We start from the raw sequence: 72,089 nt of genomic DNA on the forward strand, positions 1-72,089 counted from the left end.
ATTGAACTCACAACCCTGGAATTAGCAGGCCAATGCTCAAACCACTGAGCTATCCCTCTCCCAAGGAGGGACAGGGAGACACAGTGACCATGGAGCATTTTTGCAAAGTCACCTTTCAGAGCAACACTAGGCTTTATGCAAAACCAGAGTGCAAACACAGCGCTTCATTTGCACGCTCCAGGTTCAGTGACTAGCCTTATTATAGATATGAGCTGGCCGCTTCCAGTCGTCACTGGCAATATTTAAATGTCATAAAGTCTGCTCCGGGCAAACCCCCTCTGGAGTGCCCCACTCACTTCAGAGCACTGTCCCATCTTGTGAGTCAGTGGGGAGAGAGCAGTTTCAAAAGCCATTGCTTGAAACAAAGACCAGTTCAGTTAGAACCCCCTTTCTGAAGTTCACTGGAAAAAAGAATCTGATTCTGACCTCACGTTGTACTGGGGAAAATGAGGAGTAAATCTGCACAATAAATCTGGTGAGAGACGAGGATCTGACCCTCTTCAATTGAAAATCTATTGTGTATTAGATTATTACCCACCATAGGTAATATGAGTGTATGATTTTAATTACATCCTGGTGCCCGGTGCACCATCAAACCTGGTGCCCAATAATAGGACAGGGATTATTTGCTATGGGGCAGTGAGATGACATGACGGCTAAAAGGAACTGCTTCCTGAAGCTGCCTTTATTTCTGGAGGGTGGCCACAGTGTTCAGGCTGTATCAGGCTGCTGTAAGTCCCCTACTCGCTAACGTGGAGAACAGAACTCAGGGTGCAGTCACAGCTGACGGTTCATCTGCATGCATTTTAAGCACGTAGTATGAAAATGTCTTCGGGTACGTCTCCATGGCAGCCCTAGGTTTGCGCTGCAGTTTGTGTAGACGTACTCACACTAGCTGTACTGTAGCTCGCTCACTAAAAATAGCCGCGAGGGCGTCGTGCCACGGGCTGCACCAGCAAGTACAGGCCTGGGGGCGGGGGAGGGGTAGATGGGGCTGTGCAACGCGCACTGAAGCCTGTGCTGGTATTTTTTATTGAGCAAGTCAGATTAAAGCTGGCGCTGGTACGTCTACATCAGCTGCCATTCATGCCCCCAGCTGCCGGATAGATGCACCATTAGTCGAAGGCAAAAGAGCTCGTGTCAAATGAGGAGTCAATTCATTTGAGGGGCTAGACAGATGAGAGGATCAATAAGGGGCCAGAGCTCTAGATCATGAGATAATCATTAGCACCCACCTTAGCTTTATTCTATCAGTCACTAACCTCCCTCTGGAGGGACCTCCACACGTTATAGGATGGGCCCATTGGAGGGGCTGCATTGGGGAAACTTGCTGTGTGGATAAGCAAAAGCTCCAGTGTCCAATGCTGCTGATCTGGCTTTCTTTTTTGAATGCTAAACTCACTTTAATGAAGAGACATCATTCATGTTCACCATGACCCATACTTCCTGCCTCTTGCCCTGGCTGCAAGTAGTCATACAGAGGTTAATGCTGATGGCTTGGTCTCTGTTCTGTTATTTGGGATAGAAATGTATTGTCTATAGATATGCAAGGACAAGATTTTTTTTTAAAGCAACTAATGATTGTGAGTGCCTAAATATTTGGATGCCGAACTTTAGATACCATACAGGGACCAAATTTTCAGCCTGCGTCAAGCACTCACCCACTGGAAATCAAGCCGTTTTGCAATGTCTTAGGTCAGACATCCCAAAAATTGAGGCACCTGATATATTGGCCACTGGACTTAATATCCTTGCTGTCAACAGGTGCAGACAGGTGGGAAAAGGAGGGCACCACTCCCCCACTCCTACTTCCCCCTCCAAAAAGCACATGTGACATGCTCAGTATTTCTTCTTCTTTTGATGGCTGGTCAGGCCAGATTAGTGCGATTGGAAATGGAATACCAAGCCTTCCACCTGCAGCTCACCGATTGGAACAGGGGCCCTGGGGCAAAGCGGGAGAGCTGCGGCGCTTGTACTCACCCGGCGGCAGTCCGGGTCTTCGGCGGCATTTCGGCGGCGGGGGGCCCTTCAGTTGCTCCGCGTCCTTGGCAGCACTGAAGGACCCCCCCGCCGCTGAAAAATGCCGAAGACCCGGACCGCCCCCGGGGCAGGGCTCGCAGGGCCCCTGTGGGGCCCGGGGCAAATTGCCCCCACTTGTCCCCCCCTCTGGGCGGCCCTGGATTGGAATCCAGCCTGGGTTGGTAGTAACTGAATGTTGTCACAATCTGGTGGCAATCCAATGCCCCAGGCAGAACTGGTTTGGTGGCTTCACAATGGCTATCACCATGGTTTGTACTATTTGGCAGTTTCAGCAGAGAGGCCAAGGACTGAATGGGAACAGAGTCTGAACTACCTTCCTCATGTCTAGAGGTTGCCCCTGAAGGCTGAGGGAGAGGTGCCATGGAGAACAAGATGAAGTTTGTACTGTGTGCTATACCCACTAGGTACTCTCACTTATTGTTTTTAAGCACTGGCAATATACTTGGAGCTTACGTGGCACAAAATGAAGGTCGCTCCTGCCCCAGAATGTGCACAGTCTCAAATTTACAAACAGAGAAGATGGACATTGGGAAGACCAGCGGCAGGAGGAACTTGGAGTGATGGATTCTGTGTGATTTGTTTCCATGTCTTTTGGGCATCAAGGCAGAAGTGAGTCCATAGACAGTGGCCTGGAGGCTCCAGGGGTACTAATGCAGCACTTTCCACCAACACTCAATATTAAAATCATTATTATGTATCCATGAATCAGCAGGAAGTAACAACAAAGGAGTGCAATGGAAGGGTATCAAAACATACCAGACTTTGGGGGTTAATTCAGTATGTCCACTTCTAATTATAGGAAGGAAATAAAGTCCAACGATTTTCATTCATTATGTGGAAGAGCTAAGCCCAGTTTAATCAGCCCCAGGTCTGTTCCATTGTCCTTTTCTGGGGCTGTTTCATCAAGCAGGTTTTGGGTATAATGAAGATGTGCCACACAGGAGTGCTGGCAAGGGAGACTGGTTGCATTTTCTTTTGGCTGGGGCCAGGAAGTAATGTCATGTGGCAGGGGCCAAGACTCCACTGACTCCAATGCTTTCTGTTACAGGGAGCTAAATGGTATAATAAAAAGCATCCCATCTTTTTTTCCTGATGCTCAGAACTTTGCTCAGTTGGCCTGGTCTTTAGGAAAATTTCTGCAGGTATGCAAACTAACCAGATGGCTCCACGGGCTCAGAATAGGCTCCAGCTGTCTTGTTGTTAGCATTCGAATGAAATTATTCTCTCTTGCACTGGAAGATTCAGACCGCAGATCCCAGTTTGCAGGTGCAAGGAGCGATTTTGCTGACTCAGCCTGGTTTCCAGACAACGTGAGTATCCTCATCTCAATTCAGGACCATGAAAGGCTGGGAGTTTCTCTGAGGTAAGACAGAGCCAAAGGAAAGGTCAGTATGGCCTGCAGGGAGAATTCCTCATCTACATACACATGGGTACAAGGCATATGTTTGTAAGTCCTGTCTTGCCCCTGGAAGTGGAGGAGTGTTTAGGCACCTCCATTGTGTTGGGTGTTGTGTCAGGAGTGGGGTGGGGTGGGTGGGCGTCCGGGTCTCACCTGCAGTTAGCATGTGAGAACTAAATCATTGTAACAGACTTCCCAGAATCAGCATCTCCACCCCTCTAGCATAAGGCAGTGCTCTGGGGAATGACAGCACTGTGTGGGGAGAGGTACGCCGTGTGTAGGTACTGGCAGTCTCACAGCTGGAAAACAATCCAGCCTCCACTAACTAGATTTTGTGGGTGGTATCTGTGCCCTCTCACAGAAGGAGCCAAGCCCCCGGATATTAGTGAGCACCTGCCTGGCAGGTAACTTGCCGCTCTCTGCAGATAATGCTGAGAATTATTGTTTAATTGCACGTTTGTGACCTTCGGTAAATACATGACAAAGTAAATGGAGCACCCCATACATGATAGCACCACCACTAGCAAGTGGGTCGGACTCCTATCTCATTGTTGACATGGTATAATTCTATTGTGACTAATGGAGTTAGTCCAGATTTGCACCACCGTGACAGAGATCAGAGTCTGGGCCAAGGAGTGCATTGACCTCAATGGAAGTACAATTGCAAAATAAAGACACTTTGAATGAAGGGCAATTCAAATTCTGGTATTACAAAAATCACGCTTTGACCAAAGTTCATCAAAATATGAGCTCTTTCCTCTTGAGTGGAAAGAAGGAAGAATCCCAGAGCCGATGAACTGTTTCACATGAACTGTGTGGAATGATACAGCTAAGGAACCTCAAGGAATATTCCACAGAGCTCCTCCTAAGGAGAATGTTTAGCATTTATATAGCATTCTGCTTTAACAAACAATAATTAGTGATCATAATGCTCTCATTTTTACACAGGGGAAACTGAGTCAGAAAGGTTGCCAAGAACATCCCAAGAACATACAGCTGAAGTCACTGGGAGCTGTGGGTGCTCAGAACCTCTGAAAATCAGGCCCTAAGTATCTTACCTAAAACCACATCATGTAGATCCAGAATTAGCATTTGAGGCTTCCTGGCTCCCAGCTCCCTGCTGCCGCCTAGAATTTTACATGACCTGGTGAGTTAGTTCTGTGTAACGCACTGCAAAAGAGTGTCTGTGACACTTTCCAGATCCCAGGGAATGTGCTGACCGACCCTCCTCACAGCATTCCATGAGCTGAGGTTTTCCTTTACACCTTCATCCACATGCCGTACCCAACGGCCTGGCCTAATCTCTTGTCACACGTAGTTTTGCACAGCTGTTATATGCTACCTCAGAGGTGGCTGCTCTAAGTATCAAACTGAGAGGGATTTTAAAGTCCAATTTAACTTTTGCTCTTTAGACTGTTTACTTGTGCCATTTCTTTCATTTTGGTCAATGACACTTAATGAGATCAGTTACATTTTGTAACAGTAACGTTCAGGTTCTTAATGCTGCAATAATTGGGTTGCAGATTCTTCTGGCAAATATTTAGTTGTTTAAGAACAGTTGTTTCCATGGGCTTTTTTTTTTGTTTGTTTTTTATTTTTTAATCATTAAAACATTTCTATGAGACCTAAGTTTTTTAAGTGTTCCCCCTCTTCTTTTCAAATACTGGGCCAAATTTGACACTTTTCCTTTAAATACAACTTATATGATTGTCAGAAAACTGTGGATGATTAGTTGTTTGGCTAATGTCCATACAAGGCTTTGAGATACAAATTGCCAAGCTCTGTTAATTATTGTGATCACTTACAACTTCTGATTTTAAAAAAGCAAAAAAACTAATAATTTGTTCAGTTGGCTGCAAAGGGGTTAAAAATATGCTGCTAATTCCAAGCAGCATGGAGCTGGCCTTTCAAAGAGGGATGCTGGCTTCTTTCGTCCACATTCTTCTCAGCTGGCATCCAGGATCTGCAATGTAACTGATGGGACCAGCAAATAAGGCACCATTCACGCTAACATAAAGAAACTCCACCATTAAGAAAGGGCATGTGTGTGTTTGTGGAGGGCCGTGATTTTAACTTTTATGTAATGTAGCTTTTTACCATTGCTGAAAAGCTCTTTAAACAACAGGCCCTCTCCTTCCCTCCCCCGGCCCCCACGGCTCCCTGCCATTGGCTCGCTCTCAACTGGTATTCTCTGCTTTTGTTCTGTTTCAGTGGAATTGGCCAAATGACATTATGCAGTAGCCAAAACAGACACGGAAAACAGAATCCAGTGTTCTCCTTGGCACATGCTCACTCTGCACTGCCTGAGGCTCCCAGGTACAAACACATTCTGTGTTCTGCCGTCTTCAGCAGCATGATAACACCCCTTTGGCCAAGTCTGGTGAGCTCAGGTCTGGAGGAGGTAGGGGGCCAGTGTGTGGAGAAGTGGGGGAATGTGGGGGGGAAAAACAACCCACCAAACGGAGGCAGGGTTTTTGTCTTTCAGAAGCTGCAGACACAGGCATCATTCAGTGCTGTGCCGCTTGGCATATGTGACGCGCTGTGACATACCTGGCTCGGCACACTGAATAATACTTTTTTTTTTTAAATTGTAAAAATAAAATGTGGTCCCGCTAGGATGAGCCTTGTTATGCCCAAAGTTGTGCTGGGAGGGTGGCAGCATGTGGAAAATGTAACAACATGGACACTAGCAAACACCACTAGCAGTAAGAGCTATTTTAAGACATCTCACTACACTGGAAAGAAGCCACACTTCAGATCAGACCCTTTGAAGTCCATTGAGGTTTATCCATGGAAGTCTGGTGATGGGAGAGGTGGATTTTGTAAGCATGGCTTTTTAATCTCTGAGCTGCTGGGGGCTAGGAAGACACTTCTCCTTTGGGTATGCTAGTCCATAATTATAATTCTTCAGGGTAGGGAGGTTATACCTTCCTCTGAAGCATCTGATACTGGCCACTGCTGGAGTCTGGATTCTAGGCTAAATAAACCATTATGGCCATCGCAACATATTGGCGTAAGCCAAGTCTCACAAGTAGTAGGTGAAACCACATGTCTCAGCCAAAATCACAGCTGAGGTTTTCCCATGGGACTGACTGACCTGGGGACTGAGTCCCAACGAGAGCCTTGCGGTCCTTCAATTCTCCAAAAATCCAGATCCAGCTCAGCTCAGTGGTGATTTACTGACTGGGTGTCCTCGCGAAATGAGTTTCAACCTAGCGGGTGGATATCCACGTCACAACAAAACACAAAGCCGTTTTGTACTAACTGGCCTCCTGACTGGTAGTCTCAACAGAGAAGCCAAAGACCGTATGGCAATTCTCTTGTTTATGGTGTCTGTCCCAGCATCATAGGCATGTTTTCACAAATGTTTCAGTGAAGGAGATGCTCCAGTCTCGTGATAAACTTTGAGTCTGATTTCCAATAGCAGGCATGCTCTCTATAATAGTATCTATTAGTCATTCTTCAGAGACATAATGTTATGGCCAGAAGGGACCATTATGATCATCTAGTCTCAATTTCTGCATAACACATCCCACAGAACCTCACTGAGTAATTTCTGCATCAAACCCATATTTTCTGGATGAGCTAGAGCATATCTTTTAGAAAGACATTCCAGTCTTGACACAAAGACTTGTAAGGGATTTTCCATCACTTGAACCTTTGGTTAAATTATTCCAATAGTTAATTACCCTCACTGTTAAAAATTACCCCTTATTTCTAGTCTGAATTTATCTAGCTTCAGCTTCCAAACACTGGATGGTCGTAAAAAAAATTTCTGCTAATTTAAAGAGCTGTCTACTTCTTTAGATAATTCTTATGGTGTACACACATGCACTATGGGAGAGTAATGCATATAGATTACTAAATCATGAAAACATCTTGATTATACATGGGTATATTTCTTGTCTTACACTGAAAACGTATGTCATTTTACTCACTTCAACACCTGTTCTTTGCTTCTTCCCACCAGTTTGTCTGTATTTTCCACTGTTCTTGACTTCCTCTCTTTTTCCTCACATTTGTTGCATGATTTAGTTTTTCACATTTGCTGAATACTATATCTCTTTTTGCATTGTACATATCTTTCATGGGGGTATGTCTACACTGCAAAAAAAAAAAAGTGTGTTCTTGACTTGGATTAGATCATTCAGGTTAAAATAGTAGTGATGACACGGCAGCTTGACCTTTAACTCAGGTTAGTGGCTTGAATTAAAGGCTGTTGGGCAGCTGCTAACCCAAGTTAAAAGCAGCGATGCTGTGTCTTCACTGGCATTTTAACATGAGTTTGCTAACACAGGTTAGCACCCAAGTTAAGAACATACCTTTTATTTGCAGTGTAAATATACACTGGGGTATGATTGTAGTCACTAAAATGTATATTTTCTCTTTTAGAAAAATTAATACAACTTTTTTTTAATGGCCAAATATTCCCTTCACCTTCTTCTCCCCATCTCCACCCCGTTGTACTACTTCCATTTAATCTTCACCCACTCGACTGCATGGTACATCAGAACATAAATGACAAACTCAGCTGAGATCTAGTGGATTGAGCAGGAGACAGGATATCCCTGAGCTATATCACTGGTTTGCTGCATGACCTTCACCTCTCTGGATTGCTGCAAGTCACGTCTCCTCTCTGTGCTTCAGCTGCCCTACCTGTACAATGTTTGTAAATCACTTTGTTAACCAGAGAACAGCATCACCACCACATAGGAAAACATTCATAGTACTAATTTCTGGCACATTCCTGCCCGTAGATCTCAAACTCCTCCTTTGCTCAGAGTGCATGGAAGAGACAAGCCAACTAGAAGAAAAGTCCTCAACCCCTAAAGCGTGGCTCATTCCTCATTTCAGCAAAAGGAAAGCCCTGGTGTGATATTTTTCCAGGAGCTCTAACCAACCATTCAGCCTTCAACTACCTGAAGGGGGGGTTTCAAAGAGGATGGAGATAGGCTGTTCACAGTGGTGGCAGATGACAGAACAAGGAGCAATGGTCTCAAGTTGCAGTGGGGGAGGGCTAGGTTGGATATTAGGAAACACTATTTCACTAGGAGGGTGGTGAAGCACTGGAATGGGTTACCTAGGGAGGTGGTGGAATCGCCATCGTTAGAGGTTTTTAAGGCTGGGTTTGACAAAGCCCTGGCTGGGATGATTTAGTTGGGGTTGGTCCTGCTTTGAGCAGAGGGTTGGACTAGATGACCAATTGAGGTCTCTTCCAACCCTAATCTTGTATGATTCTATGATTTCATATTCCCTTGCAAGGTTCCTCCTCCAGCAGAACTTGCTTAAATCCACTTGATCATTCTCATGGGGGCTTCTAGGGATTATCAATATCTGATCATGGAGGTAGGGAATGCTCTTGGTCTCTGCCCGACACTACTGGAGCCTTTTCTAATGTAACATGTTTAGGAAGCTGCAGTTTGGTGCATTTTAACACTGCAGTTTAATGATATAAAATAAAGATTTCCTCATTCGTAGCATTCACAATCTGCAGACCACAACACATTATGCTTTGCAGTGTCTCTAAGAGGCCCAAGTCACCTGGGAAGTCACTGATAGCAGGAAGGAATCCAGGAGTCCTGACGTCCAGCACTTGGAACCACCCAACCTGCAAGCCCCACTAATATTGTATACATGCTGCTTAGGTTTCTCACCTATGAATTGTGTGTTCTGCTCCTGCAATGTCCTCAAGGCTATGGTGACAGATGGGGTGGCTGAGTCCTTAGCAGTGTCACCCCGTGGAAACCCCTAATCCCTTTGTCTCACCCTTGAGGTTCAGCATTGCTCCAGCATATGGTTGATAGGCGATTTGGGGGAAGTACGATCACTACTGCCATGGCTTTATTGCCCAATCCATTAATCTGGTTTCATGCTCTGTCTTGTTTTGTGGTTCCCTCGTTCCACCCACGCCCTAGAAACTGGAGCCTGACTCCACCTCACTGCCCTTGACCCCGGTATATACTGGGACACATGAGATCCAGGGGCTTTTAGCTTTCCTGGCTTTCATATCCCCTACCATCTGCCCCTCCCTACCCCCAGCCCTCCCTGCAGCCCATTCTGCCATTGTTGACTCAGAGGGAAAAGCATGGAACCCACTTAAGGTCTTTTCTGGGATCATTCTCAGGGCTGTCCTAAGAATTGATCTGTAAGGATATGCAACCCATCCAACTCCCCCTGACTTTCCAAAGCCCTCCTATGTCACCTCTAATATGGCCAGGTAGGCACCACTGCTCTGCCCAATATTACTAAAGTCACCCCTTTCCTGAAGGGTTGGACTGCTTACAGCCAGCTAGCTGTATTGTGCTCCCACCTCAGTTCCACTGAGATTTCCCCCGCCCTTCTCCTGCCTAAGACTCCTGCTGACGTGAGGGCAAGTTTACAAACAGGCCAGTCTGAAAGTATCTAAAAACATGCCATCCCTCCATGGCAGTAGAGGGTAATGTTTATTATCCGTGTCATCCTGTCAGCTGCTGGAGTCGAGATTAGGAAGCTGGTTCTTATCATCCTGGCAGCTCTACAGCCCAGACCCAGCAGCCTTTCACTTTGCAGTTGGAAGAGCCTACGAGCGAGTAGGTTTGTGGTTTTTAAAGTTGCACCATGAGTAAATGGCAGTAGGGTGCTGTATCTCACTTTTACTCACGGCAGAAATGAGTAAGTGTCAGTTCTCTTTTTGTGACCAGATGGTGACTGAAGAACGTTTCATTTTTTTAAATCAGCTTAGCATGCAACCCTTACCCTGTACCAAGCCAGGACTCTGCCCTGTAACAACGCATGGCAGTCGATGCAGGAGCGAGGCAGCATGAAAGCATTTCTCTCTGGCATTTCCTCTATTACACATCCCTACTGATAGCAGTTATGGTTGGAAGGAGGATGCTGTCTGTGTGAATCTGGGGTCCGAATTTTCAACAGTCTGCGGGGAGCTGCAGTGACTTAAACAAAGAAATTGTAAAACCTTAAAACTGTATGTTCATAGGCTGCAAATTACAAAACAAATCATTTGCTGTTGTTTATTATTTGTCTTAGGCAGGGCTGGCTCCAGGTTTTTTGCCGCCCCAAGCCAAAAAAAAAAAAAAAAAACTCTCTGAGAGTGCAACTGCCGAAGCACACACACACAAAAAAAACCCTCCCGGTTTTGTGCTGCCCCAGCACGTGCTTGGTGTGCTGGTGCCTAGAGCCAGTCCTGGTCTTAGGGTACCACCAGGAGGTCTCCAACCATTGAGCTGGGTGCTGTCTGACCACATAATAAGAAACAGTCCCTGTCACAGAGAGCTAAACAAATGAGGTGCAAGAGGAAACGCAGGTGCTGCAGCCTGCCCAGGGTCACACAGCTACTCTGTGGCAGAACCCAGAATACACTCCAAGGTCCCTGAGTTCCAGTCCTCTCGACTCCGCTGCCAGTATTTTTATTGTATTATAATATTAAGTCCAGCCAGAACTTGGTCCTTTTTTTTTTTGCTTTCATTCAAAGCACTTTGCAAAATATACTTAACCCCCAAACTAACGTTGTGAATTAGGGACTGTTTATAGTCCACCTTATCGATAGACCCATTCAACAGGTGAAAAAATTGAGGTCTTCAAAGAGCTGGAAGTGCATTGCCTATGTTCATATAGTGAGTCAGTGGCAAAGCGAGGCTGAGAACCCAGGAACCGTGACGCCCACGAGTCAGACCAGACTCCTCCTCACCGAGCATAGTGTGGTGGGAGTCCAACCCTCCTGTATTTGTTGTGCAAAGTTATCTAAAACAAAGAAGAGAGCAGACAACACCTTTTGTCCTGAGCTGCTGTGCTTCGGACAGCTTGGTTGACTCTTGGAAACCAGGATGCTATAGAAAGCCTCAGGGAGACTGTTGGCTGCTTGTACCCACAGCTACATTGGTAAAAGTCACTTTTTACAGCAGTGCAGCACGTCATTGCTAGCAGTTGTGCAAGAGCAGCTCTATCAGTGTAACTACCCTGGGTGCAAAAAACCCTCCAAAGTAGGCAGAGCCTGTCAGGGAGTTTGCAGCTTCTTTTATTTCAGAGCAGGCAGGGGCCTCCTTGCAGCACGGACAGTGGCTGTTAATTATTTGGGCCCTAGTGGAACAATGCAGTCCATGTTCGCGCTGTCGTTCTTTCTAGGCAGGCGTTGCTGGACTCCTGCTTATCTGCAGAAGGCTTTGAAAAAGCATCCTGCTCACTCACCTGCTGCTCCTTCCATTCTTCCACAAAACCTGGGCTTAGCGCCTTGCTTTTTCCTCTATGTCGCCCACAGAAATGCTGACTCCGGAAACAGAGCGCATAGGAAGCGTTACAGAAACGTGTAGTCATCACATCGCTTTAAAGCCACATAATCAGTCTCTGGACATTTGAAAGCCAGTGAGATCAACACATTTGTTCAGTCGGAATTTGGCATTTATTAGCTCATCAGTTGTCATAAAAGCTATGGCTAGAATTTTCAGCAGGTCTAGGAACCCGCACCAACGGTGGGTACTGAGCACTTGAAAATCTGGCTGTGCGCTTTTGAAAAATCTGGCTCTCTGGCGCTCTATGGCAGTATATTGCAGCTGTTGTTAGTCACCCATTACTGATAACATCTGGTTTGACCACAAGTGGCTTCACTATTCAGCAAGCATCTACCTCTTGGCCAAGTCCGGCAAACCTAAATGCACCAACATGATTTATATAGGTGGCTTCTCTCCTTCAAAATACTCTGCAAACACAGCCACCGTATTTAAACAATTTTCATATGGGCTTTTTCCATGTGTGCTAACACTGTGACTGTACAGAGTTCTCAGCAGGATTGGTACCTTCAGGCACATTGCAGATAGCTGTTTATTGACAGGTCAGAGTATATGTTTCATGGGATCCAGCAATATACATAGCCAAAGAACTGCCTAAATATATATTATACCAATAGACCAAACTGAGTCCTTAGAGCAGCTTTAAAAACTATCCTGGGTTTCTCACATCCAGAGTGGCAAACCAGAGGTGACCGGTTTACTTCACTGAGAATTAACTGCCTTGTAGGCTATGGGGAAAATGTTTAAATGTGCCTAAGCTTCATTTACAAAAGTGCTTTACAGTCAAATCTCACTGATGCTCCGAAGTGCCAAAGTCACTTTTGAAGATGGAATTCAGATGCTTGAAATTTTTATCCTCCTTTTTTTAAAATAGTTGTTATTTTTTTCATCGAGTGGTGTCCTACTTTTACACACACACACACACACGCTACCCTTTTTCCTCCCAACAATTGTGCTGTACTATGGGCTGTCACAGAACACCTCGCTGCTGAGGTTAGAAAGTTGGAAGCATTATGTAAAAAAACCTCCTGGAAGTATGTGGGTCTTAAACTGTTATTTAGTCTTGCAATGCGTGTTCATCATTTGCTGTGTGCCACACCAGAGTGGCTGCATTTCAGTGTGCGCCTTTTCATCATAGGTGTATGCAGTGCCTGGCACAGTGGAACTCTAATCCCTGATTGGGGCCTCTAGCTTTTACCCTCTCCTCCATAGCAATATTAAATAATAATAGTGAAGTGATGCAGCCCAATATATTGTATAGTGCTTAGGCTGAAAGGCACTATTATAAACATAAGCCACTGCATCATTACCATGGCAAGGCCAAATCTTCTTTAATACAGCTAGTCTGCCATGCCCATTTCAGCACGGTCAGCACTGTATAACACTATTACAGTGCTGCAAAGCCTTTGTAAGCACCGTTTGCTGCTTTTACTGTGGGCTAAGCACGAGAACAGAACTTGCTCCCATTTTGCCAAAAAAAGGAACCTTCCAGTCTTGACCGTTTTCAACCTGCATGACTGAAACTATTCCCATGCTGACTACAGAGTATGGGCGCTCTACTCATTGCTGTCTAGCGATGGCTGAATCCCTGCAAATCCAGCCCATCTGCATAATATTGTGAGCCTTCCTACACTTAATCTAACATACATATATAACCAAGCCCTTGCAGTACCTGAAGCCTGTTTACAACAGTGGCTAGAGCATGTGACGTTGATGAGCAACAGAAACTGAAATTACGGCATCACATGACGCTGTGGGAAATAAAAAGCAGCATAAATGATGAACGCTAAACTGGATCGTTGAGGGGGTGGATTTTAACACACTTGCGCATGTTTAAAACACTGGGTGCTACTCAAAAGTTCAGGCCTGACCTCAGCATTAATAAGGGTGGCTGGCTCTAGTTCATTTTTATGTGTGGTTTTAGTTTTCCCAATCTAAAATCACCTTTAAATAGTTTTGTGTTATTAGTGACTCAAGAATGGGGGCGGGAAAAATCTACCTAGCCCGATAGCAAGTGATATCTATAAATATAGAGGTACGGTTAAAATTTTGAAGTGGCGAAGGGCCAGATTTTTTTTTTAATATGTATGTTGATGCTATTGACCTCACTGGGAGTTAGGTGACTATGGGCTTTGGAAAAATCCCTCTAAGCACCTATTACAATTTTAGTTGTCTAAATATCATTAAAAAATCTGTTCCTAGGCACTTAAGGGTTTCTTAAGATGAACAGTTAGTATGCAGCAGGATGGGTGTAGATCTACCTTGCATTAACTGTCCATATCGCCCCTGCTTAGGGTGACCATATTTTCCCAAAAGGAAAACAGGACACCCACAGGGCACCGCCTGAGCACCCCCCCCCCATGTGGGGCTGGCCCAAGACCTCCCTGACTCCCGTTGCACAGGGCTGGGCTGAGGTTCCCCCTCCCCCTGGGCTGACCCCAGTCCCCCCCTTTCCCTTCCCCCCCACATGCGGGGTCGCCCAAGCCCGCCTGCCTGCAAAGGGCCAGCCTGAGGTCCCCCTCCCCACTGGCGCCCAGGGACGGCCAAGCCCTGCTATGCCACACTAAAAGTGTCCTAATGCTAGCAACACCCACTAGGGCAGTTTTAGCATGCAGCAGCATGGTCTATATGAGGCGTTAGTGCACAGCATGGTACCGCAAGGTGGATTTACATCCCAGCTTGTTGAGCACTAATTGTTCATACGGTAAAGCACTGTCATACTGAAAGGCACCTGTGTCATTTAGGGGTTGGGGAAAATTTTACCTGTCTCTTTAACTTATTATTGAAATGTTAAGTTAAAGATGTGTGTAAAAAAGCTTGAAAGCAGAGGCCAAACAGTAGTTTGTAAATGGCTGCTAATGATGGTTTAAGCGTGTAATTTTTATAATGAATATTACTCTCCTATATCGATTGCAAAAACGCAAAGAATTTTCACAGCAAAGCACACTCCAAACCAGCCTTAAACTGCTGGAAGCGACTAGCTCCTTTGCAATGGGCATTGAAGAATTGCCAGACTGCATTCTGCAGCACGTTATGGAAGGCAGGTTTTAATGTGGCACCAGCACAAACCAGAGCATTAGGCACGACAGTGATCCCTCACTGAGGCCCAGGCTGACATCCACAGGCTACCATGGCATAGCCCAAGAATGGGCGGCTGCCTCTTGTGAATGTGTAGCTGATGTCCTTTAGTGTGAGGTGTGGAGCGTCAAGGTTAATGCAGAGCTGGTTTCTATATGTGGTTTGTATTGTTGGCTGTAGTTAGGACCCGGGTGACAAGCAGACCAAATGCCTGTGCCATGTGTCAGCAAAATGAGAGTGCACGTGAAACCTCAACACTGCGAGTCTCATTTATTCGGGGCTCAATGCCTTTTTGTTACCACTGATTTGTTTGTGACTCTGCCCTAAGTTTGATTTCAGCCTGCAAGGCACAGAATGAATTGGACTATGCTTACTGTTTGCCAGTCGCCTGGACTGCCCCCCACCCCCACTGCACACACCAGCACTGTCCCTCTGCGCTCTGCAGTTTCAGACAAGCTTTTGCTCTCAGGGCCGTAGGAAGTGAGAAGGATGTTTGCCATGGCTAGCTTAGCACCTTTGTCCGAGAAATGATTACTTGCGCCCCATGCCTTGAGACTGTCTTCTGCATTTGAACTGGCATCGTTCTGCATCTGAATAGCAAAAGGAGTGGAGCAAAGGGGGTGAGGGGGAGTGCAGAATGAGAGACGTGCTCCTGGGAAGTCCCTGCATTCATTAAATCTTTGGCTGAAGGTATAATACTAATCTCTTTGAACCAACCCCTCTGCTTTGGCTTTTTCTTTTATCCAGCCTGTGAATTGGTTGCAGCAATTTAAAGGCAAGTTACTTTAAAGGGAATAGTGGCGAGAAAACTAATTGGGCCACATCCTGGGAGCCTTGCTCAGTCCACATTTCTATTGACTGCAGTGGGCGTTTAGGTTAAGAAGGGCCTGCTGTGGCTTTATTGCCCCATTGCACATTCTAGTTTCATATTTATTTTAATCATCACTGGGCTGTCAAAAACCTTTCCTGTGCAGCAATGCAAAGAGAGCGCCACATACACTTCATATAAACCACATCCGGGACCCCATTGTGACGTGTAAGGGCTCCCCATAGAAACAGGGATGTGGAGGTTTTCCTTCACTCTGCTGCCATGAGAAACCACAACTCAACCAACCATTCACAGATAAATAAGCCGCTCCGTTGTTCACAGCTGGCTCCTACCAAAACTCTGGCCTAACCTGGACTTTTCTTCTGAAAATTCCATCTGTGCATTATCCCAGGTCTGACTCCCAATGAGAGCAATGGCAGGAGCTCTAGTGAACACAGGATTTTAACCATCCAACTGGTCAGGCTCCTGCATTTACAGCTGTGTGCACAATCGTCATAACTGTGAGTGCAGGTTTGCGTGAAAATTAGGCACACAATTGGATGCACATTTCTAACAAGTGTGGGCTCAATCTCCTTCCCACACTCTTTATCCTTATCTGAGACAGACGCTTCCCTTTGCCAGAGCTACCCCTGCTCTAACTCCTTTGAGTGCATAGATCTATTTTGATATTATTATTGGTGGTGGTGTTGTTACCAATAGACTCAAGCTCCAAATTCAGATCTTGAGCCAGATGCAAATGTCAAACACCCCCAGTTTGGGATCTGCTGTGTGGATTCAGCTCTCTGTAATAAAAGAAGGGTCGTTTGTGAAATTCAGATTTCCAATTCCTCCCCACCTCCATGCTCCCTCTCCCCCAGGCCAATTACATCATTTGCGCCCATCCTCGTTGATTAGTATTGTAACCACTGGAAGAAAGGCTGAAAAGTTCCATGTCAATAAATAAAAAATAAAAGGTGGCCGAAGCTGGCATGAGAAGAGAGGTGAAATCCTCGCCTGCAGTGTTTCCCAGATAGGAGGGCTCAGCCCTTCAGCTCTGTTTTCAATAACAAGGCAGGCTTCCCCCCACCCCCGCCCCCGCCCCCTGCCAAGTAATGCTCATATCATCATTCTAAACGTGTGTACTACAAGGATTTGAAAACTTGCACAGCCTAGATTACCATTTATAGTTGTTTATTATTCAGGTCACAGGAAGAACCAATTTCTATTGTATCACAGGAGGATTTTTTTTTTTTTTTTTTTTTAAGTTTAGGAAATTTTCCACCACCACCCTAGCTGGCGAGCAGACACAGCACATCCATTTAAGTGCAAGTGCAGAGATAACAGCAGCCAGGCATTCTATCAGGCTGAACAGAAACTTTTCCAGGAACCATCTAGTAAAACACATGACTGCCCCCCTCCACCCCCCTTGACTATATCCTGATATATGGCAGCCATTCACTGGGCACGATGCAACAGAGTCAGTTGACTTTGTTATTCAACCTATTTTAGGGATGGTTTTTAATCCGGGCTTTTTTTTATTTATTTAAACAAGGGAATCTCTACGTTGGCAGGATTGAGGGAGGCACAAAGGACGGGAAAGCTAGTTCCAGCCAGAAAATGAAACAGATGGTGTTAGCATTCTTTGAATGTGTCATGGGGGTGAAAACATTACCATGCACTCAAGCCTAACGGGTAAACTGCAGCAAAAGCCCAGTTATCTCAGTTAATGTGCAAATAAATGCTCATCCTTTTCCCCTCTAGGCCTCACCCCTTTGGGCACTGGTCTCATAAGCTAAGCAAGGTTGGCTGTTCTCTGTGCTTGCCTGGGAGACGTCTGAGGAAGATTCATTGCGCTGTGGAAAATGAGGTGGCGATGCAGTAGGGGGGCACTCCTCTTCCCATGGAATCAATCCTGGACCCTGGTTCCAGCCAGATGAAAACAGGCACCATCTTGTGTTTTTCAATGAAATTGATAACCCAGGTCCTTGGCTCTTTGCACTCATCAAGGATCCCATGGTACTTAAAGCTAGCATCCCACCCCCATTCATTCCATCTGGCCCTGATACTCTGATTCACTTCCTGCCCTAAACTATGTAAAGTTAAAATGCTATTGTGTTACACTTCTCAGCAGGCTCTGGTTGAGCTGTGGGCAAAGCATCTTTAGATAAAGACCAAACCTTCCCCCTGCTTGTGCAAATATGGGTGGCTGCAGGCAAAAGGGATGCCTCCTCTTTCTGACGTAAGTGGCGCTATACCTCATCTACGGAGAAGTTAACGAGGTCCCAGAAAGGTTACGTGAACTCAAGAGACCTGACTCCCAGTTGCTTGTTCTAGTGATAAGATGATATACCACCTTATCCCAGCTGCTATTCCACATCTCTTCAGTCCCTTTGTCTAGGCTCTGGTCTTATGAAAGAAATTGCATCTATTTCTCTTGGGGTGACACCATGGGAGTCAAGGGCACTTAGCAGCTCCAGGACCTACTCAGTACCTCGCCAGATCAAGCCCCTAGCAACTGGAACACTGTGGGCAAATGGAACAAATTAACTGATGTGGCTGCTGACTGATTTCACATTTAACTAACCACCACCATTGCTGACACTTCTCCACAGCACATCAGGGCTTCTCCCAAACCTGACTCTGCCCCTTTCTCTAGGGATTGCTAATACACCAGGGAGTGAGGAAAGCTATTCATTTAGTTGCAGCAGTCCTCTAAATGTTGCTAGGCTGATATGCAAACCCCAGGCCTCCAGCAGGAAACATTCAGTCTCCACAAGTGTCTGAACCCGATAAAACACGCTGGCCGGTGACTGTAGTGACTTCAGGCCACTGCCTTCACCAGGCAGTTTATCAAGAGCAGCAAATGTTTTAAAATGAGACTCAATAGCAGTAAACGGGTTGTTGGGTCAGCCCTTTGACCTCACATGTTAAATCGGGAGGGGTGCAGCTTTCTTTAGTAAAGGAGAAACTCCAGTGGGATTTGAGTCTTGAGGGGGATGCCAGCCTACCGCTGGGAGAAATCTCATGAGAACAACTGAGCTCCCACAGCATCCAGCAGCTGGGACCGAAATATCACGAGACAAGCCGTGAGAGTTTGGTGCTGTTCAATCCAAAGCTTCGAACTGGCCTGGCCTCTAGGCCCCTGATCTGCTGCAAACACTGCTCTGTTAGTCCTCCTTTCCTACACACAGTGCACGTTACCACAGTCATGAGCATGGTCTCATTTGAACTCCTTGGTCATTTTGTTGAATCCTAGGTTCAAAGAGTTTTTATGACTGAAAATTCCATCAGATAATCCTGCCCCTCTCCCTCTCCCATTAAAAGTAAGAGCTACAGCCATTTATACCCACACAGCTCAAAGCTCACCCCTCTGAAGTCGCTAGTTCCTAGTCATTTACACCAGGGATCTTTCATGTAAATTCTCAGGCATGTGACATTCTGACCTTGACCCTGGTGAGAAAGGAGAACTGCCAGGGGTCAAAGTGGGGAGGGAGCACAGAAAAAAAGGGTGCAGGAGGCCCTCCCTCTAACAGAGGGATCTAAGGGGCTTTTGGGGTTCTAGTCTGTCACTGGGTGAGGGGAATGTTTTGTTCTCTTGATAAAGGCAAATACGAGAAAAAAAATCTTAGTGCAACCATCAAGTGTACTTTAATTCTCAGCATCCAGCAGCACTTGTCAACTCTGAGCATAAACTAGGGCTCGTAAACTTCCCCAAGCAGCCTTGACCAAGTGGGGTAGCCCCTTAGCTCCACTTGAAAGTAGCCTCCACTGCAGCTTCTTCCTAGCATTGTCTTCTCCGCGCACCCTCCACCCCTGCAGTCTTGTGGGCCCTCCCCATCCCCCATTTTAAAACTCCTATAGTACTTAGTGGTATGCCTCCAATTCCCATTAGTAAGCCAGCGTGCAAATACACACCTAGGATATTGCATCAGACTCCTCCCAGCGCTTTACAAATGTCAAACAGCAGTTCAGTACCTGGTAAACAGATACACCCCGTCAGTCCTGCACACATTGCTCCTAGCTACTCTTGGATATGCTAGATGCCCTTGTTAATCTACAGCTGGAGCAGGCGAGCTTTAGTTGAACAGGCTACACACAGTACAACTTGCCTCAGAGAGAGGAAGCTACTGCCCAGTTTCAGCCCTTATTCATGAGCCCATTTAGATCCACTGGTTCTAGGTTCATCCCAAAGGACAGGGGAAGAGGCAAAGTCATTCTTTTGGTGTGAAGCTTCCAAATGAGAGTTACATTAGAAACTGGGAATGTTCTAGGACCTTGGCAGGGGTGTAGACTTTTCCTGTGCAGGACCCTGTACCAATCAAGAGGCTGAAACCTCTTATTCCTACATCAGCATTAGCAGATTGCATTTTGAACCGGCCCCTCCAACAGAGGGATGGATCTAAAGGGGCTTTTGGGGTTCTAGCCTGGCACTGGATGAGGGAAATGTTTTATTGTCTTGATAAAGGCTAAACATTTCACTTTCCCTTGTGTGGGTCACTACTCCATTTCCACCTGGAAAGCTCTACAGGGTGGTTCATTGTTATTCCACCAAGCCCCCGCTGGGTTTTCACAAACAGGGAGCTGGCAGCTTAGACAATTGTTTTGATGTGGCTTTTTCTAGAAATAAGCCTGGGGCAAAACTGATCTGGATCCAGGAATCTCTTTCTATAATGGGCTGAATATCTATTGAAAGGGAGACATCTAGGTCAGTTTTCCCTTGTAACTATTGCTTCCTGTTTTGGGCACCTGTTAGGAAGTTGGAGCTAAGGGGAAAATCTCTTTTATTAAGCAAAAGGTACACTACAGTACAGCTTTTTCATTCACAAATTAGTCTTCCTATTGGCTTCAGGAGGAGCTAGGTGAAAATCCTGGAGGAAGACAGAAGACTACATTTAGCACTCCGACTATTGAATTCAAAGGAGCTTTGCTTGAGTGAAGAACAAGGAATGCTGACAAGAGGTGCAGGGAGAAAAAGAGTCACTTGCACATCAACAGATTTGGGTTTTGGGACCACCAAAACCATTGAACAAAAAGGCTTGAGGGAGAAAAATATTGCCAAATAATCTGCTGCCCTTATAGTATTTCTAAGCTAGTGACTTCTCAGACCATGATCCTCCCCCCAGCGTAGAATCATATTGAGACAGTATTCAATGGTGTGCTGTGCTGCCACTACCACATAAAAGTCCTGGGGCAGCCAAAGAACCTAATTACTTACACACACAAAAGTTCTAGTTTTATGCTTCTCTCCCCTGCCCCCTACCCCGAGTGAGCTGGAGCAACGCTGTATGAAATGTATCTGCAGCCTGAAACAACAGCAGTGACTGGAGTAAATCAATGTCTACTAGTCTAAATGGGGTGGTTACTCGGAAGCATAATAATGACCCTATTAATGTCAATATTGTTACCTATTTTACTGCTGAAAATGTGTAGCAAAAACCATCCAGCTAGTCTAGGATAATGGGTGGAAGCTGGGATTGTGGGTAGAGTATCACCACTTCTTTTGTCCCTAACCTGACGCACAAAATCATTAGTGGGGGTATGTATCAGAATCTTCTTAGCAGCAGCATGTGGTGGTGCTAAAACACAAGGATGGCTTAAGTCTCACTTTTTCAGTGACCAGCAATAGAAGAAAAAGTCAAGATAAGGGGGGAAAAAAAAAGTTCTTTGTAGATGTTTATAGAGGTGAAATAAAAGGAAAATTAAACATGTTTAAATAGATTCATTTTATTTACTTTAAAAACAGTTTTTTTGAGGGTCAAAAGTTGAAAACCAAATTGCTATAGGAAATTCAAGGGGAAAATAAAATGGAACCATGTGGCCAACCTGAGGAAGGCTCAGGGCCCTAGAGCCACCTTGCCTGAGGGCACGTGCCAATCCCAGCATGTCTGATTGAAGAGGCCCTCAGAAACCCAGCCCTTACATGAGACAGAATTTTGGATGGAATCAATTGTGCAAACTTCCATTAGAAGAAGCATGTGGTTTCTTTGCAATACCATGAAAACCCCCTCAGGACAATACTGATCCTGCACTCCTTGTGAGTCTCCATTGCCTAGCACCTTGGTCATCATTTACATCAGCGTATGGTCGGTGAAAATGCTACCAGCTTAGAAAGGGAGCACTAAAGACCCACTTGACACTGGACTCAATGGACAACACAACTTACAGGGCAACTAAGGGCCAGGTGCCTTCCAGGCATGTGACTCCAATGGGAGTTGCTGGAAACTGTAGTTTGAATGCAGAGAGGGGTCCAGGAGACTTGAAGGGGGCTCAGAACCGCTCAGGATCAAGTCCACAACAGCTGCAGGGTAAGGCCCAGTGTATCCAATTCAAGTCAATTTCATCTGTGTCTTTAATACCATATTTATTTGACTGGAGCATACAACATAGTATTGAGTGGTTTAAAAAAAAAATAGTTTATTGCTCCTCCTTGTAAAAATGCACTTATCCTATGTGGTCTGTTGTCTCTCTTTATTTGGCTGTTGTACCATAGGCATAAAAATGTTACATTTACCCATTTGTTCAAATATGTAAAAAAAAAGTTTTAATCCATTCCTGACATTCTCCTAAACTTTGCCAGCCAACAGCCTGAAAACTCTGTCTAACTTTGACATAAATACTGTCCATTTCTCCATAAGTTGCAGCATTATAACAAAAGATCTATCATAGTAGACAATATGTTCAGTATTCCAGGTGGGGGGCTTTGTTTTTGATTATTTTTTTTTTTGCATTTTAAAAATATACCTAAGTCTGAGATAATCTTAAGAGTAAGAATTACAATAAGAAAATATTACAGTGCGTTGACTAAAGGAATATTCTGCTTTCCTTAAAGCCAATATTCCCTTTTGCATGTTGAAGTGATTCAGCAATTACTTAGGAACCTTTACCTACGTACAATAATTTAGTAAAATGAGAATTAAACAAGGCAGATACTTACTACTATTCTTCTGTCTGCAATTCACAGCTCATGCGAATAAAATCGCAATAAATATTAAAAAATAGTTTTCTTCTTTTTTCTGTAAGGCATCTCTGAGTATTACAAAGTTTTTGTACAACCAAAAAATACGATTGCTTTTTATCCATGTTCTCCGAGTACCTTGTATACCTCAACAGTAAATGAGAGGATTGCAGATCTGATTTGGGGAGGGGAAGGGGAGTAGGAAACAACTGATGGATGGGGAAAGGGAGAAGGAGGGGGAGTGAGAAGATGACAGGTAATGGAAGCAGATCACTAAGTGTGCAAGAAACTGTAGTTTTCCTTTTAATATTTCAGTCAATTTAAGTCCATCTTCAAGACAATATTTGCCCTGATTGAAAGAAAACTTACCGGAAGTCCTTTTCCATGAGCGTAGTCAGACAGCAAGGGTTTAGGTTCGTCCTTAACACTATAAATAGCTTAGGTATTCGTATGCACCTAGTAAGGTTGGGTGGTTTTGTTTTCTGCTTTTTTTGTTTGTATCCTTCCACTGTAAAAGATTGTCCTACATGGCGAACGCATGGGCAGGGCCCTTACTGCATTCGGTCAGGCTGCAGCTGTTGGGGCTGATACTGAACAAAAGCCGTGGTGTGCGCTGCCGGATTGCTAGCTGTGATGGGCTGCTGAACTGCGCTCGTGTAGCCGTATCCCACAAACCCAGCAGCAGGAGAGGCGGCGTAGGGGTACTGGTCGTAGGCAGCGGTGGTGTACTGGGAGTAGGCTTGGCTCGCAGAGGTGTAGTCTATGTAGGGAGATGTGATAGACTGCACGGGGGTTGGGATGACCACGCTAGGCTGAACGATAGCTTGAGGGTAAATATAGTGAGGGGTGAGCCTGTGGAGTCAAACAGATAGAAAGTCAGTCAGGTTCCCCCCACCAAAAATAAACTAAGTGCACTGATAACAGAGACAGTGCTGCCTGCCAACACCATCCAGGTGCTGGGGTGCCAGCGTAATTAAAAGGTGGGCACAATTAAAGAAAGGCAAATCCTGAAGGTTAGAAGTAGCACAAGGTGAAGCTTATACTGTGGGTACTTAGCTGATCCTTATCCTCCCTTATCTCTGCTCCTCTAATCTTGACTCTCATGCCCCTTCTGCTACAGTACCCTCCACTGAATCTCAATGACAGGGGAAAGAAACCTGGCTTGGAGTTCTCTAGGGAGAAAATCCCTCCGCTCCACTGAAATGGTTCTCGCCGGCTTCTCCCTGAAGAAGTCTTGGGACCTCTCTAATGTCTTCCGTCTGCCTTGCTTTCTCTCACTTCTCTGAACTTCCCCTCCACTGTGTTGCTGTCTCCTTCAGCAGCTCCTCCCCTTGGTGTCCTCAGAGCCATATTCTTGGTCATCGCCTCCTCTCCCAGGGTGATCTCATCTACTCTCATGGCCTCTACTCTCTCCTCTATGCTGGTGACTCACAATCCTCTTTCTCCACCCAGCGAGTGCATCTGACTCCAGGATGGCATGCTGACTTGTTGCCAACTCAAGTTAAAAACCACAGCCCAGCTTCAGCCTTCTGACTTCCTAATCCCTCTGCGCTTTCCCCACCAATGCACTTCCCAAGACACCATTAAAATGGCATGATCTCCTCTTCCTGGGGAATTCCTCTATAAACAGGGATGTGAGGCTACTCACCCCTAAGCCCCTATCAGGATGGGCTTACTATATCTCCAGGATATAATCAGAGTAAAGGGCTTCCAGGTTTAACATGCCATCTTATCATTTACAATATATTTACACTGGTGTTGCCACAATGCCAGGCTGCTTGGGCGAACAGCTACGTGGTGATTATTGTCAAACATGAAATGTTAATTCTGTTAGCTTTCCTTTGAGTAATACTTCCCAGCAGTTACCATGTCAACAACCTGCTGCCCCCCAAAAACAAGCTGTGACTTGCGTTATTTTCAGTATTTGTGACCTTTATGCTGCTTCTCTTTCTGCTAATGGTGTACCTAACTGGATCGTCAAACAAAAGAGCACAGATGACAAAGAGGAGCTGCCTAGCTTTACACAGTGCTAACCTCCCTTGGAAAAACAGACTCCCTGCTGCGGGGAAAACCATTCCCTGGACTGGACTTAAGGCTCCATTTCACTATCAGTGCTGGGCCCCACTTACATAAGACAGCTAAGGTCTTTTACTGTGAATGGGAATCCAAACTTCAGAGTGAACCTCATATCACCATCTAGCTGCCTACTCAACCAGCTCAGTCCCTATGTATTCACGCTGCACTTTCAATTGGATACTGTATTCTTCACTTCTTGTCCTAAATTGTGGTGCTGCTGTACACTGTTAAACAGCTGATATGTCACATCCTGGACGTGGCTGTATTGCTAAGCAGAATTTAGTGATGCTCTCGTAAGACCCTTTGGGATGAAAATAATCTGAGATTATTCACACAGGAGCTCCTATTGGTGAGCTAAAAGCTGCTGACTACAAAGAAGCCAAAAAAGGGTCCAAAAAAAAAAAACAAACAAACAAAACAAACAAACAAACACTGGGCCTCAAACTGTGGGCAAGACTGCGCAAACCTGAAAACAAATCTGAACATACAAACTGAACTGGCCCACACAAGAGATGTAAGATGTCCAAGAATCTGCAGGTACAAGTGACGTTGGTCTAGACCAGTGGTCTCCAAAGTGGGGTGCACAAGAGGACCCCAGGGGGTGCGCAAGAGGAGTGCCTTTTTTTTTTGCTTCGTCAGTTCAGGCGGGAGTCCGAGTGGCTTTTTTTGTTGTTGTTGTTTTTTGTTTTTGGTAGAGCTGGCGTGGCAGGGGGTGCATGCTCAAAAAATTTTACTGATAGGGGTGTGCGATCAAAAAAGTTTGGAGACCACGGGTCTAGACAATTCCTGATTTTGCATGTAAAAACACTTCGGTGCACAAGATGGCTGCAGTTTCAGAGGCTGCTTGAGAAATTGTTGGCCCAGTGCATTTCTCTGCATGCCCAAAACGGTCTGCAGAAAAGATGACCCTTGAAAAAAAATAAAAACCAAGATGAGTTTTTGTTGCACCAAACTTGTTACATGGAAATACCCTCTTCTGTTGCACCAACATATTTAAATAAGCCAATAAGGATCACAAAAAAAAAAAAAAAAAAAACCCACAACCACACACCACTAAGAAGTCATTCAAAAAAAATGCAGTGTTTAAATCCTGCCAGAGGGATCTGGCGTAAAAATTTTCAGAAGTGCTTAAATGACTTAGGCGCAAATGTTCTATTTTCCAAAGTCTCCCATTGATCCAATTAAACTTAGGAGCCCAAGTACCTAAACCACTTTTAAAAATGGGACTTTCAAAAATGTTACCCTTGGCCAATAAGTCACTGGATCATCACAGCTAGAGGTGGAAAAGACCCATCAAACAATCTAACCCATTCCGCTGTGAGGACATGACACAGTCCCCTGCAAAAAGATGTTTCATCAGGATTTGTGAACAACAATTCATTGGTTTGTTTCAGTTCCTCTGACCTTGCTTGTACTGGGCACTGTTCAGTACCCACTACATAGTTCTGTAACGCCACTATACTGGAATCTATATAGAACAACTGGGGTTGCTGTAAACTCTCCTATCTAATTATTCAGTGCATGCTCCTGTTGGTCATTCTGACCATCAGAACATGGCAGAGCCTTTTCCATATCTGAGGCCCAGTTCAGGAATCTCCTGTAAGCAAGGACTCATCTAAGCAGGGTTCTCAGGCCAACACTTCATGGTTTCCTAGCTAGATCCCTGGCTCAGAATGTGAACGGCTCATACCACCATTGCAGAGGCCTCCCAGCAACAGCTGCCTCAGGCGCTATAGTTATCAGCAAAGCAATTCAGAAACAGCACTACCCCTTGAAGAGGGGAGAGGCAGACTCGAGACTATTACCTCAAATCTCTGCAGGGCTAGAGGCAGTCACAAATCCAGCGGTCAACCCACTCCTAGACCTACTGCATGAAGCAATAACCTCATGGCCTTTACGTCCATGAATGTCTTTATCCATATGGTGTCTCTAGATGTCAGCACTCATCTAACCAAATGGAATAAAACAAGAACCTGCTAGAAATTCCCTGTGTCTTTTTGTTGGTTTTAATTCGGATCTGAATTAGGGTTAGGATGGAGTTTGAGGCTAAATCAGGGCTAAAGGCAAATTCACATACAATGGTGTTGAAATCTCACACGCTCTTGCAAGGTTTCAGCTGTACCCAGCTCAGAACCAGGAACAAGGACCTTTCTAGATCTGAACCTAATCTAGAACCATAAAGATGGGTTCAGATTGGACGATTTGAATCTAACCCATTGGCAGGGTTCTGGTGGTGGCCCATCTCTGGGTTCAAAAAGTATTATTTTTTTGAATAGCTCTCTGTATCAATATTAATCTTCCCCAAACCCCGTAAAGAATTAAACAGTTGCTCTCCCCTTTACTAGCCTATCTGACAAAGTTAGAGAAGAGAGGGTCAGATCATCTCCCTAAATCTAACATTCTTCTATTGAGGAATCCTCTTTAAAAAGAGAGTTTGCTTTCGAAGACGTGCTCCTTCCAGACGAGAGGGTGACCTGTAACCAACCCTCTTCCCTACCCATCCAAGTTATGGTCCTTCTAATAATGCATTCCCAGTGTCTCTAGGGAAAGGGCTTGGTATGATTTTTTTTTTAAAAGTGAATGCCCGTAAGTAATTGAATAATCCTAACTGTTACAAGTGCAACAAACAGTCCACACCAAACCCAACTCCTCCCCACCAACAGGCCTTGTGTTTGCACTCACAATTCTGTGCACATTCTTGCCCACACGTGCAAATTTACAAGTGCGCACCTAGAGGCTGTGGGTTGAGGCCCTTTTGAGCATTTGGCCCTAAATATTCTCTTGTTAAAAACAGCTCTCCCAAGCACCTAGTAACTCACATGCAGAACTCTCGGCCAAGCTGCTCACATCTCCCACTGAGACCTAACTGTCCCCATTCCAACATAAGCTCATTGAAAGCATAAAGACGCGGAGTGGGATAGAAACCTTTGAAATGCCTTATGGATGTCTACAGGTGACATGAAAATATTTGTCCCCAGACATCAAGTCTCTTTGCTGCATTTCAGACATATTTCAGGCCAAATTTACAAGAGTAGATGCCAGTGTTGCATGTGGAATGTATCCCTGGACAGAAACAGACCAGGAATCATTCAGAACCAACAGAGGTGCACGAGAACAATCTTTCATACTGCAGAATTGCATGCTGTGTGTGTGCACAACCTCCACATCTATTTCCTGGCCACTTGGCTGGATGCACATGCACTTTCCTAAGAGAAAGGGACCCAATCCTGCAAGGCATTGAGCCCACAACTCCCAATAACTTTGGTGGGAGCTGAAGGTGTTCAATATCTGGCAGGACTGGACTTAAAAACGCCCCAAAAACCTCAAACATCTTTATTTTCTCTGATCACTTAGCTACAGAACACTACAAACTTTTTTTTTTTTAAAAGTGTATTTCTTTAGTTGTAGTTGACAAGATAAACTGGTCAATAATCAGATCTATGACACTAACTTTTGGACTATTTTCTTCCTCTTAGTATTTGCTTCTCTCAAATAGGACACTGTATAACAAACAGTATTAAGACCTGAGTAGCATGTACTTCTGCACTTCGTTTCCAAAGCCAAGCCCCAGCCCAGCACATGTACTAATGCATGCTAAACACCTTCTTTTATTATGTTCAAAAAAAATCACACAGCAACTCCAGGATCCATTTCTATTTAAAGGGACCACTGGCAGTTTTTAATTGCAGCTAGACATTTCAATCAGGGTTTATGCCAATTGGACTTTAATTGGCTGAGCAGATAGCAACTCATTTATTGATTAAAAAACCACTTACAAACCCAGGTAAGGTCAGCTTTGATTACTAGCAACTACAAAGAAAACACAACAAAATCAAGTGCAACGTGATGAAGTTATCTGCTGGCTGGGCTTACTAGTCACAAGTGGTCTCAAGCTGTATTTCCAGATTTTTAAGGAAGACTGTTCATAAGCCTTTTAAAGCTTTGCTGAACACAATTTGCATTTGACGTCCATCTTTTCTACAAGTAGCAACCGTCCATGATCATGGTAAAAATGGAACAAGCTGTGTAGTTCATCAAAAGCCTTTTTGGATAATTTAATTACATTTTGAAGTGGTATTTTAAGATTCTTATTCTCCTGCTGCGGAATTCTGTCATCTGGGTATGTCAATGTAGTTTTGAAAAATATAGGTCAATCAGACTCTAGGGCCTCCCCAGAAGTTCTGAAAGCCAGAAGACAACTTCATCCAGAATACACCGTGTGATTACAAAATGTCAAGTGATCAGCAATTGTCATCACACATCAAAGTCATCCTGTGAATAGCAACAATATGAGATGCTTCAGGGTATTATGATTAATCACTGGTAGAGGCCACAAACACTTGGAGAACACAATGAACAACATGGTCAAACCTAAAATTAGAATCACTGGTGCCTGCTGGAGAGACTCATCAAGGGCTTTGCTTTGTACCTTTGGCCAAAGGCAGTGTGAGATGGCTGGCGATCAGGATCAAGGCGCTAACCCAACATTCCTAACTATGTGGCACGACGCCACACCTGCCCCAATAGCCAAAATTAAAAGACAATGAGAGACATGGTTATAGAGCCATCAGAGGACGACACACAGACTTAGCTTTTGATTTTATTCTGCAAAATATAATAATAGGATGAATATAGCTTGTTTGCAATTCAGTTCATGCTGGAAACACTTTATATATTTAAACATTTTAGGGCGGGCTTAAATGTAAGATACATTTGATTGAACAGAGTAAAGATGCAGCTTCCAATCCATTCAAAACAGGCTTTAAAAGCAAAAAAACCACAACCCTACACAGAATGTGCTGACTGGGTCATTTGGCCTTTATGAGGCTTACCTTTAAGAACTCCAGTTGCTGGAGTCTCCCTGAGAGCGCTTATAGTCACACCCACACACCCTGTTAGCATCGCTACTGTAGGATGCAGTGCTCAGAATACGGTAGGTTGGGTTTGTGTTAGGCAGCTAGCTGATGGTGGCATTCTGAGGGTCATCCAGGAAGGAGACAAGACAGCTAGGTGACTAGCCTCTCATGCTGCTAGGGAAGAGTGCCGACTACGTTGGGTGCTGCCCAGGACACTCTCCCTTCCCAACAGCAAGCAGGCAGGCCTCTTCTAAACCCTCGCAGTCCCACTGCCACCAGCCACGCAGCAGGATTGCTACAGGGCCATTCGTAACTCCGGTGTGCTGCACAGATTTAAAAGTAGAGGAGACGGGCTCAGGGGGAAGCAGCGAGGAAGGTGGGTGGCTCTTTCGCTCCCACATCCTGCTCAGCTCTAGCTCCCAAAGAAGCCAGGAAGTTGGGCTTTGCTTGGTTGCTTTAGGAAGAGGGTAGCCCGACTGCTGTTTTTCGCCATCCTCGCCCTTCTCTAGGAACAGCCTTGCCACACAGCCCTTTGTACACAGACCAGAAATAAAGAGGTAGGCGATACAGTGGGCCTCCCGTTCGACCTTGACAACAACATCCCTATAAATAAGACAAGCCCCCCATCCTATGGGGTAGACAACAGTGCTGCCGAAGCATTGAAAGAATCAGCAGTATGTGCGAAGATCACGTCGGAGGCATGAGCCTGCTTTGGAGGTTTAGCACAGAAATGCCAAGTTGCCTATTGCTTGAGTACACCACGTACAGGGCGCCCGGCAGCTGCACGATCAGCACATGAGTGATACTGGCCAAACAGCCTCCTTATTTCTTGAAGAAAAAGAAAAACAGAGCCCTTGGTGTTTGCCAACAAGTGCAGGCGTAAGACATCTGGCCACTGGAACTGGGTCTCGATTTTCATTCCGGCTGCTCAGCAGCTAAGGGACATGTTTAAAGGATAAATCCCTTTGGGTTCAGTGCGTTGAAAGGTGCTAGTCTGAGCACCGTGCAGACTGACGTCATTGTTCTAAATAGTACTGAAGGCTTCCCTGCCATCCCATATGCGTGCCATCCCCTGGCTCTGGGATGCCAATGGGCCTCATACTTTTAGTAGCAATAGACACCTCCACTGAGATCACCACACCGCACTAGGTGCTGTACAAATCCCTAGCAAAGGACAGTCCCTGCTTTAAAAGTTTACAGCTTTTAAAGACTGTATAATTCCTATTGTACAAATGGAAGACCGAAATATAGGCCCTGGACCATCAAGCACTCATGTAAATGGGACTACTCCCAGGGTTAAAGCAAAGCATGTGTGCAAACATTTGCAGGATGAGGGCCTATGTGCCTCACTCAAGGCCACACAGGAAGACTGTTGGAGCTAGGAATTGAACTCACATATCAGGAGTCCTAGTTCAGTGGGACAAAATCGTCCTTCCTCTCCGACGCAGAGCTGGGGAAAAAAAACATCTTCAGGGTGAAGCACAGTTCAGAGAAACCAGAGACTAAAGTATCTCTGTTGTGACTGCCAAGGATTTCCAACTTCAGTGGAGATTTTGTAGGCATCTGTCCACTAGGAATTAGACATTGACCAGCAACCTCATTCCACATAGGCCACCAGAATAATCTTCAGATGGCAACAGCCAATTCGTCTCTACTGTTGTGGGTTGGATTGGAATCGGTGACCTGACACCAAACTTCTGAACCCTCTAGTCTCCTACATAAAGCTTGTTAAAGTTAGCACTGAGAAAGGAAGTCTAGGACCGCTCTCTTACTTCAATGTCTTCTGTGCCACTAACTGGTTATTTTTGCCCTTTCCAAGTGAGATCCAAACAGAGATAGATATTCTACAAATGCTTCAACAATAATTCTCTCCTTACATGTATATGATTTGCCTTAAGTGCCCTCTAGGCGGCCTTAAAGATTAGCAGGTGTTTCACTGCAACGCATTTGCCTTTAACAAAATCAAGGCGCATCTTAGGAAAACTCCCTCTGGCCTCCTCTTCTGTCTTACGCTCTTCCTCCTTAGGTTCTGCAAGAAGATTTACACAGCAGTCTGAGAAAGCTCAGCATGTCAGTAACTGTGTTTACTGCTTCCTTGTTGGGATTATGCTGTCAACACTCTGGGAGAAAACCAGGAAAGGGCTACATGCCAGCATCACTGACTGGGATGGGGAGAGGAGTGGAAAACATGCACACAATAGGACCTGAGGCTATTACTACTGGCCACAGAATTGGCACAAAAGGCTACCAAAACCACTGGAGAGAATGAGAAGTGGTTAAGTCAAAGAGATCAATGATTTCCCACTTAACCTAATTTTGAAAGGCTAGGCAATTTAGGGGTGGGGGAACATTAAACCCATATGGCTCAGCAATACATCATTACTTTATGAGGCTGACAAGATAACCAAGCTGTTGCATCTTGATGTTATGATGACGCAAAAAAAAAAAAAAAAAAAACCCGCAAGAAAATGGATTGTAGTAGAGGAGAAAAAACCCTCAGTAAGGTCCACGAAAACAGATCCCACAGAATGCAACAGGTGGAAAAAAAGAGACAAGAGACGCCACCCACACCTGCTCCCAGGATGTACAGCTAGTGCAGAGGTATGAAAGAGGTGACAAACCATAACCACACGTGGTGAGCACATCCCCTAACAAAGATCTAATCCTCCTCTCTCAGCTCAACCCACAATGTGAGATCAAAACCCAGTTGTGCCAGGCTGAACATGACCACAGCCTTATCCTCTACATCTTGTTTCCTCCACACCCAAGAAAACCCCACAAAGAGACGCTCTAAAGGACAAGAAATAGTTCTGGACAAGCAGGCTTAAAAATACTTAAGCAACAGAGCTGAAGGAAACATCTGGACAAAAACAAGAATCACATCACAGTGAAGACAAAGAAACTCTCAAACTTGGAAGTCTCACCATGAGATCTCAGCTATACAGCAATCTCTTGTCTTCCAAAGTAACACAGATACAACAGAATATACTGATGGTAAAGAAATAATGTACTACTTTGTATATCTATATACCAAGGAGTGTGGAGTGCTAGAAACATTAAGTCTTAGAACACCCCATGAGGTAGATATCTTCAAGTTACAGATAGGAAAACAGAAGCATAAAGAAGTCCACTTCCGGGTTCACAGGAATGCTGCCTTTTGCTGAATACTTCCAACCCTCCACTGCAACTGAAAGAAGGCCAGAGCCTGAAGAAGTCTCTTTAAATCCTCCTAAGACCTCCAAGGTAGCGCTGGTTGGGGGAAAAAAGTTGCAAAATATTTAGAAGTATTGTTTCAGAAGGGATCAAAATTGACTTTTAAATTTTGCATTTTTCCACCTTTAATCCAAAAGTCATCATTAACTTTTTTTTTTTAAATCAAAATCTTTAATTTACCAAAAACGTTTTGGTAAATTAACCACTGAAACAGTGTTTTATCAAAATCTTTAGATTTTGGGAGGGAGGGCGGGGGATAAAAGTTTGTGTTTTTTTGGTCCCAACAAAAGAGAGATGAAACTTCTCAAAAGAAGAAAATTACCCTTTTCCTCAAAATGTTTCAGAGAAAAAAAAAAAAAAAAAAAGTTGACATTCAAAAGATTTTGGTCAGTTCTACTTCCAAACCTCCTTGACCTCAATTATCCAAGACACTTCTTTCTTCCTGCTTCCAAAACCTACTGTTAAGGACCAGGTGGTGGAATGCCTCCCTTTGCACCATGTTTCCACCTATTCCAAAGCCCCCTGGCTGCATCTGTGCATATAGTGAGTCTTGCACAACTTGCATGCAAACACTGCCAAAGACGTAGAACAGGTGGAGGTTCAGTACATTTGTGTTTCAGGAGTGCTGGAACGTGTAAAGGCAGCTCCAGAGGCTCGCTAGGGTCATCCAGGATCCAGCTGTCAGATTTGAGGGGGTGCGGAATGGATGGCTCAGGGGTTAACAATGCAGTCCTGAGCCTTTCATCTCTAGTTTAACAGATTAAATCCAGCCCAACTATGTAGTGATCAAAAAAGTCATTGCCAAGTCTGACGGCCTCTGGAAAAAACAAGTTCTTGGTCTGAGTATAATTTAGGAGTGAAGAGCTGTCCTTGCCGCAAAAATCACTACCAGGGCTGCTAATTAGATACCCCTATTGGGATCCTCAGCATGAATTTATTAGGGCTGCATTCATCACACTTTCAGTACCTGCTTTGAGCAAGTTTTCAGGGCACAATACTGAAGACACCCTGTGTGCCTTGCACCCAGTGTAAATACTACATTTGGCCTAGGTGTATTAAATACCAGATCAGAATGGTTGCATCTTGCACCCACTTAACCCAGGTGTAGGCCTCTACACAAGGTGGGAGGGCTCAGCTCTCCACTGCTAAAGACTGCTCTCATGCTGGTGAGAATCAAGAGTAATTCCACTGAAGCCATTACGTCAGTATGAGAGAGGAGACCAGCCCCTACTCTCACATTTAAGAGTGGGGGCAGAATTTATATTATAGATTAGATTGACTCTTACAGTGACTTAGTGGAGTAGCTCAGAGTGCAGTGGAATAAAGAATTTGGCTCATGAAACAGGCCAGACACTGCCTTGTGCTTTGAGCAGTCATTTACCCCTGTGCAAAATAAGCACAAGATGCTATCAGATGAGAAGGGCAGTGTTTACGCATTCACTTTGCACTAGTGAAAGCAACCACACAAGATGCAGGGCAATGATGAATTGGGCCCAACAGAACAGAATGGTGCTCTTGAGTGCACTCTGAATCTTTGTTCCTTTCATACGCAGGTCTCAGACAAAGTGGTAAAGCAGTACAGTCTAGGTGTGTATTTACAGGCATTCAGTTCAAGAGGAGCCTTTCTGACTGGCAGTTGTTCGGCCTGTGCGTCAGCCATGCTTGGGTATTAACAGCTGAAGCCACTTGGATTTGACTATTTCTTTGGAAATCTCCCAAAAAGCTTTCATGTTACTGGCACAGACAGACAACAGGTGCTGTGAGAGCCACCCCACAGGAGCCGCTTGTGACTGACAGAGCAGCCTGGGGTCTTGCAGCAGGGTGTTTTTTGATGAGTCGTACAACAGGAAGCCAGAGCATGGGGAGGCACCACAGTAAGGAATGTGTGTGACTTTTTAAAACAGCAAAACCACGGAGAAGAGAAGAGTTTTTTTATTTGCACCCCAATTGAATGGCATTAAGGATAACAACTACCAAGGGACTTTCTTCACTTCCTGGTTGTAGCAGCAGATTGTGAAAGAAACCGAAAAGATTTAACTATTTCAAGGCAAAAGTGACAGCGGCCACACGCTGACCTGGAGCGAGCAGGCCCAACACAACTGGACGCGGAGTACTTGTTCCATTAGCCTCTACCTTGTGTAGTCACTTACGGGAGTGCAAGCCAATCTGGTTGGGTAGCATTTTACATCCACTTTGCATTGATATAAGTGACTACACAAGGTGCAGGGCAATGGAGACTCAGGCTCAATAGCTGGCACCAGACCCACTTAGGACAGGTATTTTACTCAGTGGGCCACATCCTGCTGCATTAAACCACCTTTGTAATATTCCAACAGTGCAGAAAGCAGCCCTAAAGCCAGCTTACTCAGCCAAATAAAGATTCCTCCCCCCGCAATAGAGGGCTCCATAGGTGGGGTAGAACTGCTGTAGCAGTGCCTATGCCACACACTGCTGCTGACCAGAGCATGAGGCATGGCTGGGGATAGAGGATGTAGCCAGGGATTCCCTATGCCCTGTTCTAGTTTATGCCAAATGACAGGCTGATGCACGGCAGCCCCTAGATCAGAGGGGCACAAAGGATGCAAAGCTGGCTTTAAGTCATACACCACACTGCAGCTGCCCCAAATGTTTCTTGTCAAACAATCTACACAGTTGCCCTTCATTGCTTTTTATAAAGTCTCAGATGTTCTTGGGGAAAATTTTAAAGGGACACTATAGCAACAAAAACAACTCCGATTGTTGCCTCACCACATGTTCTGATCCTATGGGTGCAATTTTAGGTCTTCAGGTAATCATGCCCACAGATAACTGCAGACACAAATTCACGGAACTCAGACATCTAGCTTCCCGACTTTCCACAAACAAGATAGCTAATCGTGTCAATTCTACAAACTAAGCCTGTTAGTTGCAGGAACAATCGGTGGGTGCAAAATTGTGCCCATCAATTTAGAGTGTCTCTCAAAAATTAGGAAAATACTACTGTGCTTGTGTTATTAAAATCTTAGATTAGAATTTGAAGATTCAAAAAAAATCTAAGTTTGCTTTTCCCCTTTGTGCTGTTTATTTATTGATTAGCTTCGCTGCTTCAGAGTGAAGAGCAGAGAAGCTGATTTAGTTTCACTTTCTGTTTTGTATGCACTAGCCTAATGCTGCAGCTGCATTTGGGTCCCCAGCAGTGCCGGGAAAGGTTTAAATTTAAAGCTACCAAAAAGAATACCTTTCACGGGTATTTGGGGTTTTTAAACCTGCATGAAAACACTTCTATTCATTTTAAGTTCAATAATCTCCTGCCCCCCCCCAGTCTGCATTTTGGGCCTTCGCGACTCAGCATTCTCTTCAGCAGGATTCTGAAGTTACTTTTTTTTTTTTAAACTAGTTCATTGTGTAGCATTTAATAAATTATTCATTAACCACTTCATTGCTGTGTTCTGCGGCAGCATCCGAGATGCAGAGGACCGTAGCAGCGGTCTCTAAATCCCAGCATTCCATTATTGGAACATTAACACTTTAATAGGGATGTTTGTGAGTGGCACAGCATTGGAAGTGTGTTTTGCCCCTGTACCAAGTATGTAGGTAGCTTAGAAGCAGGTTACTTATTTAGGTAATATTTGTAAGTCACTGAATAGTAGACAAGCCAATTACCAAAGAGGGTGGGAGATGACTAAATTAAACTTAAAGTGAAACAAACTGGGGCCTGATTCTATAAGCATAATAGACCCAAAAATCCCACTGGTGTCAGATGAAGTTTTGGATGATCAAGAAATGCAGGATTAGACCCTAGACTGGCTTTTACTTTGCTGATTGCTTTGAAAAAAGACAAAAATCAGAACTGACAGACTTTGTTGCTCAAATGAACACCTGACTTTGGAAACATCGTACAATTCATGGCACCAAGGTAAACTGTATGACTTTTTTGCCAATGCACGTTTCCTGTGATTAAATTATTGCCAGAGAAGAATGCAGTGAAATTCTTGTTTACTGATGCTTGCAAACGAGATCTATAATCCCCTCCCGCTTCCTCCGTCTCTTGGCAACTGATAAATAATTTGTAGTGCTCATTGTCATATGTACTAAATGTATCCCCGTTGGTTTTAATGATGAAACTGAGGCCTAAGAAATGGAACACTAACTGTAGATCACAATGAACACATTCAGTCTCACACTTCTTAATACGTGAAGCTAAAAGGAAGTTATACAAACCTCTGCAAAAAAGAACCTTTTGTTTGCCCCACCTATATGGCTGAAATGGCTGTGCAGAGTGTCAGGGACAGAAATGACAAGAGTATGTTTGCATGAGTTAGGGCCTGATCCAAAGCCGACTGAAGTCAGTGGGAGCTTAGTTTGTTTCACTGCATTATTCTTCTCTTTACACTTCACATGGGGAGAGTCTTGTTGAGGGCAGTTTTTAAGATCCACATTAATTATGTGCTTGTGCACCCTTTAGAAAAGCCTCTAGCGTGCATGTGCCAGAAATACCAAGGTTACTAGTTGTCTCATCAGCTGAGAAAGCTGTTGTATTTCACATGCAAACAAAGCTTTAAAAAGACAAGACCAAAAAATACTGTCTACCTGAAACATTTCTGCTCTTCGCACCTCAGATGAAATACTTCTTTTCACAACAGATGTTACTCCAGTCCTTCCAGCACTGACTTAACTATTTATGAAACCTAGCATGTTTTAACAATACACACTCAGCATATGGTGTGAGCACTATTATGGCAACACTGCCTCTTACATCCATACACTGGCTGGAAAGATAATACCAAGACAGTTGTGGGCCTATAGGTGTGAGGGGACAGGAATCAAAGAAGGAGACTATGAATTAAGGACAGGGAAGGAATTTGTTAAACAAACAAACAAAAACACAAAAAACAAAAAAAAGGTATATTGTCATATAACGTTACAAAATGGCAGTGCTCAAGAAAATGGGTGCACTTTTTTGATGCTCTAAACAAAAACCCACTATCAATATTCACTTTCTGAAATGATGTGAAAAAGAACGGCATCAATCATTAAACAGTTAAATGAAGGCAGTATGACAGTAGCTATTGTTCTCTTGAAGCACACTTGTATTTTCCAGAGCAGCTGCCAGATCCTATTAGATGTATAAAAAGGAGGACTTCTCGGACTGAGTCAGGATGGTATAAGCTATTGAAAACAGCAGACAAAAGCCCACTTTTGCAGACTATTCAAGCCCTGTATAACATCTGTCCAGAATCAATTTTTGACCTAATGTTACTTTCATTAAGTATTAGACTTTGTTTCCAGTTCAGTTTGTTTCCCTGACTAAAATGGTACCCCAAGTGCGATTCCATGGGAAACAAGATGGAGAGAGTAGATCTTATGCAAAAAGCATGCTATGGAACATGTTATTTTCTTGACTGTTTTGACACCTTAAATAATATTATGACAAGAAAAATACATGCCACTTATTTGGATTCTTCTGCATTCTTTGAATTGCCAAAGAAGCAAGAAAATATATTACAAAACAAACCTCTCGTGATTTATGAAGACTGATTTGCTGATGCTGAAAAGAGGATTTTTAGGAGTCATATGAAAACTGAAAATTAAAAAAAAAAAAAAAAAAAAAACGCTACACAACTTTTCCAATGCTTGCCTAAAAGAAAAAGTACTATGAAGTTGAATTACTGCTGCTGAAGCTGTATTCCTCTTTATGACTTAAGAGTTCTCACACATTTTAAAAATGAGGAAGTGGATTCAAGCATTTGACTTCAAACTGACTGAAGTTAACTACATAAAAAAAATACTTCCACTTACCCATATGGTCGCTGAATAAAGGCTGGATGTAGCTGCTGCACACCTATAGTAAAACCTGAAAAAGTACGGGGAAAGCATTAGTATTAAACAAAAGCATTCACTGTAGTGTGTAGGTATTATAATGCATACATGCACAACTACAAGTGTGTGTGTGTGTGAGAGAGAACATTTTAAACTCCCTAACAGAATACTTTTTAGAGGTACAATTATTTTAATATACTCATGTAACATGCACACAGATCAGACTGGAATTCTGAACACAGAAAACTCACTCATACAAAGAGACAAGCGCTCATTTTCTACAACATGCAATAAACCCAAAGGTGGAGTGGTAGAAACAATTATACTATAGCAGTTGTAAGAAAAAGAATATAAATGCACTAGCTTCCGGGGACAATATCCTTATCCCAACTATGTGAGGCTGGGGGTATATACACATGTGTAATTTTGGCATAGAGGGTTCAAGTAAGGAAATGGGGAGCAGAGAAAGCTGAATTACATAGTGCACTAAACAGGCAAAACTGAGGGGCCAGTGTGGCTTTTCAGATCAATTACCAACACATTTCCCATTTTGCAACTAAGGCTTCTTCAAACAGAGAGAGCTGAGAACTCACCAGTTTGAATACTCCTTGGTTTTGCTCCCAGATATGCCAGGTTCACATTTGCTTTTCTGCCATCAATGATGGGGTTGGGATCTTTGCACGCTCTCTCAGCTGCAGCTCTGTCTGCCATGGTCACCTGGAGTTAAGCACAACCTGTTTTGAAGCAATGGTTCTCCACAAAACCTACACTGAGTGGGGCTTGATGAAGTTTGCTTATTTTGGGTGAGGAGTTAAATTTGCTTTCTTGAAATCTCAGTTTGCGGGGGAGGGAGAAGACTCAGAGGGACAAGAATGGGTCCTGTGCACTGGGGTGAAAACAGAAAGCACCAACAAGTTTCTCTCCTGGGGATCTGCCAGCAATTTTTTTTCCACTCTAGCACACACAAGTTGGTAGAGTAACTTAACCCCTCCCACCCAACACTCCCTAAAGCAGAGGCTGCTCAAGGAAACTTGAAGCAAAGGACACACTCATGAATCATACAGAGGATGCAGAAATTGAGGCTGCACAGAATGTGCTTCACTGAAGCGCTCTAAAGAAACAAGCCAGCAACGCGTGGGGGAAGGGGTGGTGAAATGAACTACAGAACAGCCAGCACCGGAGGTTCTTATCCCAATGCTCTCAGTCAAGGGCCTTTGTCTTGGGGGTGGGAGAGTTACTCTCTGCCTCACCCCCACACCCGAGCTCTCCTGCGTTCAGCAGTCTGTCCTGCAGGAAGAAAAACAGATCTGAGCGATGAAGAAGTGGGAAAAAACTTTCTAGCAGAGGGTGGCTCTGCACAGAAGAGACCTCCAAACCACCCAGCCCTGTGTAACCCCCACGCTAGCTAGCTGGTGCAAGAGCAGAGCAATAAAGGGGGAGGTCTTGCCCATGGAGAGCGTGGGGGGCATACAGAGAGATTCTCCCCTGCGTTAGAGAATCCAGGGGAAGAAAGGGCCGCAAGGAACCACCCTTGACAACTAGAGGAGGCTAATGGGATACAGTGGGGAGGGGAGGACGGTGTTTCCCTGGGGTAGGGGCTCTCTTCCCTGGGAGAGGGGGGATCCCAGGCTCACACGCTCTTTACCCGACACAAAGCAAGTTACTATCACAACTCCCCCAGCTTCAGAGACCGGGCTCCTCTGGGACATGCCTGAGCCGGGCTACCAGGACCAACACGAGGAAGCGACCAGGGCACCAGCCCCGGCTAACGCCCGCCTTTCACTCCGCGCCCATCACCGCGGCACCTGCCTGGGCTGGGGGGGGGGGGGGAGGGGGGCACTTACAAAACCATATCCCCGGGATTTGCCCGTCTGCCGGTCGGTGATCACCACCGCTTCCTCGATGTCCCCGAACACTTCGAAGTACTTCCTCAGGGAGGAGTCGGTGGTGTGGTAGGGCAGCCCCCCGACGAAGATCTTGGTGAAGGTAGTGTCCTTCTGCACGGTGTGCATGGCGCTGCGGGCGCGGGGCGGCGGCCGCTGCAAAAAGCATCCAAGATGCCACGGGCGGCCGGGAGCAAACGGCTCAGGGGCTCAGAAGAGGCGTGAGACACCCTGGGCCGGGGTCATCCTCCTCCTCACCACACGCAGCTGGGGGCAGAGGTAGGTGGGGCCGCCCCCACGCAGCAACAGCAGCGGCAGCTGTCGCTTTGTCCCCCATGCACCGGGAACCGCTGCCTGCGAAGAGCCCTGGCTCCAGCCCCTCTTGTGCAATGACCTCCCGCAGGGCGCCGGGGAACAGAGGCGGCCGCTGCCTGCCAGCCGCCGCGCCGGGCTTTGTACCATCCTCTCCCTCCGCCCCCCAGCCGGGCTCCGGCCCCGCCTCCCCACGGGAGACAAACCCCGGAGGCGCAAAGGCCCCCGGGGCTTGTAGTTCCCATCCGCGGCGGGGGGGGGGGGCGATTGGGGGCGGGGAGCAGGGGCTGCCAGGAAGCGGCCGCCGCTGAAATCACAACGCGAGGCGGGAGCCAAAGGGAGCGGAGCGGGCTGCAAAACTGACATTAACCAAGGCCACCGAGCGTGTCCGCTGGAGAGAGGGACACATCTGTCTCCATCCCGGTGGCCAGATAGCAAGTGTGAAAACTCGGGACAAGGGATGGGGGTAATGCCCATGTCAGACAAAGCCCCAAATATAGGGAGTGTCCCTATAAAATCGGGACATCTGGTCACCTCGCATCTACTCCATTTTAGACACGCATTCGGATGGTGCATCCTTTGGTCTCAACGTGTTTTGCAAAAGCGAGCTACTAATTGATTGCCTAGCGCTGTAACTGTAGCTAGGGAGAGACGTGGAGAAACTGGGGAATACTTATTTTTCCACCTCTTTGGATTTCGGCTAAATTTGCTTGTTTAGCTGAGAGAGAGAGAGCGACTCTCTGTGTGTGTGTGTGATGAGAGAGAGACTTTGTGTGTGTGTGTGTGTGTGTGTGTGTGTGACACATCCAAAAAGGCAAATAAAAAAGGGTAACCCTGTAATTGTTATTGCTAGTATATTTATATTATGGTGGTACCCAAATGCCCCATTTGGGCTTGAGGCCCCACTGTGCTAGGTGCTGTACAAATACAGAAAGGAAACAATCCCCGCTTCGAAGGGTTTACAGTCTAACCAGACAACGGATACGGGATGGGATACAACATAAAAGTAAATAAACCCTTTCTGGCTTTCCAATTGCTAAATCTAGCTTCTTTCCTGGTTAATGCCATGCACTGGCTCTAAATCTCGCAATAGCTCTGTAGCTAGGGATGTCTCCACTCCTCCAGCTAGAACTGCCTATGTAAATGCAAGGGGAATATATATTTTCATGCACTGAAAAAGCCAAATAAATGGGCAGTTCTCTGCATCTCTTAATTTTTCTAATCTACTTCTAGATTGAGGTTTCCCCGGGAATCTAATGCACACATGGTTAGGGGGCTAGTACTCTTTGTATGTACCTTGGTACTTGAGTCTGGAGGCGCCTCCTGGAAGAGTCTTTAAAATTCCCACGAAAATCTCCCAAACGCCTGCTTCTTTTTGATGTAGACTACAAGTCCCAGCAGCCTCAGCGGGAGCCTTCTGCTGGGAGAAAGCTGCATGCAAATCAGCAGCAGGACAGAGGCAAGCTGAATAGGGTGGAGTGAGAGGGGGAGCGGAGCAGGCAGCACTGAATTTGAGTAGGAAACATATGTTTGCAAAGCAAATGTTTGTGCCCAGGAGCCCGCCAGTGAAAGCCGCTTAAAACGAGGTGTTTTTTTTTTTTAAAACTTTGCAGCAATTGTGACTGCAAATCTTTAATCACTGGCACATTTTCAGACACTCCGATAAATTAATCAAAGGGCTTGCATGCCTTGCCTGGCTGGCTCACTTTGTGCTTTGGGGCTGCACTAGACCATAAAGGGGTGCTAGAAGGAGAAGGCTGGGACAACTTGTTCTCTTTTATCAAGTAGTACAAGGGGCAGGCCTAAGGTTTTAGCTCAAGCACTGGAAAAAATAAATATAGAGATGAGGAGCTGGGTGCCTTTATCAACCCCATTTCTAAACTGGCCCTTCTACATTGCACCTGTACAACTGGTGCATGTATGAACAGATGTTTGCATGTGCAAAGCAGGCATTTGAGCATACAAAAACAGAGCGTGCACATTAGGCACATGCACGTGTTTTTTGGGTACCGTTTAGGCACCCTGTATCTAAGTCTGAATGCTTCCTGTACCATCAGCTGTCACCTAGGGCACAAATGAGGCTCCACCATCCCTGTCTATCCTGGGTGGTTCTTTGCCTGTCTCCTATGTTCTTAAATCCCATAGGTTTTCCCTCTCTGAGTACTGTATGACAAAGGGATTCTTTTGGTTGGCCCATTTTTTGTGTGCCCTATAACTAAGGACAATTTGGGCAACGCCACAAAGGAGACTGTGAGAGCCCACGCCTCTGGTGAGATTCAAGGCCTATCCAGAGATGGATTAGATGGTGAGGAAATCTGTTCTGCCTCCCTACTCAGGGATGCACTAAATGAGCCACTAGCAGTTCCTCCTCAGCTCACACACTTCTGGTTATGCCCTCAATCTTTTGTTTTTCAGATAAGCGATTTGACATGTCTCTTTTAATGTATTGCTATTTTGTAAGGAGCACCCTCAGTGTACATGAACGCAGAGGAATACATGGGTGCTACACTGCCCCAAAGACTGTGGTTACACTGCCATTTGTCTTAAAATCTCCCACAGCTGTAATTCCCCCTGTGCAGCACTGCAGATGACACAGAAGTTAAAACACTGGCAGCTGATCTACACTAGCACTTCCACCTCTGCTACCACAAATGGAGCTGCAAAGGTGGGAGATTTTAAAAGAAAAGCCAGAGCAGACAAGGTCAGGTGTGTACAGTCTGAATTAGACAAACAGTACACAATCTACATTAGGGCTCTTTCTCAAAGCGGGACAGACAGACAATTTTCTTTCGTTGGTGAGTTATTGTTAAAAGGCTTTGTCGGAAAAGTGTGTTTTAAGCGGGGGTTGACTGGAAGGGAAAATGATACTAGTCCTACTCTTCCACGTTCCGCCCACAAAATAAACTCTACCCACATGAGTTGCCAAAATGAGAGTGTTCACAGTAGATTATGCAGATGTTTAAAATATGATAATATGAGTTCTCTGAGCTCCATTGGACTCCTTGAGGTTGACTCTCCTTGGGTGGGACATTGGATATGCCCCTGGGGCTTTGCTAGGCTCCTTTAGCTTGCTCCTTCATGATGGCAGAAAAGTAAGTGATGGCATCTCCCAAACACGAGCCACTTGTGGCACCAAAAGGAGACATGACTCAGTGAATTGTACAGTGCTGTGAATCTCCCTCTGCTTTCTTACATCAGCAATGAAATAGTTAACAGTATTTACATTATCATCACTACGCATCAGAGTTGACACTTCACATAGATCAGTGGCTCAAACTTTTTTTTACTGGTGACCCCTTTCACATAGCGACCCCCCCTTATAAATTAAAAACACTTTTAAATATATTTAACACCATTATAAATGCTGGAGCAAAACGGGGTTTGGGGTGGAGGTTGACACCCCCCCTGTAATAACCTCGTGACCTCCTGAGGGGTCCCGACCCCCAGTTTGAGAACCCCTGACATACATGAATGGGGCAGTTCAAACCTCTCAGAGATAATGTTCCAGGCTCTCTGCAGACTCACATAGGGTATGTCTACCCAGCAGATAAGATTCCCCATACACCAGCTAATTCTGCTCAGGCTAGCACCTAAAAATAGCAGTGTGGCCTGACAGCTCTGCCTAGCTGCCCTGCCCAACCCCACAGGTATGTCCTTGGGTGGCTAGCCCAAGATGCTGCCTGTGCTGCATGGCCATGGTGCTATTTTTAGGTTACTAGCTCAAGCAGCACTAGCACATAGATGTCTGCCTACGTGGGACCTTACACCTCCCCGCTGCTGTGTAGACATACCCAAAGCCATCTCTGCATCTCTTAGACCCGGTTCACAGTTCTGAAGTTTTCATCACAACCATGACAAACCAGAGACTTTGTTATTGTTGTTGTTGCTGCTCTTTTGAAATGAAAACTGACTGTGTGGAAAACAAGACCGGAATTTCAGCGAGCTGTCAGTATGCCATACTACTGCATACCAGCTGAACCCCAGCCCTGCTTTTAACAAAGAATTGAAAGAACAGAAAGTGGGCAGTAAACATAGCTATTGTTGCAAATCTGTAATACTGTTTCATCAAGTAGATTCTTTTCCAAAATGTTACTTTCCTCCAGTGCACATAGAAGAGTAACTGGTCTCATTCTACATAGTACTTAAAAGTTAATTTGACAAGAAAAATCTATATCTGATTTTTTCCTATTATCATGGTGAAACATAAGAAAGTAGAAGAACTGGCAACACAGGACAAGTCATGTGGCCATTTTACTTTGATTTAGTGTTTTATACCCACAAATCTTCCCAAACATGTTCTTGACACTGGTATGATAGTTCTTCAGCCATCCTCTTTTGGGAATCTGTCCTGCTGCTTACTTGATCATATTGCTTGTGGAAGTAAACGAAGCAAACAGAATTTACCTTTTGTGTGTATGGCTGGGAAGGAGAGCGTTCTGTACCAGGGTCCATTACAAGAGGTAGAAGTCTGTCCACAATAAAAAACCCTTCTTGGTCTGTCTTGCCTTTGTAGGATGAACACTTGGGAAAAACAGATTTGGACTAGAGTTTTCTAAAGATATTTTTCTTTTATAAAAGCCCCCAAACAAAAAGCCAGTTGTTTTAAGGCAATTTTTTGAAATCTGAACTCCACAGTTGTCCATTTATATATTTGGTTGCATTGATTCTATTGCTCCACACATTCTAGACTTCATGAATGATTAAGGAAGGAGCAGTCCACCTTCCTGTTTCTCCAAGTGTCATATTCCCCTTCAAGGCCACATTGACTACAGTGAGGCAGGATCAGGCCCCATCTTAATAGTGCTGGTTGAGTATCTCCCAGCATAACTGCATGAATGAGAAGCTCATGCCACTTTGCAATAAAGAGAGTCAATGTTTGAAAAATTGTATGCCTGATGTAATCTTGAGCTTTGTTTTGTGACATACATGTGTTGGTGGAGTCACAAGCCATTGCCTACCTTCCACAATGTATAGTGCAGACAGCCTCTGGTTGGTCACACATTTTCCCTGCTATATGACCAATTCTTAGTATTCCTAGGCCTAGAGTCTTCATGATCATTGATTCATACCACTTACACCTACCTTATTTCTGCCATTAGAGATGTGTGGGCTCCTTCTTGGATTACTAACGGCTAATTACAAAACTCATTGATTTCACTTACCCTCTTTCCCTAGTTCTTCATACTGCTCCAATTGATGGCAATAGCAAATCTCCACTTCATCTAAGTTGTGCAGGATCAGGCTCATAACAGATTCCCTGCTCCTGCACAAGAACAGATGGCTAATACTTCTACCCTCTTTTGAGAGCTAAACAAATGCTTACCCACGTCAGCCAGCAGGAAATGTGTGTAGAGAACAATATCACCTGCTTTCTCCACTGAGCGCAAACACAGCAGCTCTATGACATGTCTGAACTCCAGTTCCTCTTTCTCCTTGCAGCCAGGCAGGCAGCACCAGTAGAGTACTTCCAGAACGGGAGAAAAATTATGGTGAGCCTCTGTTTACTTTGACTTCCCAGTTACTTCGCAAAAGCGGGCTCAGCTGCTGGTGTGACCTGGCTGAGCCACATCCCAGAACACAGGACTGTAGTAAGAGAACTGCGTTGCCCCATAATGGAGGTGTTACGACCATAGCCAAAAGAGTCCTGACTACCAGTGATCATACCAGAGGGAACGAGTAAATATGGTGAAAATAAAGTGGGCGAGGCTACCTTCATGGGAGTTGAGAATGAGGGAGACAGACTAGTCAGAGCCCATTAGGGTGACTGGACTTCCTCCCAGTTCTAGGGCTGCTGAGGAAGGACCCCCCTGTGAGCTTTTCCAAGCAATTCCCCGTCTCTCTCTGGTTTCTCCTTGGGAGAGGACTGTGAAGCATGTGCATACCATGAGTCTGATCCAATGGCCATTGAATGCCCTCATTTCAGGGGGCTTTGGATCAGGCCCCATCACAGGGAACTGATTATTACTATTTTTAAAACTGAGCAGAGCTACTGTGGTGCTTTGACCTATTTCAGTTAATGCTGCTGCTTTCTGCCAGGCTCTAAGGGCTTTGCACTTGGATTTGCTATGGAGACCTTGCTTGTTGGTTACTGCAGCAACCTTGAATGGGACATCCCTTTTGGACGCTCTGTGGTTAAGTTAGTTATCCAAAGAATAAGAAATATACTGTGGGAATTGTTCAGCTTGTTAGTTTTACTAATGCTTAATCTGGATGCTGGCCACTGTCCAGGCTGAGAGTGGCAGGAGGGTTGAGACATCCTGGGGGGAAGTTGCACTGAGTCACATTTGGTTTGCTTTGTAGGAGGAAATACATTCTCCAGCCCTTTCTCTTTCTCTTAGTTTTTTAGTTTTGGTGGCCTGAATGCATGGTGACCTTTGCTCATCTCTGTGCAGCTGCTACAACAGACCTGCTTTTATAATCCTTTGTGGGTCACTTTTATGAAACATTCAAAGAGAGGACCTCTCCCTTGCCCAGGTGTGTTGCTTCAGTTGGAGTCTTTTGATGGGAACAGCTTAATCTTCTGAGTTATTTCAGAATTGGGAATTCCCAACAGACATTGCACAGTGCTTTGAAAATAGGTATTAGGCCAGATTCTGTATTCTCCAACACTCTCACATCTCCACGGAGTTAATTTGTTACAGCTTACTTTTACCTTCCACGGAATGTTGGTTGGCAGCAGAATGTGACTCTTAGGTCATTGATAACACTAGGAAAAGAGGCCATGGTTGATGCTGTTAGGTAAGCTCCCCACTAGAGTCTATCATGACCAGCTATTTATTTATTTATTTATTTAAATTATTAATTATTATTATTTCCACTGTGCTAACAAGTAGGACCCCCAGTCATAGATTCCAGAGCCAGAAGGGACCATTCTGATACAGGTCAGACTAGATGATAACACAGGCCAGGGAACTTCCCCAAAATAATTCCTAGCGCAGCTTATCTTTTAGAAAAACATCCCATCTTGATTTTAAAATGGTTAGTGATGGAGAATCCACCACGATCCTTGGTAAGTTGTTCCGATGGTTAATTAATGTCCTGGGTCATGTTCTAGGTGCTGTACAAACACAGAACAATGAGCGTATAGTTTAATAGCTATCTACACTACAGGCAAAGTCTTGGTAGTCGATGTGCTAGGCAGCATGGGGCCAATCACAATCTCTTGTCCTACCGTAGCTAAGGCCTCGCAGGGTATGTCTACACTGCTACTGGGAGCATGCCTCCCAGCTTGGGTAGACAGACATGAGCTAGCTCTGCTCCAACTAGGGCACTAATAATAGCAGTGTGGATGGGTCATAGTGGAGGTCATAGAGGACCACAAGCTAAAGATGAGTCAATAGTGTAACACTGTTGCAAAAAAAGCAAACATCATTCTGGGATGTATTCGCAGGAGCGTTGTAAGCAGGACACGAGAAGTAATTCTTCTGCTCTACTCCGCGCTGATTAGGCCTCAACTGGAGTATTGTGTCCCGTTCTGGGCACCACATTTCAGGAAAGATGTGGACAAATTGGAGAATGTCCAGAGAAGAGCAACAAAAATGATTAAAAGTCGAAAACATGACCTATGAGGGAAGATTGAAAAAATTGTGTTTGTTTAGTCTGGAAAAGAGAAGACTGAGAGAAGCCTTTACAGTTTTCAAGTACATAAAAGGTTGTTACAAGAAGAAGTTAGAAAAATTGTTCTCCTTAACCTCTGATGATAGGAGAAGAAGAAATGGACTTAAATTGCAGCAAAGAAGGTTTAGGCTGGACATTAGTAAAAACTTCCTAACTGTCAGAGTGGTTAAGCACTGGGAATAAATTGCCTAGGGAGGTTGTGGAATCTCCATCATTGGAGGTTTTTAAAAGCAGGTTAGACAAACACCTGTCAGGGATGGTCTAGATCAGGGGCGGGCAAACTTTTTGGCCTGAGGGCCACATCAGGTTTCTTAAATTGTATGGAGGGCCGGTTAGGGGAGGGGGTCGTGGCCCGGCCCCCACTTCCTATCTGCCCCCCCCCCCCGGGGACTCCTGCCCCATCCAACCCCCCCTGTTTCCTGACGGCCTCTCTGGGACCCCTGCCCCATCCACACACCCCGACTCCCTGTCCCCTGACTGCCCCCGGACCCCCGCCACCCCATCCAACCCCTCCTCTCATTCCTGACGGCCCCCCCAGGATCCCTGCCCCTGACTGCCTCCTGCTGCCCCATCCAACCTCCCTCCTTCCTGACTGCCCCGAGACCTCTCCTGCCCCCATTCAACCCTGTTTCGCCCCCGACCACCATCCACACCCCCACTCCCGACCACCACCCCGAACTCCCCTGCCCTCTATCCACCCCCTCCCCTGCTCCCTGCCCCCTTACCGTGCTGCCTGGAGCACCGGTGGCCGGCGGCACTACAGCTGCACCGCCCAGCTGGAGCCAGGCCATGCTGCCGCCGCCACCGCCACCACCACCATGCAGCACAGAGCACCGGGTCAGGCTGGGCTCTGCAGCTGTGCTGCCCCAGGAGCTCGCAGCCCCACCGCCCAGAGCATTGCGCCGGCGGCGGAGCGAGCGAGCTGAGGCTGCAGGGGCAGGGGGACAGCAGGCCAGGGGCCAGGGGCTAGCCTCCCAGGCCAAGAGCTTAGGGGCTGGGCAGGACGGTCCCATGGGCCAGATGTTGCCTGCAGGCCATAGTTTGCCCACCCCTGGTCTAGATAATACTTAGTCCTGCCATGAGTGCCGGGGACTGGACTAGATGACCTCTCAAGGTCCCTTCCAGTCCTATGATTCTATGCTGAGGCATGGGCTATCAACCCGAGTACAGACCCAGGGGTTCAGGTGGGCTTGTACTCAGACGGCTACCCTGTGATGCCGCTGGTGCTGCAACATCCCCACAGCTATTTTTAGCCTGCTAGCTGAAGCAGAGCGAGTGCGTATCTGGCTCCCTGGGCTGGGAGGCATGCCCTCTGTTGCAAACTCATTAAGATGTGCCAAGCCCAGCTCGTGTGACCACTTGTTAGACTACAGCAGTACTCTGCTTGCAGACCATTTAGAGCAGGTATTGCAAAGGATCCCCTGAGTTCAAACTGCAATGGCAGGTCATGCAAAATGCTTCCACAGCAAGCCAGGCTCCTCTCACCAAAGCTCTCAGCCTGCCAAGGCCCAAATATTGGATGCAATGGATAATAAAGACCTTCAAAGCGGGGCACAAAAATTATACATCCATAAAACTTAAAATGCTGCAGGATTCAGTGTAGTGTAAACAGCTTGTCATCTAAGTTCCACGATCGCTTATTTTTAATGATGTAAATAATTTTCATCAATAAAGAGTAAGGGGACATGAAATTTGTGTGGAATGTCCGTAACTTTGGGACTGACAGGAGTGACGTCCCTAGATAGGAAGGGCACATGGGAGGCATGCTTCTCAAACTCTGATACCCCATGAGCATGCCTGCATCAGTTTCCCAGGATGGTATGGGATGGGGGTGAGAACTGGAGTCTTCATCAGAATGGCTATTTCTGTTCTTGATCCCAAGATGGTCTGCAGAAAGTTTCTCATTTGTGCCAAGACCAGAGACACATTGTATTACACCTACTGACAATGATGTGCCCAAAATTAATACCCGCTTAGAGGAGAAATCACGGAGCTCATACTCACTTGAGCATTTCTGCCACAGAGACTGACTTGCAATGCATAGCTAGGAAACCTGGGTGGGGTCAAAATGTACAAGTGAAGTGCTGCTTCTTATATGAAGAAGCCATGCCACCTGGGCTCCTCCCACACCCCCAGCGGTCACTACAGAGAATCTGCATAACTAGGAGCTTTGTGCTTTGCTATTTATTGAACCCAGCACGTCCTGAGAGCACCACAAAATAGCAGAGAATGCCATTTGTACTATTCCCACCCACCTCGTTCAGATCCCCCAGGGTTCATCAGACATCGGAATCTCATCCATGCCAGGAACTGAAGTCAGCTGAGTAGTAAATCCAGTTGTATGGTACCTTCAATTGCTAATGTTGGGTGGTGCTGTTTCAGAAGCTCCTCTTGTCGTGTCTGCCAGGAGAGATGGGTTGTGGATCAGGTTGGCACCATCACTGCTTCCTGCCAGCTTCTCATAGTCTGGGCTAAACTGTAGAGTGCTAGCTTGGTGCTTTCTCTCCCATATGCTCTTGCGTTGTGTGTGGGTGTCACAGATAATCTGCCCCTTTGGGCCTTGGTTGGAACTTTCCCAGGTGTGGCCAACGGATACCCGGTTTGCCAATGTGTCCTTGACCAAGATGGTGCGAGATGCTGAAAAGGGGCGGGTGGACTGTTCAGCGGTGTGCTCTGGGCTGGAAGGCGATGGGTTGACAAGATAGATGTAGACTTCGGCTCGCTGGACCAGTGGCAAGCTCTGGTGAAATTCAGTCCCAGGATGGTGCTCAGGACCCCTCTGATGATATGCCTGGGACACTGAGTGGTGGTAATCATTGTTGAGACAGGTTCTGGATTCTGGGGTGGGAGCCAGGGCAGAGTACACTACCCGCTTAGGGCCTGGGAAGATTGGGCTGGGTATGAAGTGTGCCTCATTGACTTGGGGGTGAATGTGCACAGCAGAGCACTCTGAATGGAGGCCGATGGGTTCCTCTGTGTTTGGAACAGCAGATTGATGCAGGAAATTCTGCCGTTGCATAGTTTCTCCTGCCCTGTCAAGGCCGAGCTCTTTATCCCCAGTGACCCTCTGCGGGTTCTGTATGTAAATGCCCCAGTCAGCCAAGCTGCCTCTGGCCTTGACAACCTGCTTTGGGGAGCTGGTGTGAAAACGCACTGATGACACAGTGGATCCGGCCGGGCACACTGGCTGAGGACTGTCACTGTCTGAGTGACGGGAGCTGGACTGGCTCTCCCAGTCACGGTAACGTTGACCTAGGTTAGGCCGGTTGTTTGCCTGACGGTGTTGCTGCTGGTGCCCATACCAACTGGCTTTCTCATCATCAGTGTCTTGATGGGTTGGCCAAGAACCATGGTAACCTTTGCCCTTCTTGTGACCCTGGGGACAATGGCTTTTCAGCCCATTTAAGTTGTTCAAGTTCACGGTTAGCCTCAGAGGATCCAGAGTGCAGTGGAAGCGCAACACGGAGATATTTCTCTGGCCTTTGGTCAGCACCAGCTCCTTCCAACCGCTGGATTTCTTGCTGCAGGAAATGGCTGTTAGTGCCTTGATCCATCCGTATGCTTCAGAGGAATGAAGAGGAAGAATAAAAAATGAAGAAATGAATTAACAGAAGTACAGTGTCCATGTGGTGGCTAACCTATTATAGTAAATTCATGTAATCCCTGGCCAGACAATGTCTGGTTCCTTTCTTTCATCTTCCCCAGACCTGCCTGCACAGTGACAGTGGAAGAGACAGAGAGGGAAGGTAAAGGACAGAAACAGAAAGAGAGAAAGGAAAGGGGAGTGAAAGAGACACAGACAGGCTACATCTACACTAAAGATTTTGTTCTCAAATTTCCCAGTGCTGCTAATCCTGGTGCAGCTCTGCTGGTGGTAGTAATGGTGAGTGGGAGCCCTAGTGTAGACAGGGTTCCTGTAGACACTAGCATTTAGAGCACTGTGTCATCTAATAAGAACTGGCCAAAAACAGTTTAGAACAAACAAAATTGAACGTTTCCTCATCTTCCCCAATTTACCTTTGGTGGTGAAATAGTGGAAGATTCTCTTCAGAAACTGACACAGGTAAATCCAGATCTGAAAGAAGGGAAGAAGGAGAGAAAACCATGAGAATTTTCAAGATTTTGAAGCATTTCCCCATTTTGAACTGTGACAAAAAGTCAATCTCAAATTTTTTCACAAACCAAAAATCTGAAGAAAAAAAATTTGGTTCGGGTCAATCAAAACTTTTCATTTTGGTTTTGGCTTTTTTAAACTATAATTAAACTTATATTTTGAAATAAAAATAGAACTTTCCATTTCAAAAATGTCAGTTCATTGTAATCAACCCTTTCCTACAAACAGCTTCAGTTCCAATGAATTGGCATTTTTTGATGAAAAAACATTAGTTAAAAAATTCTTGACCTAGTTGTACCTGAACCACAAGTGTAAGAGCCTTCAAAAACTTTAGTATCCACTGAGCAAACTTGTAATGTAATCACACCTGAAATTGCAGGGCAAACTCGCTAGGAATTGCCCACCCATTCTTGTTGCAAAACAAAAAAACAAAACCCTCACAATCTTCAAGCTGCCTTGGCCCTAGTATCACATGGGGGATATTTGGGCAGTCATACCTCTGTGGACGTTATTAACAGCAATAGAACAGAACTGTATTCAGAATAGGAATATATTAATATAATATATTATATGTGGATATACCTATCTCATAGAGCTGGAAGGGACCTTGAAAGGTCATCAAGTCCAGCCCTCTGCCTTCATTAGGAGGACCAAGTACTGATTTTGCCCCAGATCCCTAAGTGGCCCCCTCAAGGATTGAACTCACAACCCAGATGTAATAGTGGATCAGACACCCATATCTATCCTGTATCCCACACCACTGCTCCACTCAATTTGATATTTCCTTCTCCCTCAACCTGCTATATTAAATCAGGCCACAGGTCCAATTGGTCTAGAATCCCAGTTCCTGACATATCAGATCAGATCACTAGTCCAGCTAATTTGATCTCTCTCATCCAGAGTGACCAATGCCTTTAGAAGAAAGTGTTAAAATTCCTAATACAGCTAGCCAACAGTGGAATGCCATTCAGGGGGAGGAATTGCCCTTTAGCTCCCTGCTGCAGGAGATCAGCATAACAGCTCATTACCCTTCTCTCAGAGGGCATAACTACAAATGTTATTAGCCATAAAGTTATCTAGCCTCCTTTTTCAATACAACAAATGAACAGGGATCATTCACTGCAGAGGGGCAGCCAGCTGTGGGGTGGATTGTGGCAGCTGACCAGGGATGACCACTTTAGGATAGGAAATAAAGACTATATGCAATTGGGACTGAGAGAGGAGAGAATCAGCAGTCACTGAGACTGGAATTTGAGCAAGACACGATTAAACTCTTGTCTTTTACATAAATTGCCATATGATCTTAAATGATCATAAGTGCTCAGAAGACCTTTTCTGTCTTATCCAGAAGGTTCAATCAGCACAGCACCACCTAGTGCCATATCAGGGCAGTAGATTAGTTGTGACCCAGGGAAGAATGCTCACACTCAGGAGTCACCCACAGCAATCCATGCAGCACAGCTCCCCCTAGCACCAAGCTATCACTACGGAATGGCAAAAATGCCCAGTGAATCACCCACTGCAATACAGTGCCCCCTAACGTCACAATGTGACAGTGGCATCATTACTGACTCAGAGGAGAGAATGCTCCCTAATTAGTAACCCACGCCACTCCCTCCAACACAGATCTGCTTACCACTCTGTTTTTAAGCTATGAGATAAGCACCCAGAGCATGGGATGAACCCCTAAAAATATTTTTCTTAATTCCAGTAGATAAATAAAATGCTTGGACACAGGTCAGTAATGGTTCAGGAGAGGAGCACCTAGCTAGGGCCCTGTGGTTAGTAATGACTCAAAGAGAAATGTCATGGGCCTAATAGAAGAAGCAACCCTCCCCATCCACAACATTGCTTGCTTACCAGGAGTGAATTTTTGATGGCATTATCCAGTAAGGCAAGGAGCCCCAACAAGAGTAGGATGGTAGCTAGTACATTCTGGTAGGACTCACTGATGGAAAGGCAGCTATTGGGAATCTTCTCTCCTAGCAGAATCATAGTTAGAAAAGGAGTTGGCAGGGGTTAGTACACCATCTTTACTCCTGTCTTCCCAATGGTGCTGGTCATGGCAACAGCAGCACCAAAGAAAGGTGCTCAGGTAGTGAGGTGGATAAGCTAGACCAGACCATTGTGATGATGGACTATGTCAGTCTTGGTTGTGACTCAGACTGTCATATGGACCAAGTATCTTAATAGCCTCTCAAGGACCCCAGGCCAACCAGGACTTAGTAGAAGGCTCCAATGAAACAGATTTTCTTAAGCAATTCTCTCTATTGATCTCTCCCACCGCATCCCTATATATAATCTTTGTCTTTCTTATCTGCCATCTCTCCTTCATTTCTTTTATATTTCAAGAATTAGATATACAGAGATGTACATTATATTATGAAGCACTGTGCATATATAATTCATGTATATCAAGTCCCTCTTTTGAATGAGCTAAACTGCTTTAGCTGCCCCAAGAAAGATCTGTATTTGTAGGTCTGGTTCAGTTTTGGGGGTCTGAATTCTATCTTAACGTTCTGGAATTTATGTTGGAATGAAAAGATAATAGTTTGGTTCAAGTTTTGTTATGAAAATTAGGGGAGCTTATGCTTACACAGAAAGTTGTAGGTAGCTTTGTTGTCAGTGATGGTTTGTCAAATTTTGCGGCCAGAAGCTTAAGGATTTGAAAATAAGTTTGGGATGGAGAGTTGAGGGGGTTAACTGGCATTTGAGGGTTCAGATTTAGGGTCAAATTCTCCGGTAGTGTAATTCCACTGACTTCTCTGCAGGTGTAACTGGTGAATTTAGCTCTCCGAGCCACATCTTATTTTACCCAAACTGCCTTGTTCTGCTCCCTAGTAGCTTTCCTAGTTTTCCTACTTTATATTAAAAGGAGGCTGTAAACTAACAGCCAAACATTTAGATTTTGTAACCCAAACTTTTATAAAAACTGAAAATAACATAAATGTTTCCACCTTAAAAAAAAAAAAAACTCAAACCCAAAATAAAATCAACCCCAACACAAACAAAAAAACAGTGGAAACAGTTATTTGAAGACAAGTTAACATTTCCATCCAGTGCTAGAAATTCTACCTCCACTGATTTTCATGATGAGAGCTGCGAAATATGCAGAATAAAGAAAGGCAGAAATAATTGAGACATATTTTAGATTTTAAAAGCTCATGTTTAATAATTATTACATAACAGGTAAATAAATGCTTGTTTCCACCACATAATTTTTCTACTTATGTAGGCTTTGAAACTGTGCCCATAGTGATATCCAAGATGACAGAATGTCATCTTTGTACACACCAACTGTGAGAGAGGTTAGCAGAGTGGAGTGTATCCCTCTGTCCTACTGCAGATCAAAAGAGGAGCTGAAAAAGCATGGAGTCTCATTTCTAGATAAGCCCCATTTGTGCATAATCCAATCCAGGGCAATGCTATTGCTGTTTGCTCCAGCAAAGGGGAACTTAGCAGCCATTACAATAATGGAAGCTGCTACTGCACTTCCCCTGCCAAGATCAAAAAAATGAAGTGAGGTTGGCCACACTTTAAGGTCAGTTGGTTGTAATGGTTTTGACTATCAGTTGCTAATAGCCTCCTGACATTAATGTGGGTCACCTTCCATATATGGATAAGCAAAGCAAAGGTTCTAAGCTCCTGGGGCATGAAGCCAAGGCACTTGGGAAACAGGATCAGTATAAAATAGCCACATTTAGAGTTAAACATTGCAGCACATCATGCACGTTATCGAATATATGGCTACAAGCATTACAGGTTATAGTGCACCGAAGCAGCTGCACTGACAGAGTAGGCCCAGCTCCAATAGGCAGTGGAGACCAATAATTAGAGCAGTAATACTCAGACCTTAGTGGTTCAGGAGCCAAATTAGCAACCAGTGTTACCCAAGAGCCACAGTAATGTGAATTCATAGTAAATAAAACAATAGCACTATTCATATTTAAACAGTATGACGGGAAATATTTCGGTTTTATATATACATATTAGCTTCACAGCAAATAAGTTCATAACTTAGCACAAGTTGATAACTGAATTGGTAATAACATAGTAAAAGCATCCTGACTGGTTACTAACTTTAATATAACGTGCTGAAAAGAGCCATAGGAGACACATTAAAGAGCTATTCACGGCTCCCGAGCCTCAGTATCACTGAATTAGAGCATAAAACTGGAAGACAGGATTCTACTTCCAACTTCGTCACTGACTCCCAGCACCTTCAAGCAAGCCCCTGTAAATTGGAGATAATGCTATCTACCTATGGTAAATTACCCAGGGGTGTGGACTTGCTTGTAAAGCACTATGAGTGCTAAGTATGATAAATACAATCATATTCAAAATAAGCCTAGAATATTTCCTAGCTGATGGCCACAGTAACTCCAAATGTTTACTCTGTATTGGCTGTATAAACAGATTTCTTTAAAACAGAAAAGAGATGCAATATTCATCAGTGTCAGCTTTCTAAAGGGAAAGGTGCTCCCCTACTGACTAATTACTCCATGTATACATTCAGCTACAAGAGACACTTCAATAATTTAGCAGGAGTGGGCAGGTAACCTAGGAGCTTTTGTCTGGTTGACAGTCTCTTAAATCAGGTGAAACTTAATCTCTGGTTTGTATAGGCAAGGAAGTGCTTTGGTGTAGCTCCTGCATCAAACACCACGTAAAAACAGATAAAAGATAGAGGTAACTCTAGCTATAAGTAGGGAGAGATTACAGCTGCTTTGTATACATAAAGTACATATGAGTAAAGGTCCAGGATTCTGCTAGTTATAGTAATAGGAAAATGCTGAAGGTTGCCTGCAGAGGAAGAAATAATTGGGTTGGGGGATTTTTTTGAGTTTCTCTTTTTACATCTTTATGATGTAAAAAGCCTGGCAAGTGTGTGTGTTTTGTTTTACACATTGGAAATTCCTTCTTAAATTCTGCCTTTTTGCAGGGGGGGGGGGGAAGAGACATTAGATTTTTATTTGGAAGAGAGTGATTGAGAGGGGAAACGGTGGGACTGTGACATCAGAGATGCCATATAAGTGAAACCTGATTCATAAAGAGTGGTTTCATGAATATTTTAAATTTGTATTTAACACAACCAGTTGAGAAACACTTGGGAGAAAACCAGCTTTGTTCAAAATTCAAACACCCTTCACCTTTAATTGAACATCAATTTTCTGGTAGTGCTGGAGGATGCTCTCATCTAGTCCAGTGTTTGTCAAACTCCTTAAAGGCCGGGGATCATTTTTCCCCTCCAAGCTTTGTGAGCCCTTTGTTATATGCTAATTAATTGCAGACACAGTTTTGCTCCCTCTATGTAGGGGATCAGGCTCTAATGGCCTTTTTTGGACAGCCATGAAGTGGCCTAAGTAAGCTCATTCCACTCCAAGATACTGACTAATTTTCAACAGGGGAAAATAAATCTTTTGTATAGAAAATAGAAGGCATCCTCCTCTGGGCATTTAAAACAAAAATACCTTCTCCTTTGGTGCAACCTAGTGCACGCCGAAGGCATAAAAATTAAATTACACTCCAGAAATGTCTTCAGGATCAAGAGCTAAAAGCCAACCCTGACAGGAATGATTTAACTGTATTTGGAGACAGGGATAGAACCCAAAAGAAGCAGGAAAGTCACATACAAAGCCCAACTGTGGGAATATATAGGAAGTGCCACAGACCTGATCTTGAGAATCCTTTTTACTAGGATTGTTCCTTACTGTATATTCTCCAGTGCTTTGTCCTGGCCAATTTTATGATGCAAGTGACCCTCCAGAGGCTATTCACTACCACAGCCCCCTGAATAACACTTTCCCCCCTGATATTAATTCCAAATATACCAGCAAGAGGTTTGGCACTTTTAAAAAAGCATGGGTTATCAATGGTTTCAGAGTGGTTATCAATGTACTCTCAAAGCACCATTTAGATCAGGGGTTGGCAACCTGTGGCACGCAGCTCGCCAGGGTAAGCACACTGGAGGGCTGGGCCAGTTTGTTTACCTGCCGTGTCCGCAGGTTTGGCAGATCGCGGCTCCCACTGGCTGCGTTTTGCCGTCCCAGGCCAATGGGGATGGCGGGAAGCCGCAGCCAACACATCTCTCGCCCGCGCCGCTTCCCGCAGCCCCCATTGGCCTGGGACGGCGAACCGCGGCCAGTGGGAGCCGCGATCGGCCGAACCTGCCGACGTGGCAGGTAAACAAACTGGCCTGGACTGCCAGGATGCTTACCCTGGTGAGCTGCATGCCAGAGGTTGCCGACCCCTCCACTACATAAAAGCCTGGGATAGGCAATAAATACTGAAACCAATTAAAACAGCAGCAAGAATGTAGTTACTCAAATTGAAATCTGGGCAAGACTGCAGGACTAAGGCCCCCATCCTCTTCCTGCTTCCAGATTTGAATGAACAAAACATAAGCTTTATATTTCATTTGAAAGGAAAGCACCCTGTCCCATCACACTATGCTGCAGGTCTGATTCTGTTTGGACTAAAAAGGATGTGTTATCACTTGGTGATTCACATTCACCACTTGCTGCAGGAATCTGGTTTAAGAACATTTTCAGGACCATCAACCAGGCCCACAGGTTATCTTACACACCTAGCAAAGCTGACTTTTCCTTCTCCTGCTTAAATGTGTTTGTTCACAGCCTAAAGTGGTATAGCAGCAGACTGTAATTAGTTGTTTATAAATATATCTGCTTTTATGGAATGTAGCATATAAGTTTGTAAAGACCAAGAATGATCTTTATCTATTACGAGTTGTCAAACTTTTAGTGTTAGTATATAGCACTTAGAGGCATATTGACTTGGCTGCTACAGCTCCTTACACACAATAAAAATCCTGAAGGCCTCAAGTGCAGTTTTGGCTACTCCATATTGTATAGAGTTGATCAGACAAAAAAACCCTATTACTTTATTTACAAGAGAAAAAACTGGACTCTTCAAAGGCCTCAGCTTCATCCACTTCTGCATTAGAAATATAGCAGATACATATTTAAACTTGTAATTTCCTACAGAAGCTTTAAGGTACAGTGGGGGTTTGTATGTGACAGTCATCCATTACTCTATTTAAAGATTGCCTGGAAGACACCATCAATGGTGCCACCTTCTGGTATAAACAGAGATTTACAACAGCAAGTTTAAATTGAAGGAACTCTTCAGTTGAAGTACAGAGCATTTATTCATCATAACATAACCAGTCAGAATTGGCAAAATATGTGCTCATATCCATGGGGTAAATACTTTATGATGCAGCATTAACAATGGGGGTTCCCAAATGGATAGAAAGATTAGCTAGCTTCCTGGTTAAACACCAAAACAGTTCACTCCTTTAAAATAAAGAAGAAGAAAGGATTTGTAATTTGTAAGTTTTGAGAAAGTACATCTTATGATACAAGTGAAATTTCAGCCATGGATTAAGTAAACAAAGCCATTGGTTCCCTCATCCTCAGCCATCACAAGCACCTTCCATCCCAACAGTTATGAATCCAAAGGAAGTATCAATTATGTTGCGTTTGAGTAATCTGAAAGTAGGACTAATACAACAGACAATTAGAATAATAAATTGCCTTAGAAGAAAGAACAAGCATATTTGTTTATCTTCATCTGGTTACATCCTTTTAGTCCATGAATTCAAAATAACACAATCTGAGGCCCGGGGTTCAGGAGAGCACATGATTAACTTTAAAAACATATGCTTAAGTCTCACTGAAGTTGATGAGACTAATGCACATGCTTAAAGTGCTTTCCTGAATCGAGATGGTTTCCTGAATCAGAGCCTAAAGTACTACATTTGTGATACAAAAAAATCAGTGCAAAACAATCATTTTTACTGGGACTTTAATATAAATCCAGGTCAAGATTAGTGTCAATCCTAGCACATTTGGAAAAAAGATTAGACAGAAAAACAGAGCATCACCTTAATGATAATCACATAATTAATCATATAATTAACAAGGTATGTTTGTTATAATTTGGAAGATATTTTTACTAGTTAATTTAAGGTATTTTATGCTTCTATTCAGAATAAACACAACCAGAAACCATACTACATTTGATAATTAGTTATTATTTAGATGCAGTGGTAAAGGGCATGCCACATCCCAATTTAGGATCATTAGTACAATTATAATCTCTCTCAAAAAGCACCAGATCTCTGGGGTGCAAATATTAAAATCCTTACTGCTTAGCCAACTCCCCAAAAACTGATAGTAAGGCTGTAGAATACCTTAACCTTTTTTTCAAAATGGTAGTGCCGTCAAATACAATTATGAAATTTGCAAATTTCATGTTTGCCCCTTATATTAGAAAAAGCTGGGGAACTGGATGGTTGGAGATGGACTTTGTATCCCTTTACCATTTACATCTAGAGTTCTACTTCACATCCAGCCAAAGTCAGTAGCAAAAAAAGGACTTGTCTATCCCTCTAGTCTATTTTCCCTAAGATTTCTTACTGTTAGCACTAATTCAGCTCTACCAACAATACCAATACTGGGACAACAAAAATACATGAGGTGCAAATAGCTGTGGTCATTTTAAGCACCATGCAGTGTAGACCTTTTGAGCAGGGGTTGACAAAGAGCCTTAAAAAAGACAATTTTCAGAGTAAAAAAGACAATGACTACCTGGGGCATTGTCTACACTCGCCTTCTTCCCATCGCTGCCACTGCTGAATCTGAACCAATGCTAGTAATGGGGAAAATTTCAGCAAGAGCGTGTCTTATAGTGACAACTTTTTAAAAGAACACTCTGCATAAGAAATGGCAGGTTTGGGACCCAAGATCACTCAGTCCTAGTCATTTTTCCTTGTCAGGCAACTCTATGCAAAGTAGAGCTAGTCAGTTTTGTTGTCAAAACAGTAACAAGTTTTGAAGATTTTTTTTTTTCTTGTTAGAAGTGTTTGGGTCTCAGTGAAGTTTTCCTTTTTTGATTTAAAGACCAGAAATTCTCATGAGAAATTTAATTAGCATTTTTAGACCAGCTCTAATGCAAAGCTTAGAGGCACTATTTCAGTTACTGTTCCTGGTAGTGAGTCATCATGCAGTGCAATCAAACCCAAATGAGAGTCAGATAAATATATCAGTCTGCACGTTTGATACCATTAACTTTGCCTCTGTATGACATACAGGAATATTTCTTCTGTTGTTCCACTCTAACAAGTCCTGCCATTCTAATCCCATGATTAGATAGGGGCACGCTGTATTACAGGACTATAAAAGCAAGATTAGACCCAATAATTACACAGGAGCGTCAATACTGGAAGTCTAATCTTTAAGGATGGCTCATGATGTCCTTTAAATATCAAGACTATTACAAGTGGATTGGGTACATGCCACCCCCCACCAAAATCAAACTTTATAAGATTTTTTTTAAAATATACTTTTGGCACACAACTGCACATGAAAAATACATGGACTAATTTGGACACAGATGCTATGATTTCACATTTAAATATATGTAGCTTCTCAACTTCCATGTGCTTAATTACCAGATTTGTGTGCACAAACATAGCCATTGCATATGGTAATTAGGCACAAATAAACACACAAAAGAGTAAGCAAATCTGGTCACGTTCTTATGCCAACTGTTTTAGTTTTCTAAACCTACTTTATTAATTAACATCCTTGAATGGCAAAAGTTCAATTCCTTAGCCTAGATAGTTGATCTGGTCGTTTTTGTAAAGGTTTTTCTCCACACATTTATATCACTTCCTTGGCTTGCTGATTAACGGAGTTGGTGTATGTTCCTAGATATATTTCTTCTGCTCTCCTTAGAATTTGAGCAATATAAACAAAGAGAATATAGTCATAAAAGTGAACTTAGAAATTTAAACTAGGTATTGATCTATAAAATTAATATATAACATATTTTATATATAAATATATATATATGCTTAACTTTAGATACACCCCACTTACCTTATAGATATTGGCCAGAAGTAAATGCCATAGTATGCTGTGAATGGGTAAGTTTCCATATGTAACACTGAGTTGTATGTGAATACGGTCTTCCTACATGTGTGAACTTGGATGGAGTATGGATTCAGCTGTGTGTATTTTAGATGATGACCCCACCGCACCTCAAGCCATAGTAACATATTGCCAAGGCATTTTTCTAGCCTTGGTAAAGGGAAACAAGTCAAGTTTGGATCCTGACTTTGTCCTCATAGTTGGATATATCCAGTATACCGAAGTGCATAGGAAAGCGATTGAAAATATTTCTTTCTAAACTTAACCTGAACAACCGTAAATGTGATAGCTTTAGTTCAAAAATATTTTTGAACCTTTGCTGATGGGCAGAAGACATGAATTCCTACAGGAATCAGTTTTCAACACATTAACATGCAGCTAAACTGCGAAGCAAAGGGAGTATCACTGTTGGTTCCACACACCATAATGAAAATATAACTTGGCCAAATTCAGCACTCACATAAGCAGTCACAATTCCATTTAAGCTAGTGGAGTTGCACCTGCTTAGTCAGTGACAAATTAATTTATTTTCTATATTTACTAAAATGTGGATATTTGAACAAGGAATCAGATTTTTAAACTCTTAACTAAAGACAGTACATTCAGCTTTTCCCCTCCCCCCAATGGTGCCAGTGGGAGTTACACACACAGGTCAGAATAAAAATTTTTGCCATCAACTGTTACACTTAACCTTCATCCACATTCATGGGGTAATGTTGTATCCCACAAGCACATATGCTGAAATAACTCATGAACAAGTTGCCCTCCAACTATGCTGTTTTAGGAGACTCACCTACACACATGTACACACATGAGCAAAAAAATTAATTTAGCATAAAAACATTTTTTCTATATTAAAAATATGTGGGGTACAAATGTACTCCAAATGTGTTGCATAGTTATCCTGTCTTTTTAGTAGTTTTATGTACATGTTTGCTTCAAGTGAGACTATCTTGTAGCGTAATAGTTAGCATTTGCTAACTGACAATGCATTGCACTAACAACGGTGCTGCATATAGTTATCCTAAAGTAGAAGGTACTCCAGGGAGGTTTGTCCTTTCAAATCCAGGCTTGTTGGGTATCCCCAACACAAAGCAGAATGATGCTGGCTCTCTTTGCCTAACATTCTTGTGGGGAGTTTTTATCTAGGTATCGTGGCCCTTCAAATACTGCAGACTCAGAGATTCTTGAGGGGACTTGGGTGTGTTGCACTATTCAAGACGGCAAATGAAGAGCACATATTCTGACCATATAAAAATGATCTGCAACTCTGAACGCAAGTTGTCATGAGATGACCACATATTAGGTGATAATGCCTTTGTGCCAGATTGTGTTGACAGTTGCTCTGAGAAGGAAGACCATGTTTCCGTTGATTGTTTATCAAGTTAGTCTTTGTCCAATGAGGATCTTGTGTTCAGCGCTGGTACAAGATCGGATGAAATGTAGTGGGGGGATACCTTCTTCACCAGTATTCAAGCTTACTGAAGATCTACTTAACAAAAATTTGACCTATGCTGGAACAATCCGATGAAACAAGATAGATATACCCAATGAGATGCATCCATATAGCAACAGAGAAAAATTGTCATCAGTGTTCAGGTTTGCTGGGCTACTCACCCTGGTTTCCTACGCTCCAAAGAAGGGGCAAGTCAGTAATGATGTATCAAGACAAGGCTGTTGGAGGAGACAAAAAGAAACCCCACCTAATTCTCCACTACAATGACACTAAAAGTGGTGTTGATAACGTGGATCACCTTGCAAGAATGTACTCCTGCAGGTGCAAGATAAATAGGTGGCCAACGGTTCTTTTCTTCAACATGCTTGAAATTGCTGACATTGCAAGTTTCATCATTTGGGTCAGCAAGAGTCCTGCTTGGCACCAGGCTTACCCAAGACAAAGAAGGTGCTTGTTCTTGTCAATCTAGAACAACTTGTAGATATGCATATAAAGAGAAGAATCCTTGATACCTGTCATCTCACCATGCCCATCAAAGCAACACTCTCATCCCTTGCCTCCTATAAAAAACCAGCCACCATGGGAGCACCTAGAAAACTCAACAATGGACACTGCCACATTTGTCCAAGGTCAGCTGACTAGAAGAGCCACAAGCAATGTGGGGAATGAATTTGTATGTGCTGACCACTCCACATCCATGCTGATGTGTGAAAACTGCATATAGGCTTACACTTAATAAGACTCCTGCTAGTTCTTTCAATTTGCTAGCTAACATTTTTTGTTGTTGTTGCCTAAAACAATAAAGAATTGTTGTTAGTTTCTGAATGCATTTGGGGGACAAAAGTCCCCCACAACACAGTTAATGTAACTTTTTTCTCAACATTGGATTAAGTTGACCTTTAGCCTGCCCAGTGCTTGTTGGCATTCATAATATTAATTCAACTGTAGAAACTGGAAATATGCTTAGCACAAAAGATTACAATGTTGTTTTTCTTTCAGAAAACACATGCAAATTTCAAAAATGACATTCAACAAAATAATAAAAACTGCTCAAGCAAACAACCAGTCACTGCTGAAACAGTTGGAAATTCTCATCTCTATTACAAAAAGAATGGGAAACTACTCCATTCTCTGCATTTGAAAACTAAAACCAGACGAACATAGCAGTACAGGGTAGAAACCTATCTTGGGTAATTAAACATAATAAAGAGCACCTCTGAGAAATAGTAGCATATTGCATGATTATTCCTCAGACATGTAACTAACAGCTGTTAAATCAACACTGCAAACAGAGGAGCACCATAGAGCAAGAGATTTTGATGATAGCTTGTTTTTGGTACAAATGAATCATGCTGTCAGGTGGCTGGCTGTTGAGATACCAAGGAACTTGATTAATTCCATTAAACAAAAGCCCTTTATATTTAATGAACTAAGAGGACTAGCGTTGAGACAAAAACCACAGGAATGATTTATAATGAAGTGGCAAATGAAGTAGATTTCCAACTCAGGACATTTTTTGTGCAACTGCATTTAGCTGTTGCGTTAGTTTTAGAAGAAAAACCTGAAATTGCAATGAAAGGCCAAGAAGCCACTTTTGGAAATGTAGCACAAACATGCTGGCCTGATGCGTTCTGTCCATATTATTAAAGGAGCTTTAGAACTACTGAATACTCAAAAGCATTTAGTAAAAATTTTATTTTAAATGTAGCTATGAATCAGTAATCACAAGTGTTACAATTATATTTTTACAGAGATTTTTACAATAAGACACATCTTTGTTTACATGCGGGCCCCATTTTTTTCCACAAATAATAATCAAAAGGAATAAGCAGTCAGCTCAAGAAAGAAAACTTTGGCATGTGTACAACATTTAGTTAACAAAAATAAACGGTAGCAGATTTGAGTCAGAAAAAACTCACATCATTTTTGCTTAACTTCACAGCACTGTTTAGTTAGGGATGAAACCCACCTGCACTATAAACTATCCAGTATTAAAGTGATCAAACTTATTTCAGCCTGACAAAAATGTACTGGGGAAATTGGTGGCACACTGAGTTAAAAGAACAGCCTTTCAATTCTGGAGACATCTGGGTGATCAAACAGTTTAGGCCACAAGTGAAAATCAGTTTGGTGGTCACATCTTAACCATTAGCTGTCTGTCCATGCTACTGAACTATACCACTTGATGCAACTGGCGGTCTCTGCTTAGGACTGGGATAAGGAAAGGCACTGCAAGTTAGGACTGAAGTGCACTGTTGGAGTACATGGAAAGAGAAAAGGGGAGTTTGCACAAGGCCTCTCTGTTCTACGTTGGGTCTTCGTCACATACATAAATACCAAATTAATCCAAACCCTGAGGAAAACCAAATTTGCAAAGCTTTCTTTCTGCTATAGTTGCTAACGCTTCTATATTAAAATCAGAATGACCAGCCCCCTTTGAGACAAGTTATTCATAATTCCCCAAATAGTTAAAAGAAACAGTATCTGTACAATTTTTCCAGAACTATTGTAAATGCACATATTTTATTGTAGTAACGGTAAAATATTGGCATAGACATATTTGCATTTCTAAACAGTAAAGTAATACCAGTCTTGAATTTAGAGATTTTACAGCAGTTACTGCAGTGGAATAGATATATGGTAAGTCATCCTGCAAATATCAGACACTCCTGTACACATCAGAATACATAATTTGAATGATGTTCTCCAGCAAGTCAAAATACACTTTGGTATTATTTATAGGGTTTCCTGCTAAATGTTAGCGATCCAAAATTGACAACTGCAAGGGAGTCCAGTGGCAGAAAAGTACTGCTGTAACACCAGTCAGAATTATACTCACTACTTCTTATTCCTGGGCTTTAACTCTTCTGCTGCATTACGCAGAAAAATGTAGTTTTTCTTTTGTGGATTATAAAATTCATGACCCTGAAAAAGAGAAAAAGTTAGCTATATTTATCTCATTCAAAGTATCAACCTAATCTTGAAATACAAGAAGCTGAACATTCCATCAATTCGATTTAGTGAGACTTTACAATTTAAAAATATGGACTTTTAAAGATCAGACTTACTATGCAACCCAAGGGAAATATTGGTGGGTGTGCACTATAATTAGAAACAATTCACTATGCAAGGCAACTTTCAAAACAGGTCTTTTTTAAGCTTAGAGTGAGTGAACATTCCTTAAACTTTTGCTTTACATGCAAAATTCAAGTAGTTTGAGAGTTAAGGGAAGTAAAGAGATTGTTCTAGACAGGGAGAAGAATGAAGAGGGGACGTTATAAAGCAGGGGTGGCCAACCTGTGACTCCAGAGCCACATGCGGCTCCTTGTATAGGCACCGACGCCGGGGCTGGTGTTACACGTGCCAACTTTCCAATGAGCCTGCTATGCCCTCGCTCCTCCACCCCAGAGCCTCCTGCACGCCACAAAACAGTTGATGAGGAGATGCGGGGGGGGGGGGGGGCGGCGGGGCCGGAAAAGGGGGGGGGGGGGGGGGGGGGGGGGGGGGGGGGGGGGCGAAGAGGGGAGGCGCTGATTGGCAGGGCTGCCGGTGGGCGGGAGGCGCTGGGAGTAGGGGGAGCTAATGGGAGGCTGATGATGTATTACTGTGGCTCTTTAGCAATGTACATTGGTAAATTCTGCCTCCTTCTCAGGCTCAGGTTGGCCACCCCTGTTATAAAAGGTATTACAGCCTTATTGTACATTCTGTCTTTTGAGCCAAACGAAAGAAGGACAAATTTTCATATAGTGAAGTGCAGGGTCCACACACAATTATACAATTACTTTTGTTCATCAATTGTGAATATAAATCTAGTATTCTGTGTGTGAAAATGAATAACTGTCAATACTTATTTGCATATACAAGTGCCCAGTGCGCACACCCATTGCAATAACATCATGAATAATTCATGTGTTAAAAGGCACATAAGACCTTAGGTCTCTTTGAAAATCTAGTTCTCTTTTTTGGCATCTGAATTTCTTGGTTTTCTTTATTCAGACACTGTCATTAAAATTATGCATTGGGTTGTAATAGTTAAGTTATGGACTTTCATTCACTTGATAGAAAAATGGAATCTAGAAAGGAGACTTATTGCCTACCAACTCAAGTTTCACTACTAAATATCGGTTCATAATCTACAGATCTGAAAGACCAGTTAGTTCATATAAGCCAACATGTCCCATTCATGAAAGTAAAAGGCTTATATCTTGGACTGTAACAATAAAAGTAAAATAATAGCGTTTCCCATCCAGCAGGACCATAAAGCACATTAGTAAATTTAACTACATATAGAGATCACTTTATCTACAAATGAACTCCCGAGATGTGACATGCCACTGTTCACGAATGAACAGCAAATCTCCAACAGTTTACAACAGGAAATGAACGATACTCCATCAAATTTAAAGTACAGAAATACACAAGATATAATAGAAAGAATAATGCTACTGTAAACAACCTAGAGTGGTTAGATTTCAACCTTCCTTTTTCAAACTACTAATTGTATTATCTCATGCTGCGATTCTATCAGGTCTCAATATCTTAGCACTGAGTGCATACTGGGAAGAAAGACCTTAAACCATCACAAAGGAGCTGCAGAAAGTGGTATTGGAAATTAAATACATGGCACTCACCTACTTGTTTAATAAAAGTAACCGTGTCCCAGCAAGCTTTTTAGCAGTGCTCTAGGTGTGCTCTTTGGAAGAGATGCAGTATCAATTTTACTTATGGTATGATCCCAGGGTACTCTTCCCAGGAGTAGGTCTGTTTAGCATTCACATTTGGAACAATTTTCCAAAAATCAGGTAACTATGTTCAGCCTATATTCAGTTGGGTAAGATATTCTTTGTTTCTTGGCCTAAACAATTATGTACTGATTCTGCGCTATGTTTCATCTGAAAGGTGGCTAACGTGATCCCTAATCAACCTTTTCCCAATCTCCCAGGTGTATTTGGAAGACTTGTAAAGAACTTTGAGACTCTCAGATGAAAAGGACTATTGAAATATTGTCGTCTTAGTTCACAACCATTGATACGAAATTTAAATGTTAATCCTTCTTACCTTGGACCAGTCGTAACTGGAAGCATATGCAAAAATATTCCCATTGTGGTTAAAACAACAGGCAGATATTGGCTGGTCAAGCTGTTCTGATGTTTTTAGCTTTGTTCGTGCATCTTTATCCCAAAAGCTGAATCTACCATCAGATCCTACAGTTGCAAGGGTGCCATGGGCAGGATGAAATGCTATCCCATTTACCTGCAGTTATACAAACCATCACATAAAACAACCAACAATATAGACAAGATGGAGTTTCACAATGCATACACTGTACTCAGTGAGTGTAAATATATTATGTGCAGATTTACCTAATTTAAATTAAGACTAGTTGCATTTTAGTCTTGACAAAGAATTTTTTTGCCAAAATCATTTGTTCTTCCTGACCAGCTATAATTTAAATACAAGTTCCCATTAGAGAACACAGTAATTCCCTCAGTGTTGAACAGATTCTTAAGCAGAGGCTTAATGAGCAGTATGTTTTTCCATAAACAAAAACATGGGTATAGAATTGTCCTAATAAGTCTTAATAGAAAGTCAGCCAAGTTGTGGGTCTTTTGGTTGTTTATAATGAAGAGCAGAATACTTTGCATGCTCCTATTTTAATATTTGCATATGATAATTTTTCCTCTAAGCATAAGCAAAAGAACTCTTTAGGCACAAGAAAAGGTCAGAGAACAGAGAATTAATGGTAGATTTCATACAAAATTGTATATTATGTGTATGTAGCTTCTAACTGCACTACAGAAATGATGTAATGGTATGTGCTGAATACTTACAGCATAGATATCCTGAGGTGCTGATGTGTTCGTTCCATTGGAGCGATGACATTTAAAAGTGAAGTTATCTTTGGCTCTGAAAGGAAAAAAAAAAAAAGAAAAAAGATATTCCTTCACATTTTCTTAATTTCAAAATGAATAAGATAGTGCAGAGAGTGTTTTAAAAAAAAAAAAAAAATCACACTTACGGATTTGGTGGGTTGATATAGTGAATTGCTACCCTTCCTTCAATACTTCCAAGGGCAAATCCAGTAGGTTTGTTCACTTTGTCTTTAAAAATAGCAACACAGCGATGCTAAATTTGAGAAAGATATAGAGCATTTTAGACAGAAGCTTAAGGGCCAGATTTTCTAAACATTGCCTCTCTATGGGGGCACAACTCACTGCACGTACTAACACTGCACAGAGAAAAGTACGTACAACATTAGAAAATGGGTCAAAGCCCCTGTGAAAATTTGGACCTGAATATCTACATTTCTGAATTCACTTGGGAATCAGCAGCAGACATTTCCTCAAAATGAACACAACAGTTTTCTTCCTTCACCAAGGAATTAAACATACAAAAATCTTTTGCATATTAGGTGACATGACTGAATTTGAAAGATTTCTCAAAATTCCATGTCCCAAACTGTACATTAATATAGTGAGGAAAAATTACTAGATTCTAGCAAAATACCATCAATCCTGCTTCTCTGGAAGAATTACCCGTTATACAATACAGCACTGTATTGCAGTCTTGTTAAGAACAAACAGGAAGAAGGGAGACTGACATTTTGGACCAAAATTAAAAACAATAAAAAATTTGAACTGTGAGCCTACTCCTGCAAGTCGTCCTCTCCACGGGTGCCAAAATGTGCATGCAGGATCTGTCCCATTAAGCTGAACTGTAAAGTTTTTAGTATTTAACTAAAATAGTTGTAAATATTCAGATATATTTCATTAAAATATTGTAATGCATAGTCTTTCACTGTTCCTTATTCCTATAAAGAAAGCCAGCCAAATTACTTCATGTGAAGTAAATCTTAATACATTTCTTAATACCATGTGTTTTCAAGAAACCTTTTTCAACTGAAGTCATCCACTTGGAAGGAGATATGTACAACAGAGTTGCAGAATATGCACCACATTGAAAGTCTAAGTGTACTCAGGGGCAGAAACTATACCGAGTGAAGAGAATGTAGTTTTAAAATATTTTTTTGATAAAGAATCTAAACTACCATTTTATGTGCTGCATTAATAAACTTGTAATAAATAATAATTATTTATTTACCTGGTGTTTCAGTGGAGAGTCTATTCTTCTAAATTCAGAAGGCTGATTCTCTAACTGGTATACTATCAAACCCCTTTCTGCAGTGGCGACAACTGCCATGGGATGCACCTGAATGAGGATGAGAGGGACAGGTTGGAAGAGACTAGGCTATGTTAATTTCACAACAGAGAATTCTAACTCCTTCAAGTTACTTATTTCACCAAAGCCCCTCAAAAAGTCAACTCAAAGGAGCAAGACTGTTCGTTCTGGTAGAAGGTGACCCATAGACTGAAAATTTTATCTGCAGAATAGGTACAGCAAGGGCAATAGTAGCACAGGCTTCTTCCAACATGAAGCATAAATTCTGATATGGGCAAGGAAGCGAGGGCAGTTCAGTTTCAGTGTCAATTCTATTTTTGGCCCCTCTCCTCTTAATGCCAACAAGGCCACTAATAGTGCTTCATAGGAAGGGAATGTCTATCCACCAGGAAGTAGACTGAGACCAAACAGCCATCAAAGAGTAACTTTTATTTAATAGTAACTTGGGCTGGTTTCAGATGACCTAGGTATCGGGCTGTGAATCCATTAATCCTCTGAGCCATCTAATTCCCACAAATTTCATTTTTATGAAACAGGAGTTTAGTGGCTTACCACATCAGCACAGTAGCATCTTTCAGGCAGTTGTAATGTCATCATAGGAGTTGGTGATCGTGTATCCCAGAACTAAGGAAAAAAAGAAAATCAATGGATTTAAAAGACTTGAAGAATTTCTTTTGCCGTCAAATATACCATATAAGTACTAGGAAATATTGCAACTGATTACTTTAGCACAAATGAGCCTGGCCACATTTTCATTTCAAGTTGTTTAACCCCTGGGATAAAACACTCACTTTCTTAGGGCTAGAAATGATCACCAAAAAAAATGACCTCTGGATTTTAAATTAGTATATTTCAGCAAAATTTATAGCAAACATTTCCAGTTTTACATATATTAGCATAGTACAAACCCATTTATCAGGTACAATTTTCATACCTTCAAAGTTTTATCCCAACTTCCTGTCATCACACAGCTATAGTTTGGTGCTTTAATCCAATGGACAGTCTTAACAGGGGCTTCATGCTGAAGGAAAACAACCAAGAACAATGCATATACATTTTTTTTAAATAA

The 72,089-nt window shown here is 43.6% G+C and overlaps 2 protein-coding genes across 2 annotated transcripts in view; both read right to left on the reverse strand.

Moving 5' to 3' along the window:
- Window positions 1-21,343: 21,343 nt before the first annotated feature.
- Window positions 21,344-40,822, reverse strand: RBM38 (RNA binding motif protein 38). Its single transcript, XM_024201711.2, has 4 exons — window positions 40,348-40,822; window positions 39,097-39,220; window positions 38,483-38,537; window positions 21,344-23,411 (listed from the first exon to the last, which is right to left on the reverse strand). Exons 1-4 carry the CDS (start codon window positions 40,513-40,515, stop codon window positions 23,111-23,113), a joined length of 648 nt encoding a protein of 215 aa, XP_024057479.1. The 5' UTR covers window positions 40,516-40,822; the 3' UTR covers window positions 21,344-23,110.
- A 24,705-nt stretch (window positions 40,823-65,527) lies between these two features.
- Window positions 65,528-72,089, reverse strand: part of RAE1 (ribonucleic acid export 1) — a 12,723-nt gene continuing 6,161 nt past the window's right edge. Inside the window, exons 5-11 of the mRNA XM_024201710.2 lie at window positions 71,955-72,041; window positions 71,573-71,644; window positions 70,943-71,050; window positions 69,861-69,967; window positions 69,673-69,748; window positions 68,900-69,094; window positions 65,528-66,766 (exon numbers count right to left, since the gene is read on the reverse strand). Of these exons, the coding sequence (XP_024057478.1) occupies window positions 66,680-66,766; window positions 68,900-69,094; window positions 69,673-69,748; window positions 69,861-69,967; window positions 70,943-71,050; window positions 71,573-71,644; window positions 71,955-72,041 (732 nt within the window). The 3' untranslated portion in view covers window positions 65,528-66,679. The remainder of the gene's footprint in view (window positions 66,767-68,899; window positions 69,095-69,672; window positions 69,749-69,860; window positions 69,968-70,942; window positions 71,051-71,572; window positions 71,645-71,954; window positions 72,042-72,089) is intronic.

Source organism: Terrapene carolina, unplaced genomic scaffold (genome assembly GCF_002925995.2).
Source record: "Terrapene carolina triunguis isolate 2854851 unplaced genomic scaffold, T_m_triunguis-2.0 Scaffold130, whole genome shotgun sequence".
In the NCBI taxonomy this organism is placed as follows: Eukaryota; Metazoa; Chordata; order Testudines; family Emydidae; genus Terrapene; species Terrapene triunguis.

Coding starts and splice junctions, on each gene's coding strand:
- RBM38 (XM_024201711.2), bottom strand. CDS start 40,515: ATGCACACCGTGCAGAAGGACACTACCTTCACCAAGATCTTCGTCGGG. Junction 38,538..39,096: donor ACCAAGGAGTATTCAAACTG/GTGAGTTCTCAG, acceptor GTACTTTTTCAG/GTTTTACTATAGGTGTGCAG. Junction 23,412..38,482: donor TTTATTCAGCGACCATATGG/GTAAGTGGAAGT, acceptor TTGACTCCACAG/GCTCACCCCTCACTATATTT.